We start from the raw sequence: 72,089 nt of genomic DNA on the forward strand, positions 1-72,089 counted from the left end.
GAGGTGGATAAAATACATATTTTTTCACCTATTTTGCAAATTTTCGCCGGCGAAATTTTTGTCTATTGTCACCAATTCTGCAAATTTCCTGGCCAAGGAGGCGCATCTTTCATTCATTCACCATCGAGAGCGTCACAATTTTTTTGTCACATATTCTGAAAAGCATCAAGAAGAGTTTACAATTTGTATCTAACTATGCAAAGAACTAATCCCAGCGAAAAGGCAGAATAAATGGGGTTGGTAAGTAATACTACTCCTAGACCCTCTAGTAGAAGAACAAATCCTCCAAATAACATAAGAATCTCATGTATTGGTCCAGGTAAATCCATTATGGATAAAAAGAAATTAATAGTATAAAAAATTTCATGAACTGACTAAAACTAAAGGATTCAACGAACTAAAACTAAAGGATTCAACGAAAAAAAAAAGGATTAGGGTATTTTTTAGGTTGGCTGGAGATCACTTTCTCTTTTCGTCCAGAGAAATTTGTAACTAGCTATATGTATGTGATGTACAGATGCGGAGTTTAGAACTTTTTTTTTTGAAACGGAGGCAAAAAATTTGCATCATCGATTAATTAAGAAGAAGAGAATTGCCCCGTTAATTTTCGAAAAACTGGGCAAAAACCGATACAAACAACCCAAAGTCGCACTACTCAACAGGAAACACCGTGACCGCATATGTGGCCCTCCCAATGCACCACAACCGAAACCCTCGACACTTGTACAACACAACGGAGCTTCACACAAGAACACCGACCATGATAAAAACGGAGCACCCTCCATCATGAAATCGCGGTCATCTTCCGGGATGACACCACCCTTCTTGCTTTTGTTTCTCTTTGCTTTCTCCCTATTGGGTTTCTTCTTGAGGAGGCAACCACTTGTGTTGCCGGGTCCAGGCTGATCAGCCATCCATTTGTCAAGAAAGTCATAGAACTCATTGTACTTCTTGATGCAGAGTTTAGAATTTACCTTGATGATGAATACGAGTTGCAGTACACAAGGCCCGACTGGCTTCTATATATTGCTGCTACCCAAAATCTCAAATGTTCGGAACATGGATAGGAGTGGCCAGCTTGATGTGAAAGGAAATAACCCTGCCTTTGTTGCCAAGTCACCTTTATAAAAGGCAATGATGAGCCGTGAAGTTCAATGTTGATGTCTGTTTTCATAGTTTAGACATGCTCACAAACCCATGGGTGGAAGGATCATGGCATGGATGAGCTCCGGTTACCATTGGTCGCATGCTAATTTGTCCAGCACCTGGGGGAGCTCATATGCGACCCTTGCCTCTATAGCAACCTTTTTTAGAACGCCGCCCGTGTAGCACTTCCTTTGAGTGGTGCCTCTATAGCACCTGAAGGCGCCTGTATGGCTGTATGGGCCAGCCCATCCAGCACTAGCGCTAGTACTATGCTTGCATGTTTATTTGGTTGACAGGTTTAACCAGTTGACCCGCAACCAGTTGAAAGTCGACCGCCTGTCAGTTGGCTTTTGAACCAAAGGAATCTGGAAAAATTGTAAGTGTTTTAAAAATGAAATGTTTAAAAAAGTTCATAAATTTGTAAATAAAAAAGTTCGTGAATTTTGAAAAAAAAATTGTGAATTGTAAAAAGACTTCATTAAAGTTTTGACAAGGCTTGCGAAATTTGAAAACAAATTCACATGTTTGAAAATGTTCCTAGATTTTAAAATTATCCATGAATTTGAAAAACAATAAAAAATTGACCAAAAAAGAGTTCACAACTTTGAACCAAAAAATAAAAAAATAATGGAAATGAAAAATAAAAAATCTTTGAACTTTTTTTCAAATCTGTGGACTTTCTTAAAATATATGAACCTTTTCAAATCCACGAACTTTTTGAAATTCTTGAACTCTTTTTCTATACTGGTGATTTTTTGCAAATCTGTGGTTTTTTTCAAAATCTATGAACTTTTCAAATGCATGATCTATTTTCAAAATATTTAAAACAATTCATATTCATGAACTTTTTTGCAAATCCATTAACTTTTTGGAGATCCATGATATTTTTCAAGTTTGAGAACTTTTTCAAAACAAAATTCAAATCCATTATTTTTTAAACCTATTTCTGATTCAAACGGGATATAAATATTCTATTACATTAGCTTGTGATTTACCTGCCCATATTAATGTGATTTGCGTAAATAAATGTTTATCAGATCTTGTCCGATACCATTTATTTTTTATGGAAAGTTTGGTATGTAAATGGAAGTGAAACTGGTTAAGAAGATATTTGATTATCATACAGGAAAGATTGGACAAATGGATGGTGGGAAGAGAAGTAAACATGAAACCTTACATTATTTTCAAGTAAAGAGATATAGTTTTTGAAGTAGTAGAGATAGAGATTCTTTTTTGCCAAAAGTCAACCTGTCAATACGTCGACCTATCACCCAAGCGAACGATGGGCTGGGAGCAACGAGTGAGCGAACTGCTCGCGCAGTTGGGCTGGGCCACACGCGAGGCGCGCGTGAGTGCTGGTTCGGCCCTTCGAAGCACTGAACAGAGCACTCACCGAAATCACTATATAAAGAGTACTCTTTGCAAAGGTCACTTCCACCTTCCGAGGTTGTGGCAGTATGTGCGTCACCTTTCACAATCCAGGAGTTTTTTCTTTTTTTCATAGATTCGTTTTTTCAAAATATTTTATCTCTTAAACCGTGTGTCCAAGTATCGAAACGTTTTCACCACTGGATTCCTCGCGTCGAGATCTTCAAAATTAGATCCCATGTTGATAGGTTTCAACAAAAAAAACATGAAAAAACAGGACGAAAAAACCTGAACCGAGAACACGTTTATTCCCTTTTAGAAGACGCACAATTGTGCCTCTCGCAGAAGCAAATTTGTGGCTCCATGAGAAAAATATCGGTGCCTCTTACAAAAGAAAAAATGCGTTTGTTTCTCTTTTTTGAGAGGCACAACTATGCCTATCGCGAAAGCAAATCCGTGTCTCCACAAGTAAATATGTGCATCTCATGGAAGAAAAAAACATATTTTTTCTTTTTAGAGAGGCACACGCAAGCAAATTCGTGCCTCCATGAGAAATAAATATGTGCCTCTCGTGGAAGAAAAGAAACTTGTATTTTTTCTTTTTCGAGAAGTACGACTGTGCCTCTCGCAGAAGCAAATCTGTATCTCAATGAGAAGTAAATGTGTGCCTCTCAAGTAAGAAAAAAACACATTTTTTTAAAGGCACAATTGTGCCTCTCGTGAAAGCAAATTCGTGCCTGTACGAGAAGTAAATCTATGCCTCCTGTAGAAGAAAAATAAAACAAAGGTGTTTTTTCACACAAAAAATGTTTTTAATTTTTTCGAAACCTAAGAAAAACGAGGGAAAACCGGAAAGCTGAAACCACGTAAAAAGATAAAAATTAAAATTCAGGGGGAATGCCAAAAATGCAGCACGTGACGACAGCTGAGAGCGTGCCAAGTGACGCGCTGCTAACCCACAAAAAATGATCCTTCCGGGGCTCCTAAAAAGTACTCGCTGATTAGTTGCTCTAGGCCACGAACTCAAGCGCTGAATACGAAAATCTATGGCGAGGAAGTGAGAAAGAATTGGCGGTACAGGTCCAAGTTGGATCTGTGGTGTATCGGGCCTCCGCAGACTTCCAATTAAAACCCAGTGGATCCTCTCGCAACTCTCTCGATCGGGACCCCTCCTCCTCCTCACTTTGCCCTTTCCCCTTGGTCGCGGTGACCTGCTGCCAGTGCCACGAACCGTAGATCGATCATGCCGGAGATCCAATCGATCCCGCCACTGACCATCCCTAGCTGGGTGATGATGGACCAGCGCTTCCGCTTCAAGGACCCGGGTTCCTTCCGCGCCGACGGCGAGACCTCCGCCGAGACAATGGACGGCAACGGCAGGCCCGTCCGAGTCTCCTTCGACCTCCAGGCGCCGCCGGGGTCGTCCCGCCTGTGCCTTCACTGCCCGGTGGAGCGAGAGCCCTCCTGGTGGGACATCGTCGTGGCATCCCATGGCGACGCCGTCCTCTTCCGCATCGAGGTCGAATTTGACGGGAACCCGTTCGTCCGGGAACACACCCTCGACTACTTCATCTACAGGGCCTCCTCCTCCGCCCGCAGCAAGCTCACTCTGCTCCCGCGCTCCTATTTCACCGAGGCTGAGATCATGGAGCCCGTTGCAGAGGATGTTGATTTCTGGAGGAGAAACTGGCGCATGGTGAACAGTAGCTACATCGGCCTCCTCACTGATGAACAAGAGTTCGTGGTGGCGGAGCTCTACATCAGCGGCGCCGCTGACGAAGCCGCACCACTAGAAGCCCCGCTGTTTAGGCTGCACTCCTCGCCGGGGGCCATGAATGGTGGTGGTGGCCAGTGGGAGCTGACGATCGCCAAGAACCGTGACGGCAAGGTCAGGTTCAAGGACGTTCTTGGCTGGCAAACCCATAAAGTTGTCCCTTTCACTAGCTACTCCTACCTGTGCTGGGTTGATTACAACCGAGGTGTTTTGTTCTGCGATGTCTTCAACAACACTCCTCAGCTCCAGTACCTTCAGTTACCCATTGACGACGACGGGCCTCACATGGACTATCCAACAGAGGCCAAACCATCAAGTTTGTCAGAGTTGACTACAGCAAAAGGCCCTCATGCCCTAACTGCAACCACGGCTCTACTTTCACCATCGGCGTGTGGACGTTGAGGGTGGAAAACTACGATGATATGGAGTGGGTGCCTTGTGTCCAGATCACAGCTGATGAGCTCTGGGCTATGGAAGGTTATGACCATGATCATCTACCCCGCATCGTGCCGCGATTCCCTCTTGTGAGCATGGACCAACCCAGCATCCTCTACTTTGTGCTCTGTGATGAGGAGAAAACGTGGATGGTCACTCTTGACATGGAGAAGAACAAGAAAATCCTGCACTATGATGAAAGCCTTCCCATCTGACAACGTCTTCCGCGGCTTTGGCTTTTTTCCTAGCAACTTCTCTAACTACCTGCCCAAGCACTCGAGGTAATATATGTAGATTCATTTTAAACGTCTAGACATTCATATAAACTTATTGTGTTGCTGTATATGCCATTCACTCTATTTAATTATCTGGCTAGTGGTACTTTCATCTACTCTCTTTGTTCTTGATGCAAGGGAATACGATGAAACTAAACAGGATCGTGTTTTCGGTACTACTAATACAATTGAAACTGATATGTCTTATAATATAACTACAAATCTATTTCATCCAAACGCGGGATTATATGAGTTGATGGGTAACCGAAGGTACTTTCATCTAGGCGAGGATGCTTGTCTCACGTGCTGCACTCCGGCGCCGCCGGTCTGGATCACGAGATAGACGGACAGAGAGATGGGATTAGGATTGGGGTGAGATTTGAGTGCAGCTCATCATGCAATATGTTGGGTTCAGGAGGATTGTCATGCAAAATGTTCAGCGAATCTCCACCTGCTCAATCTGTATCGTGGAATCTTCATCCAGTGGCCCAGAAACCTGATCGCTTGATCACACCTGAAGATCCGATCGCATACTAGTCTCCCCCGCTGAGGTTGCGTGTCTTTGAGCCCCGCCTGCGCGTCTTCAGTGCGAGACAGACAGACAGGTCAGGTCTGACGGTGGACTGATTTGATTCGATCTGAATTTGACTGCAAGATGTGAACCCAGGAGGCTGGTTTTGAATTTACATTTGAATTGGGCCGTTCGGGTTGAAAGGAAATCGATTGCTTGGAGAAAATTTGAATCATTCTTTTCTCGGCATGACGCAACTTGAGTTTTGTTAGTAGAAAACACGTACGACCTTGACTAGTTGAGCCTGGATGGCTGCTCTGCCAACCTTTGTAACTTGATGTGTTTATCTGTAGTATTAATAACTAATAAGTGAACATTGAGAGTTGCTTCCTCTCATCTTATCTTAGGAAAATTATTTTTAAAATTTACAGTGAACTCTCTTGATTTCTCCCATTTATATACTGAAGTTTTTTCAATCTTTTCTTATTACAAGATGTCGAGAAGAATTCCATATTGGCTTACATGCGCTTGAGTAATTTAGGAAGCCTCAAATAGAAGGGGTTGATCTTCCAACCTACTGCAATCTGCACCTATTACAACCTCTCAAAGGTTTAATGTCCTGGCCTTTTAAAGTGGTAAAATGTCCTGGCCCTTTTAAGTGATGACATAATGCACTGAACAATTTGTGATTGTTGAGTTTACAGCAGCAATTACTCGTCCACGATTTGCTCACTCAAAATTCTGGCTTTTGTAGGGTTACTGTCTCGGAGCAAGAAGAAAAGAAACGAAAACAGGAAAAAGAAGAAGAACACTGAAAATGTTTCCTGATCTAGTGGGTCGCAACAATTTAGCTGTATGTTACTATTCTTCAAGTGAATTGCAGCGAGGCTTTGAACAAATATTTAGATTCATGCTAAACACTCTGGTTTTTATTGCACCAACTCGACTACTATGAACTACTATAGCTTATTTTCCAGATTTAAGAGTTGTAGGTAGTATCTTCTGTGTGGAATCTTCTTTCTTCTTTCCCTTTTGGAGCAATATGTTTTGTAAATAACCTAGATCAGCTCACCAATCTGTGTCTTGCATTGGCTGCTGCGCTTACTAGCCATTTTGCATGTCGTGTTGTCTTATCCACTTCTCCCCGACGCCTTCTAGAGATCCCCATGACTTCATGCAGGGGAGTACAGTCCAAGGGTTGCGGAGTAAGAGCGTCATAGGCGTAGTCGATCAAATGCTGGTATAAAAAGTAAAATTGACAGAGAGAAGTAGGGGGGTAGAGTTCTGTTTATTATTCATTGGTCAATTTTCTGTACAAGGGTGCTCTCCTCTATATATATAACTACTCCCTCCGTTTCAAAATAGATGACTCAACTTTGTACTAACTTTAAGTTAGTACAAAGTTGAGTCATCTAGTTTGAAACGAAGGGAGTAGCAGGCAAAGGCATGGCGAGGAAGCCCGTTTGAGCGCTTGGTTTAAAAAATGGAACAAAGAATGGGAGGAAGAAATTGGTGGAGCTGTAACTTTTGTATATCGAGCGGTTTCACGTAAGTCTTTGTGTATATTTTCCAGTCGGCAAAGATGCGTGTATCAGACATGGGTGGCATATGCGTATCATAGGAGAAATGGTCGCTCATGTCAGTATGTCACGATAGTGCACGGCCCAAGCTCATAGTACAGATAAGTTGAATACTTTTTTTAGGGAAGCCATCATGGCAGTTTATAGGCAGCCAAGTACTAGTTCAATTACTAGTACTTTTTTTCTTTTTGCAGCGATCCATGTACTAGCTATCAGTCTACACTCTGCACTCATTCCTCCACAAAATCCCAACAAAAACAGTTGAGATTGTGGACAGACAGTAAACTTGGTGCTCTTCATTTATTTATTTCCTTTACGAAATTTTCAGCAAAATAAAAAAGGCAACAGACGAGAGAGGCTTGCAGTCAAGCTGCACGATTACTATACATCGAATCAAATTTGTCAGGATGGTTTTAACACTGCCATGCCATTGGGTTGTGTAATTAACATTCAGTAGGCGTCATCCTGCACCTCTTGCTCCTGCTCAGTCAGAGAAAGCAGACGAAGAAGAGAAGAGACAAGGGGAGGAGAGATTCTTCATACCCTAGCAGCGGTTGAGTTGGAGTTGGAGTTGGAGAGGAGCTGCTGCTTGTCCATGGAGCAGCCGAAAACCCTAGCTAGCACGGCCAGGGGAGAGAGGCAGAACATACGGGACAGTCTCAACATACTATGTCGCCGTTTGAAACAGAGGAAACGAGGACGGGGCTGTAGCCTAATGGCTGGGATCACAACGGTGCTCGTGCACCCGGCAACCAGCGTTCGGCTCCTGCGTGGAGCCAACATCTGGGATCCTCACTAAGGAGGCCCTGTGGATAAAGGCAGCTATCCCATTTAATTAATTGTGGCGAGACAAAACATTTTTTCCACATATTCTGCAAATTTCGTGGCTAAGGAGGCGCATCTGTCATCCATTCACCATCGAGAGGGCCACAAAATTTTTTTTGACGCATATTTAAAAGGCATCAAGAAGAAAAACAAATTGGCACCTAATCATCGTTGCGGGTTAAAAAGAAAAATTGTCACCTACTCTTCAAATGTTTGGGCTAAGGCTCCGCAAAAAAAATTGTCTGGGCTAAGGAGGCTCATTTGTTATCCGTTCACCATCATTGCGGGGCAAAAGAAAATTGTCACCTATTTCGAAAGGCACAAAGAAGAAAAACAAATTGTCATGTATTCTAAAAGGCAGTTATCCTGTTTAAATGAATCGAAGCAAAAAATTCCCCCAAAGAGATTTTTATATATTAGCCTAAAGAGATTTATATATATATTAGCCTAAAGCGAGGTCACCCAAACAACATCCCATCATAAAAAATAGAGCTCAAAGAATGGATTTTGGTGCTGTTTTCTTTGATTTACCGAAAAAGGCTTTCACCCCGCTTTATATATAAAGCATAGACCAACAGTGCCCAGTACAACTGCACGCACCCATCACAAACGCGCACACACACCCAAGGCAGGATACATAGGCGCTGAGCGCAGCAACACACTCCCTAGCACTACACGAGCCGCCGGGAGCTTCATCCATGGACACCACGAAGAAGTGAAGCCGCATATGACGAACCGTGGGCTCCAAGGCGGCGCTTTCAGGCACCACCCGATCCGATGATCAGAGTTTACCCTGGAGCAACACGATGGGCAATGATAGCCGCGACGACGCCTTCAAGAAGGGAGCGATCTTCGCCGTCGCCAGTCCGTCCGAAGATAGAGTAGGCTTTCACCCCGGCCAACACACACCGCCACCGAACGCCACACCTCGGCTACCACGCCACCCACACAGCCGTGGCAGCCGGGCAGCACCGAGGCACGAGCTCTGCCCATGAGCACCGCGCCACCACCACCAGGGCCGCCGCCCCGGAATCCAAGACCTTGACACCAAGTCCTCCGAGCCCCATCGATACCCCATCGCACCCCTGGCCGGTCCCAGCGCCGAGACCCAATAGGCCGGCGACAAGCCTCCATCGAGCCGTCCTACGACACCGGGCGCGAGACGAGCGCAGTCTTGCCGCCGGGCGCGAGACGGGCCGGTCCTGTTGCCGGGCGAGAGACGAGCGCAGTCCTGCTGCCGGGCGCGAGACCGGCCGGTCCTGCTGCCGGGCGCGAGACCAGCTCGGTCCTACGGCACCGGGTGCGAGACGGTCGATGGACAGCAGCCGGGAGAAGGCCAGCCCACCGGCGAGAGAAGCGAACGGACGCCGAGGAGAGGAGTCGAAGGCCGATACAGGCAGCCTACAGACGAGCCGACGCCAGAACAATCTGGCCGCCGCCGCAATCAACCTGCCACCACCACGGCAGCCGCCAGGCACGCACCCGCGCAGCCACCGCCACTGCGCCGCCACCCCGACCAGCCGAGGGGGCCTCGGTCAAGGCCGCCGCCCGCAGCCCTAGCCGTCGCGGCCCACGCCGCCGAGAGGCCAGATCCGGAAGAGCCGCCGCGGCCGCCGTCTCCAACCTCCGGCCCGCACCACCACCACCAACTGCCGCGGTGCCACCACCACCTGCCGCGGCCACGGCAGAGGTGGCCACCGGCAGCCCGCGCCGCCCGCAGCGCGCGCCGCCATGGGCCAGATCTGGCCGCGCTAGAGTCGCCGCCGTCTCGGGCACACGCGCGCCACCCGCCTAGCCGCCCGCCACGGGGGGAGGCAGGGACGGCAGGGCGCCGCCCCAGCCCGCCGCGCCGCCATGGAGCCCGGCTACAGCTCCACGACCCGGCCCGGGACGCCGGCCCGCGCCAGCACCGCCCGAGCGGGGAGACAAAGGGGCCCCGCCGCCGGCGGCAACAGCAGGGCTTCGCCCGGCCGCGCCCCTGGGCGACGGCGAGGGAGGAGGGAGCGGCGGCGAGGGTTGGGGTTGGCCTCCAGGCCGCCTCGCGGGAGACGACGTGGAGGGAGTCTGACTCGTCCCAGGACGCCCTGTTCGATAGTCCAATTGCTTGATTGACCGCTCGTTTTCTTTGATTTCCCCAAACATTCTTGCTCGATCACAAAACATAGAGCTTAACTAGTTTGAACTTCTTTGCATCCAGAGGAGAAATTTGTAACTACATTATGTGATGCGTCAGGTGCATAGTTTGGAATTTGCCATAATGAATACGAGCTTATTACCGAAAAAATTGCACTGCAAAGATATATAACAAGGGATGCCACTGAACTGTTGGGGGAACTGAAAGGTAGACTGCACTCACGGTTTCCGCTGAACAGGCGTGACTCACTGGAGAAGGTTTATTCAATCCACTCAGCTGTATCAAGGACACCGGAGAGCGTTCATTCCTGCGAGGTAAAAGGGCAATCTGCAAACTCACTCCATGCGCCTTTGTTCGAGCTCTCATGTGGTGTCCTTTGGAGTATGTCTCTTTCTCTTTGTTAGTGGTGCCTTGTATTTGGCTTCGCATAATCTAAGCCGCTTCATTCAGTCGGTTAATTGTTTAGGGGGGAGTTAACTGCGTTGTGTTGTAATTTTGTACTTCGCTCTTTGTGATTTTGGTGTACTTCCTCCGGCAAGATGTATTCAGGTGAATTCGACACTGGATGAGCTACACGCGTTGTACCTTAGCGTTGCATAAAAGAAACCCCATACTTATAAGAAGAGTACATTATTATTATTAAAAATTGCTAAGTATATTTATGACTTAAAAACCATAATAATTCAAGCATGCATTAAAAATCTGCTAGATTTCAGGAAAAACATTTCCAAACATGGCCTAAAAACCAAATGTGCTGATATAAAATAGCCATGGCCAATGGACACAACTCCAGGGAAGCGAGAGTAGACCAATGAATTTCGTGCACTATTTACATTTCTATCTTGTGGAACAAGCAGGTGAAGTTGGTTATTTACAGCCGGAATCCGAAGCGGAGGAAGAAGAAGCAGAGCCTGGAGAGGACGACGAGGGACTCGAGCACCCACAGCAGCCGGAACACGACGCTCTCGTACAAGAGCCGGAGGAGGTCGACGCGCGGCAGCCGGCCCCTCCGCTGCCGCAGCGCCGTGGACAGCGCGCGCACGCGCAGCAGCGACCCGCTCCCGGCCGCCGCCGTCATCTTCTTCCGTATCCACTCCCGCTTCCTCCCGCCGGCCATCGGTGGCGATCGATCGATCTTCAGGTCGCCGGTGGGATCCGAGGTTTCAGCTCCTCTTCTGCTTCGTCTGTTTGGATGGTAACGCCACTACGCATGGAGTCCTTTATGCTCGAGCGCCACGCGGTTTTGCGCATTTTTTAGTGTTTGGATACCTGACTGGATGTGAAAACTGAGATGGTCAAGAGCTTAAAAGTCACGGGGCAGGCAACTTCGTGGGAGGATCGTGTGGAGCGATGATCCCGCGTGGACGAGTTAGCTGCGGACGCGGTGGACCGGAGCGGAGGCAAATGTTTCCTTTTCACTCCACACGGGATTGTGTAATTGCTGGTGTGGTTGGTGGCTGCTGGGTGCTTGCCGTGTGGCTTACACTAATAATATACACATATCCCTAGACTATATTACTACATTCATAGTGGGTAGTAACATAAGTGTGGTAATATGCAGATCTTCATTTATTAAGTTACAGACTCATATTGCATTGGGACATGTGATGTTACAGTAACTAGCTAAGTTACTACAACTACCTCTCTCCTCATTAACTCATTGCCACATAAGCAAATTTGCTGAGTTGGACTCAATGTTACTGCTGAAGTTACTCCCACGGTGGCTAGTCTAAAATGATGCCGGTGATGTTTCGGTCGTTGACGTGTATTTTACTTTCCGCAATCGCTATTCGGTTGCCCGAAAACCATCCTTTTATCCGATTCTTCTTTTTATTTCCTGAGAATTTATCTTATTTGTTCTGTTTATCTGATTTCTTCTCTTTATTTCCTGAGAATTTATCTTATTTGTTCTGTTTATCCGATTTCTTCTCTTTATTTCCTGGGAATTTATCTTATTTGTTCTGTTTATCCGATTTCTTCAACTAGGCGTGGGGACGCCGGCGAGGCCGAGCCAGGAGCGACCCGAAGCCGACACGGCAGCGGCGCCACTAGTGGAGGGTAATTGAAGATTGATGAGTTCGGGTGTGAGGGGTTGCGGCCATGGAATCTTGGTAGGGTTTAGAGGGAGGCTGGGGGGGTGGTGACAAACATGGCGAATGTAGCAACTCGGACAAAACAGGGTGGCAGGTGACAGCGTCCACCGATAGCGAGGCCTGGGAGCAAGCAGATGGGCTAGCGGCGGATAGGGTATAGCGAGGAGGAAAGGCCGGAGGTGGAAGGCCCATGCCAGCGATTGGAAAAAAACAGGCAAGTAATGCATAGAAGAAAACGCAACCGCCTCAGCTAAAAAAACTTAGGGTTCCTCTACCTCCCGCCACCGTCGCCTCCGGTGGCCTTAGGGCCATGGACGCACTGTGGATCTCAGCCCTTTCCGGCGGGAGGGCTCCGCTTTTAGATCTGTCTTCGAATTAACCTTCTGAACATATACACCAAAATAGACCTCCCATTCTCTAACTTCCTTACTTTTGTTGATACGTGTAGGCATGGTCCTAGGTTCATGTACGATGCCCCCCTCCCCCCCCCCCTCCCCACACACATACACAACCCAATTCACTCTGCTTCTGCCTCAAAGAATCACTCACTTTGCATTGGCTTTCCTCCCCAAAAGGACACCAATCGCCCAACCTAGTCGCCTTCCAACCTTGAGGTTTGATATAGTGACAAAAGGCCTAACTACAAACGCTCTCCGACAGATACTCCTCTTGGCTTGGATCTCCATCGTCTCATTTTTCGTTCTAGCTCTCCCCCAACAGTTTTGGTTTTCCACCGTGAATCCACTGCTCGAGGAGCCCGACAGGGAAGACGAAGAAAGTGGTGACCAAACTGATCGGCCCAGAACCAGCAAGTTGGTGCTACCCCTCACAAACGCACGAAGCAGAAAACCAGCTCGCCCTCCTCAGGCAACAAAATAACCCACTATGTGGGTCCTATTCAGCGTACAACGCGTTGAAGGACAACCCAACATGCGCGCCCCAGTACACTCATTTCGGTTGGCTGGCCAGTCGCACTATTGGCCCTCGACCCATTCGTGAAGTGAAGGAAAAAAAAAGATAAAGGAAAGGTGAAAAAAGTAGAGAGAATATATAAAATATTTCAATAAAAAAATGTTTGCAATTTTTCAAAAAAATGTACAAAGTAAAAAAATGTGCATAAATTTATAAATATTTACAGATTTAAAAATTATTGGGAAATTAAGTATTGTTTGTGAATTTTAAAAACATTCTTAAATTTGGAAAATGTTTGGAGTTAGAAAATATTCCCAAACTTAGAAAATATCCGTGAAATCCAAAAAAAAATCTCATTTAGAAAATGATTTCAAAAGAAGTTCCCTGATTTTCAGAATTGCTCACAAAGTTTAAAAGTACTCACAAATTAAATAAATGTTCACGAATTTAAATATGTTTTTTTAGACAAAATAAAACTATCAATCAGTGTAGGATAGCCACATTCAGGTGCGAATAGGCCCAACTACAGCCCACCATCGATCCACTCCTTGACATATTGGGCCACGAATGCAAAAACTACCTAGATGCACCTATATGCAAAAACTATAATTTTTGTATACATGTATACCAAAATGAATAATGTCTATGAAAAAATAGATGTCAAAATATATATTTGAAAAAATGTTAAACGTGTATAAAAAGTATTTTATATGTATACAAAAATGCACATTAAAAAATAGTCATCAAAACATATATTTGGAAATTTTTAAACATGTATTTTAAAAATATATTTCTGGTGTATACAAAAATGCGTAATGTATACGAAAATTGTAGACATGTGTTGAACAATACCTAAAGAAAACATGTGAAAACCGAGAAACAAACGAAAAACCAACAGAAAATTGAAAAAAAAAAAGGAAAAACCCCAAAGAAATAAAAAACAAATAAGAAAACCATAGAAAAAAATCTTGTGATGCAGCTACAGTGATGGACCGGCCTAGTGGCGCTCTCGCCAGAGGAAAGACGGAGCTCTGCCTCGCAACGAGCGAGACATAGCTCCCCGCTCTTGCGGCATTAGACTGACAGCAAGGAACCATAACATCGGTTCTTAAAGACGTCCGACCCATAGATAGAAGCCCACCCGTGTAAGGAAGAAAACATTACTTCAATCGTCGTTCGCCATTTGCTCACGCTTGACGTCGGCTGTGAAACCGAGCTCCGCCGAAGGAGGGAGGCTGGGCTGCCATGCATGTACCTTTGCAGGAGGGAGATTGCCTATGCCACACCTGCACCATCACGACATGGAAGGCGGCGACCACTTCCATGGTTGCAACCACGTCGTTGATCGCGTCGATCGAGTGCAACTTCACTGACACTGCACCACGAAAGATGTATCAGTTCTCTTTTCTTCTTATGTCACGGAGTAAAGTTTTTTCAAAACTACATAGACAAGTGGATTTGTTGTTTGGAAACAAGACAACTCAATACTACCCTTTCTGGGTTTATTAGTCCCCAAATCGTATTGAGAAACAGTAAAACTAAGCCTAGCAGCTAGGGCCTTCCACAGCGATTTGGCACACAGAACCGTCTGATTCGTTGACTCAAGGCTCCAGATGTGCTGGCTAAATGTTCGCAATCGATTGCTTATCCTTCACGCACCTTGGCCCATTCCGCGCCAATCTGCTCGCTGTGGCCCAGCTAACGTCTCTTGGGCCGCTGCTCCGATGACCGACCTGGACGCTCTGTAGTTGTGTGTGCCCTATTTGCGTCAAACTGGTTCCTCAAAAAAAATGCGTCAAACTAACCCAGATCGTCTTTCTCCTCCCTACCGTTGACTCCGTCTGCCTTAGCTCGATCAGAGGTGGCGACGGGTCCAGAAGGACAAGATGGATGGATCGGTGCGGTGCCTCCCCTAGCTCTAAACCTGTCCATTGATCCCCGCCTACAAATCCTCCATCACACGCTCTTCGCAACCTGGCACACCACCGGCGATCGCGACAAATCAGTGGCATGCTGTAGTTGGGACATTCGGATCGACAACTGGATATAGAATACAACGACAATGGTACAATCGACTAGGTAAACTCTAACCCAAGGTGAAGGACGCCCGTCAAATTGGCCAATGGCGCTGGTCAAGCAGTTCTTCAGCTTTCTATTTCCGTGCGACTGTCTTGAACTCTTGATGTACAACGATTTCCTCACTTACTTTCTGTACCGCTGCTATGTAATATTTCGGATCCACTGTCCTTTTTATTTAATATACACAACATGTGATTGTGTCAATGCCTGAGGAGCGGCCATACGAAATTTCTAGCATTAAAGACACTTATTAGATGACTAATTATGGGCTATGTTGCAGGATCCTTCTAAGCAAGTTGACACTAAATAACTTCATGTTCCAACTGCTATATGGAACCACCAACGACTGGGACTGCTCCAAATAAAAGGTATTCCCATGGACTGATGAACCTTATTATGTGTCTAGCATTGGGCATTGCATAAATCTTTCTAGATGTCTATTGTTAACATCGTTTCCCTTGATGTGGTGTTACGATGTGACATGAGATTTGCAAAACTGGAGCTAACATGTTGTCTTTATATAAGACCCAAAATATATTTAGAATTGGTTATAGGGCTTACCACAATGTGCACATATAGTGAGCATACACATTTTTACAAAATAATTGCAAAACATTTCATCACATACACGCATGATATATTCAGACAAATAAAAGGAACATTACCACTAACCATTTACGTGATTGTATTTCCATTTTATTTTTATCAATAATATATTGACATCTTCCTCTCCATTGTTAGAGGGGACGATATTTGATGCCACTAGATGTGCTAAAGCTTTGGACTCTTCATTGTACTGAGACTCCAGAGATACTAAACCTTTAGATTCTTGAATGCCTGGCCATACATTGCTTCTTTGCACTTGGTAAGTGTGTTCGCCCATTTATACTTGGGCCATTTGCATTTCTGTCCCTAACTCAAATCACCTAATCAGATATACCCCTAATTCGAAAGCCTGCTCAAATTTGCCCCTCCGCCGTTAGGTGCCCTTGCAGAAATGCCTTTCTGCGCAGTTACCATTCGGTCAAACAGCTTTGACCATCATGAAAAAAATAGCAAAAAAATCTAAAATTTTGTGAGATAGAAGATACTCATGTGTGCAGGGTGTGTGCAAATTTTCGTGCTATTTGGACATTCCAGGAGCTCGTGGCGAGGAAAAACAGTTAATCTGCACGCTTGTGAATAGTAAATTTGAAATAAAATAGCAAGAAAATTCAAAAAAATATGAAATTTTTTGGCATCAAAGAGGCTTGGGTGCACAAGGTGCATGCAATTTTTTGTGATCAAATGACATGCGAGGAGCTCTAGCAAGAAAAAACAAAATAGTCATTTTTTCCCAAGCCAATTTTTTTTTTCTCCACAAGCTTCTCCAATGTCCAAACACAAAAAAAATTTGCACGCAGCTTGCAGACCCGAGCCTCTTTGATGCCGAAAAATTTCATATTTTTTTGATTTTTCTTGCTAATTTTTTGAATTTACTGTTCACAGGCTTATATATTTATTGTTTTTCTTTGACACAAGCTCCTGGAATGTCCAAACAGCACGAAAATTTACTCGCACCTTGCGAACCTGAGTATCTTTGATCGCACAAAATTTTAGATTTTTTAGATTTTTTTTGCTATTTTTTTCAGGACGGTCAAAGCCCTTTGACCGGCTTTGACCAGCTTTGACCGGACGGTAACGACACAGAAGGGCATTTCTATAAATGGACATAATGGCAGAGGGGCAAATTTGAGCAGGCTTTGAAATTAGGGGTAAATCTGAGAGTGGGCGCAAATTAGGGGCATAAATGTAAATGTCCCTTTATACTTTCATATCTAGCCATACTATGCAACCCTACCGGAGCATTGAAATTTTACAATGTATGTATGAATGTATTCACTTTAAATTTTAATCCATTTGAGCAGTAAATTATCTAAGATATTTATACCACCTGAATATGCACATATATTTATATCTTTCTTTGTTAAAATGGACGGACGTGGCAACGCACGCTTTTATGATCTAGTTTTTTTCTTATGTCACAGAGTACTAGGTTACTACCTCCGTCTGGGTTTATTAGTCCCCATCGTATTTTTTTATCAAAACTTGACCACATTTAACTAATAATATGTTACTGCATCTCACCTAGAATTATATTACTGGATTTGTATTTGAATGTAGTTTCGAATGACATTATTTTTGTTATGTACAACATTTATTTTATTAGTTAAATCATAGCCAAAATATGACCCAAAATACGAGAGGGACTAGTAAACATGACGGAGATAGTTAGCAAGTAGGCCTTCAATAATTTTGGGATTTAAATTGCTAGGAAACAAGACATCTACGAAAACCATCGTTTACATCGGTACTCTATAGATTATTAAATTAATAAACATACAAAAAAAAGCTCACAAAAATAGCATACCAACATAAAAATATCCCAAGTGGCTCAGCTAAACCCGAGGGTGTTGCATATTAAAGTGCTTAACAATATCTATTAAGGACCAGTTAATCATAACATTTAGTGACAACGACAAATCTGTTTTACCCAACTCTTTTTTAATCGAATTTAGTAAATCAGTATATCCACTCTCAATACATGAGTTTAGTTCATCTGTACTTCTTCAGGCTTCAACCTCAACCATTCAACCTGCCCGGTGTGAGTACCTAGGTGCAGCCATGGCAACGGCTGATCGTTCTCTTGCTGTGGTGCAGGCTCAGCAAAGTTGCGCTCGATTGACGCTTGCCGTGGCAACACGACCTCAATGATATGGTGCATCTATGACATCAACAACTGCCATCCCTATTATGGTGTTGCGGACATAGCAGGGTAGCCACGCCCCATCCCTCGGCGGAGCTCGGTTTCACGGTCGGCGTCGAGCGTGAGTAAATGGAGACAACGAGCGAACGACGATTGAAATTCCTTTTTTCTTCTTTGGGCAGTTGGGCTTCTGTCTATGTGCCACATGACTTTAAGCATGGCTGCTCTGTTTTCCTCGTTTTTCAGCTCCAAGCCCTCAGGTACGGCATGGGCGTACACTATGCCTCGACGTCCCTCCGATGTAGTAGCTGCTACATTAGAGGATCTCAACCTGGCTTTTGACATCAGGTGGCAGTTTGTTAGGTTGATTTTGGGAAGTTGATTATTAGTCCTAACCCGAGGTTTGATTTGTGGTGGTAATTATGAATTTGGGAGAGAATTCCACCCCGCGTGCATTAACAAGGGGAACCAGAAAAGAGACACGTGGGAATGGACTCTTGCCTCCTCAGGTCCTTCAATAAACATACAAAAAAAGCTCACAAAAATAGCATACCAACATAAAAATATCCAAGTGGCTCAGCCAAACCAGAGGGTGTTGCATATTAAAATGCTTAACAATATCTATTAAGGACCAATTAATCATAACATTTAGTGACAACGGCAAATCTATTTTACCCAACTCTTTTTTAATCGAATTTAGTAAATCAGTTAATCCACTCTCAATACATTAGTTTAGTTCATCTGTACTTCTTCGGGCTTCAACCTACCTGCCAGGTGTGAGTAGCTAGGTGCAGCCATGGCAACGGCTGATCGTTCTCTTGCTGTGGTGCAGGCTCAGCGAAGTTGCGCTCGATTGACGCTTGCCGAGGCGACACGACCTCAACGACATGGTGCATCTATGACATCAACAACTGCCATCCCTATTATGGTGGTGCGTACATAGCAGGGTAGCCACGCCCCATCCCTCGCGGAGCTCGGTTTCACGGTCGGCGTCGAGCGTGAGAAAATGGAGACAACGAGCGAACAATGATTGAAGTTCCTTTTTTCTTCTTTGGGCAGTTGGGCTTCTGTCTATGTGCCACATGACCTTAAGCACGACTGCTCTGTTTTCCTCGTTTTCCGCTCCAAGCCCTCAGATACAGCATGGGCGTACACTATGCCTCGACGTCCCTCCGATGTAGTAGCTGCTGCATTAGAGGATCTCAACCTGGCTTTTGACATCAAGTGGCAGTTTGTTAGGTTGATTTTGGGAAGTTGATTATTAGTCCTAACCCGAGGTTTGATTTGTGGTGGGAATTATGAATTTGGAAGAGAATTCCACCCCGCGTGCATTAGCAATGGGAACCAGAAAAGAGACACGTGGGAATGGACTCTTGCCAAATCTCGACCGTGTTCTTAAAGAAATATTACCCATATCTACAATACCAAATATATACCATATGAAAATATTTTTACGATGAATCTAATGATATTTATTTGGTATTCTAGATGGCGACAAAATACTATATACCTAATTAAGAGAGTCACCCACAGTAACTTATTTATCTCAACATGCAAGCATGCCACATCTGTTGGGGAACGTAATAATTTTAAAATTTTCCCTACGCACACACAGGATCATGGTGATGCATAGCAACGAGAGGGGAGAGTGTTGTCCACGTACCCTCGTAGACCGAAAGCGGAAGCGTTAGCACAACGCGGTTGATGTAGTCGTACGTCTTCACGATCCGACCGATCCAAGTACCGAATGTACGGCACCTCCGAGTTCAGCACACGTTCAGCTCGATGACGTCCCATGAACTCTGATCCAGCAGAGCTTCACGGGAGAGTTCCGTCAGCACGACGGCGTGATGACGGATGATGACGTTGCCACCGATGCAGGGCTTCGCCTAAGCACCGCTACGATATGACTGAGGTGGAATATGGTGAAGGGGGGCACCGCACACGGTTGAAATAGATCAACAGATCAACTTGTTGTGTCTATGGGGTGCCCCCTGGCCACGTATATAAAGGAGTGGAGGAGGGGGAGAGGGCCGGCCCCTATGGCGCGCCCTGGAGGAGTCCTTCCCCTTCCAAGTAGTAGGAGTAGGGGACAAGGAAGGGGAAGAGGGAAGAGAAGGAAGGAGGGGCGCCGCCCCTCCCCCTAGTCCAATTCGGACTAGTCATTGGGGGGGCGCGGCCTGCCTCTCTCTCTCCCCTAAAGCCCAATAAGGCCCATATACTTCTTCCCCCGTATTCCCGTAACTCCCTGGTACTCCGAAAAATACCCGAACCACTCGGAACCTTTCCGATGTCCGAATATAGTCATCCAATATATCGATCTTTACGTCTCGACCATTTCAAGACTCCTCGTCATGTCCCCGATCTCATCCGGGACTCCGAACTACCTTCGGTACATCAAATCACATAAACTCATAATACAACTCGTCACCGAACATTAAGTGTGCGGACCCTACGGGTTCGAGAACTATGTAGACATGACCGAGACACGTCTCCGGTCAATAACCAATAGCGGGACCTGGATGCTCATATTGGCTCCCACATATTCTACGAAGATCTTTATCGGTCAAACCGCATAACAACATACGTTATTCCCTTTGTCATTGGTATGTTACTTGCCCGAGATTTGATCGTCGGTATCTCAATACCTAGTTCAATCTCGTTACCGGCAAGTCTCTTTACTCGTTCCGTAATGCATCATCCCGCAACTAACTCATTAGTCACATTGCTTGCAAGGCTCATAGTGATGTGCATTACCGAGAGGGCGCAGAGATACCTCTCCGACAATCGGAGTGACAAATCCTAATCTCGAAATACGCCAACTCAACAAGTACCTTCGGAGACACCTGTAGAGCACCTTTATAATCACCTAGTTACGTTGTGACGTTTGGTAGCACACAAAGTGTTCCTAAGGTAACGGGAGTTGCATAATCTCATAGTCATAGGAACATGTATAAGCCATGAAGAAAGCAATAGCAGAATACTAAACGATCGAGTGCTAAGCTAACGGAATGGGTCAAGTCAATCACATCATTCTCCTAATGATGTGATCCCGTTAATCAAATGACAACTCATGTCAATGGCTAGGAAACATAACCATCTTTTGATCAACGAGCTAGTCAAGTAGAGGCATACTAGTGACACTCTGTTTGTCTATGTATTCACACAAGTATTATGTTTCCGGTTAATACAATTCTAGCATGAATAATAAACATTTATCATGATATAAGGAAATAAATAATAACTTTATTATTGCCTCTAGGGCATATTTCCTTCAGTCTCCCACTTGCACTAGAGTCAATAATCTAGTTCACATCGTCATGTGATTTAACATCAATAGTTCACATCTTTATGTGGTTATCACCCATAGTTCACATCGATATGTGACCAACATCCAAAGGGTTTACTAGAGTCAGTAATCTAGTTCACATCGCTATGTGATTAACACCCAAAGAGTACTAAGGTGTGATCATGTTTTGCTTGTGAGATAATTTTAGTCAACGGGTCTGTCACATTCAGATTCGTAAGTATTTTGCAAATTTCTATGTCTACAATGCTCTGCACGGAGCTACTCTAGCTAATAGCTCCCACTTTCAATATGTATCCAGATTGAGACTTAGAGTCATCTGGATCAGTGTCAAAACTTGCGTCGAGGTAACCCTTTACGACGAACCTTTTGTCACTTCCATAATCGAGAAACATATCCTTATTCCACTAAGGATAATTTTGACCGCTGTCCAGTGATCTACTCCTAGATCACTATTGTACTCCCTTGCCAAACTCAGTGGTAGGGTATACAAGAGATCTGGTACACAGCATGGCATACTTTATAGAACCTATGGCTGAGGCATAGGGAATGACTTTCATTTTCTTTCTATCTTCTGCCGTGGTCGGGCTATGAGTCTTACTCAATTTCACACATTGTAACACAGGCAAGAACTCTTTCTTTGACTGTTCCATTTTGAACTATTTCAAAATTTTGTCAAGGTATGTACTCATTGAAAAAACTTATCAAGCGTCTTGATCTATCTCTATAGATCTTGATGCTCAATATGTAAGCAGCTTCACCGAGGTCTTTCTTTGAAAAACTCCTTTCAAATACTCCTTTATGCTTTCCAGAAAATTATATATTATTTCCGATCAACAATATGTCATTCACATATATTTATCAGAAATGCTATAGTGTTCCCACTCACTTTCTTGTAAATACAGGCTTCACCGCAAGTCTGTATAAAACTATATGCTTTAATCAACTCATCAAAGCGTATATTCCAACTCCGAGATGCTTGCACCAGTCCACAGATGGATCGCTGGAGCTTGCACATTTTGTTAACACCTTTAGGATTGACAAAACCTTCTGGTTGCATCATATACAACTCTTCTTTAATAAATCCATTCAGGAATGCAGTCTTTACATCCATTCGCCAAATTTGATAATCATAAAATGCGGCAATTGCTAACATGATTTGGACGGACTTAAGCATCGCTACGGTGAGAAAGTCTCATCGTAGTCAACTCCTTGAACTTTGTCAAAAAAAAAAACCTTTTTCGACAAGTCTAGCTTTGTAGATAGTAACACTACTATCAGCGTCCATCTTCCTCGTGAAGATCCATTTATTTTCTATGGCTTGCCGATCATCGGGCAAGTCAACCAAAGTCCACACTTTGTTCTCATACATGGATCCCATCTCAGATTTCATGGCCTCAAGCCATTTCGCGGAATCTGGGCTCATCATCGCTTCCTCATAGTTCGTAGGTTCGTCATGGTCAATTAACATGACCTCCAGAACAGGATTACCGTACCACTCTGGTGCGGATCTCACTCTGGTTGACCTACGAGGTTCGGTAGTAACTTGGTCTGAAGTTACATGATCATCATTATTAGCTTCCTCTCTAATTGGTGTAGTAGTCACAGGAACAGATTTCTGTGATGAACTACTTTCCAATAAGGTAGCAGGTACAGTTACCTCATCAAGTTCTAATTTCCTCCCACTCACTTATTTTGAGAGAAACTCCTTCTCTAGAAAGGATCCATTCTTAGTAACGAATATATTGCCTTCAGATCTGTGATAGAAGGTGTACCCAACTGTCTCCTTTGGGTATCCTATGAAGACACATTTCTTCGATTTGGGTTTGAGCTTATCAGGATGAAACTTTTTCTTATAAGCATCACAACCCCAAACTTTAAGAAACGACAACTTTGGTTTCTTGCCAAACCACAGTTCATACGGTGTCGTCTCAACGGATTTAGATGGTGCCCTTTTTAACGTGAATGCAGCTGTCTCTAGTGCATAACCCCAAAACTATAGTGGTAAATCGGTAAGAAACATCATAGATTGCACTATATCCAATAAAGTTCGGTTATGACGTTCGGACACACCATTATGCTGTGGTGTTCCAGGTGGCACGAATTTGTGAAACTATTCCACATTGTTTTAATTGAAGACCAAACTTGTAACTCAAATATTTGTCTCCGCGATCAGATCGTAGAAACTTTATTTTCTTGTCACGATGATTTTCCACTTCACTCTAAAATTCTTTGAACTTTTCAAATGTTTCAGACTTATGTTTCATCAAGTAGATATACCCATATCTGCTCAAATCATCTCTGAAGGTCAGAAAAAATAACGATACCCGCCGCGAGCCTCAACACTCATCGGACCGCATACATCAGTATGTATTATTTCCAATAAGTCAGTTGATCGCTCCATTGTTCCGGAGAACGGAGTCTTAGTCATCTTGCCCATGAGGCATGGTTCGCAAGCATCAAGTGATTCCAAAAACCCATCAGCATGGAGTTTCTTCATGCGCTTTACACCAATATGACCTAAACGGCAGTGCCACAAATAAGTTGCACTATCATTATTAACTTTGCATCTTTTAGCTTTAATATTATGAATATGTGTATCAGTACAATCGAGATCCAACAAACTATTTTCGTTGGTGTGTATGACCATAGAAGGTTTTATTCACGTAAACAGAACAGCAATTGTTCTCTAACTTAAATGAATAACCGTATTGTAATAAACATGATCAAATCATATTCATGCTCAACGTAAACACCAAATAACACTTATTTAGGTTCAACACTAATCCCGAAAATATAGGGAGTGTGCGATGATGATCATATCAATCTTGGAACTACTTCCAACACACATCGTCACTTCACCCTTAACTAGTCTCTTTTCATTCTGCAACTCTCGTTTCGTGTTACTAATCTTAGCAACTGAACTAGTATCAAATACTAAGGGGTTGCTATAAACACTTGTAAAGTACACATCAATAACATGTATATCAAATATACCTTTGTTCACTATGCCATCCTTCTTGTCCGTCAAGTATCTAGGTCAGTTCCACTTCTAGTGACCAGTCCCTTTGCAGTAGAAGCACTTAGTCTCAGGCTTAGGTCCAGACTTGGGCTTCTTCGCTTGAACAGCAACTCGCTTGCCGTTCTTCTTGAAGTTCCCCTTCTTCCGTTTGCCCTTTTCTTGAAACTAGTGGTCTTGTCAACCATCAACACTTGATGCTCTTTCTTGATTTCTACCTTCATCGATTTCATCATCATGAAAAGCTCGGGAATCGTTTTCGTCATCCCTTGCATACTATAGTTCATCACGAAGTTCTACTAACTTGGTGATGGTGACTAGAGAATTCTGTCAATCACTATTTTATCTGGAAGATTAACTCCCACTTGATTCAAGTGATTGTAGTACCCAGACAATCTGAGCACATGCTCACTGCTTGAGCTATTCTCCTCCATCTTTTAGCTATAGAACTTATTGGAGACTTCATATCTCTCAACTCGGGTATTTGCTTGAAATATTAACTTCAACTCCTGGAACATCTCATATGGTCCATGACGTTCAAAACGTCTTTGAAGTCCCGATTCTAAGCCGTTAAGCATGGTGCACTAAACTATCAAGTAGTCTTCATATTGAGCTAGCCAAACGTTCATAACATCTGCATCTGCTCCTGCAATAGGTCTGTCACCTAGCGGTGCATCAAGAACATAATTCTTCTGTGTAGCAATGAGGATAAACCTCAGATCACGGACCCAGTCCGCATCATTGCTACTATCATCTTTCAACTTAGTTTTCTCTAGGAACATATCAGAAATAAAACAGGGGAGCTAAACGCGAGCTATTGATCTATAACATAGACATGCTAATACTACTAGGACTAAGTTCATGATAAATTAAAGTTCAATTAATCATATTACTTAAGAACTCCCACTTAGATAGACATCCCTCTAATCCTCTAAGTGTCATGTGATCCAAATCAACTAAACCATGTCCGATCATCACGTGAGATGGAGTAGTTTCAATGGTGAAAATCACTATGTTGATCATATCTACTATATGATTCACGCTCGAGCTTTCGGTCTCAGTGTTCCGAGGCCATATCTACATATGCTAGGCTCGTCAAGTTTAACCTGAGTATTCCGCGTGTGCAACTGTTTTGCACCCGTTGTATTTGAACGTAGATCCTATCACACCCGATCATCACGTGGTGTCTCAGCACGAAGAACTTTCGCAACGGTGCATACTCAGGGAGAACACTTATACCTTGAAATTTAGTGAGAGATCATCTTATAATGCTACCGTCGATCTAAGCAAAATAAGATGCATAAAAGATAAACATCACATGCAATCAATATAAGTGATATGATATGGCCATCATCATCTTGTGCTTGTGATCTTCATCTCCGAAGCACCGTCATGATCACCATCATCACCGGCGCGACACCTTGATCTCCATCGTAGCATCGTTGTCGTCTCGCCAACTTATGCTTCTACGACTATCGCTACCGCTTAGTGATAAAGTAAAGCATCACAGGGCGTTTGCATTGCATACAATAAAGCGACAACCATATGGCTCTTGCCAGTTGCCGATAACTCGGTTACAAAACATGATCATCTCATACAATAAAATATAGCATCATGCCCTGACCATATCACATCACAACATGCCCTGCAAAAACAAGTTAGACGTCTTCTACTTTGTTGTTGCAAATTTTACGTGGCTGCTACGGGCTGAGCAAGAACCGTTCTTACCTACGCATCAAAACCACAACGATAGTTTGTCAAGTTAGTGATGTTTTAACCTTCTCAAGGACCGGGCGTAGCCACACTCGGTTCAACTAAAGTTGGAGAAACTGACACCCGCCAGCCACCTGTATGCAAAGCACATCGGTAGAACCAGTCTCGCGTAAGCGTACGCGTAATGTCGGTCTGGGCCGCTTCATCCAACAATACCGCCGAACCAAAGTATGACATGCTGGTAAGCAGTATGACTTATATCGCCCACAACTCACTTGTGTTCTACTCGTGCATATAACATCTACGCATAAAACCAGGCTCTGATACCACTGTTGGGGAACGTAGTAATTTCAAAAATTTCCCTACACACACAGGATCATGGTGATGCATAGCAACGAGAGGGGAGAGTGTTGTCCATGTACCCTCGTAGACCGAAAGCGGAAGCGTTAGCACAACACGGTTGATGTAGTCGTACATCTTCACGATCCGACCGATCCAAGTACCGAATGTACGACACCTCCGAGTTCAGCACACGTTCAGCTCGATGACGTCCCGCGAACTCCGATCTAGCAGAGCTTCACGGGAGAGTTCCGTCAGCACGACGGCGTGATGATGGTGATGATGTTGCCACCGATGCAGGGCTTCACCTAAGCACCGCTACGATATGACCGAGGTGGAATATGGTGGAGGGGGGCACCGCACATGACTGGAATAGATCAACAGATCAACTTATTGTGTCTATGGGGTGCCCTCTGGCCACGTATATAAAGGAGTGGAGGAGGGGGAGAGGGCCGGCCCCTATGGCGCGCCTTGGAGGAGTCCTACTCCCACCGGGAGTAGGATTCCTCCCCTTCCAAATAGTAGGAGTAGGGGACAAGGAAGGGGAAGAGGGAAGAGAAGGAAGGAGGGGGCGCCGCCCCTCCCCCTAGTCCAATTTGGACTAGTCATTGGGGGGGCGCGCGGCCTGCCTCTCTCTCTCTCTCCCCTAAAGCCCAATAAGGGCCATATACTTCTTCCCCCGTATTCCCGTAACTCCCCGGTACTCCGAAAAATACCCGAACCACTCAGAACCTTTCCGATGTCCGAATATAGTCGTCCAATATGTCGATCTTTACGTCTCGACCATTTCGAGACTCCTCGTCATGTCCCCGATCTCATCCGGGACTCCGAACTACTTTCGGTACATCAAATCACATAAACTCATAATACAATTCGTCACCGAACGTTAAGCGTGCGGACCCTACGGGTTCGAGAACTATGTAGACATGACCGAGACACGTCTCTGGTCAATAACCAATAGCGGGACCTAGATGCTCATATTGGCTCCCACATATTCTACGAAGATCTTTATCGGTCAAACCGCATAACAACATACGTTGTTCCCTTTGTCATCGGTATGTTACTTGCCCGAGATTTGATCGTCGGTATCTCAATACCTAGTTCAATCTCGTTACCAGCAAGTCTCTTTACTCGTTCCGTAATGCATCATCCCGCAACTAACTCATTAGTCACATTGCTTGCAAGGCTTATAGTGATGTGCATTACCGAGAGGGCCCAGAGATACCTCTCCGACAATCGGAGTGACAAATCCTAATCTTGAAATACGCCAACTCAACAAGTACCTTCGGAGACACCTGTAGAGCACCTTTATAATCATCTAGTTACGTTGTGACGTTTGGTAGCACACAAAGTGTTCCTCCGGTAAACGGGAGTTGCATAATCTCATAGTCATAGGAACATGTATAAGTCATGAAGAAAGCAATAGCAGAATACTAAACGATCGAGTGCTAAGCTAACGGAATGAGTCAAGTCAATCACATCATTCTCCTAATGATGTGATCCCGTTAATTAAATGACAACTCATGTCAATGGCTAGGAAACATAACCATCTTTTGATCAACGAGCTAGTCAAGTAGAGGCATAATAGTGACACTCTGTTTGTCTATGTATTCACACAAGTATTATGTTTCCGGTTAATACAATTCTAGCATGAATAATAAACATTTATCATGATATAAGGAAATAAATAATAACTTTATTATTGCCTTTAGGGCATATTTCCTTCAACATCATCATACAATTATGTATGGGATAAGGTCCACCTCAAAATGCAACCATGCATGGAAAAAGACCCATCACCACATACAACCATGCATGGGATTTTTTTTTTCATTATACTATTCTACTTCTATTTTAATAAATATTTTATAACTATACATACTTAGATATAATAAGTTGTATGTATTTTAAATTTTGGTCCACATGTTAATAATCTAAAAATTTATACTCCGCACAATCATATCTCATCAAAAAATATTGCAAATGATTCCTGTAGCAACGCGCAGGGTATTATCTAGTTTACTATAAACTTGGTCAAAGTTTACAAATTTTGGCTTATAAAAAGATATAATACTATATTTCGTGACAGGGGGAGTAATAAATTACTAGTGTAAAGCCCTCACTTTGCTGTGAATATTATTGGATGTTTTTAGTGAGTGTACTTTGACATATTTTTATCTAGAGTTTGTATTTTTTTAAGCATAGAGTTGCCAAGTTCAAATGTTGTTGAAGTGCAGAAACAAATTAAAATGTTAAAGTTTGGCACGTCAGCCTGGCACAATTAAAGCAATCTGAATGATTGCAACTTTTGGGAAGTTACAAACCGAATCTTTGAGCATGTTAATCCAAAAATCACCGTGCTTTTTTCCATTTTGTTCTAATACACGTTTCCATGAAGACACATCATTTTACCAAGAAGCGTTTCTTTCCATGAAGAGACATCTTATTACCAAAGAACGTGTCTTCCACACATAGACATTGTTTCACCAAGTGACGTGTCTTGTAACCAAACGACATGACTTTTTGTGGGCCTAGCAATCAAGATCCACAAGACTTGATTTAATCTTGATAAAATCAAATGATCACTCCTTTTAGGATCATGCGGCTTCACGCAGATGCCGCATTAGGTCGACATAATCAAACAATTGTTCTTTTGGTGTGATGGACGATGTGGCATAACGTAAATGGTACATGAGGAGTCGATCTTAGAAGAAGGAGGGGTATGCCTTGTACACATTAAATTATCATTCCTACCATTAACACGAAGGAAGAATACAATCAGTATGGTTTATGATGTAATTTTCTTTACATGTCAATTTTGTGTCTTTGCTGTTCTTCGATTGCACTGATTGTTGTTTTCTTCGATAAACCAGATATGAGATGTTTCCTGGGTGTCTTTTCTTCAAAATATATAAACAATTCAACTCACCAGACACGCTATAAGGAAACCTATTGGTAGTGAGATGGACATAGAAATCAGGTTCTTCTTTAGGCAAAAAATAGTTTTTTTAGGTAAATAGAAATTAGGTTTTTCTTGAGTCTAAATTTTTTTGAGACAAAAAAAAAACATCAGGTTGCCTATACCAAGTAGGAATTGACCTTGCAAGGCCCAGCGGAGCCCAGTCGTCCTGGAGGCCCAGGCAACGAAGTCCCCAAGACCCACGGTTTGGCCCCGTGCGGCTCGGTCGATAGCGTGGGGGCGCCGCCACCAGAAGAAAGAGAGGAGAGACGGACGCGGGACGCGAACCCTATTACCCCACCCCACCCAGCTCTACTAAATCTCTCCTCCTCCCCGCCGCCGCCGCCGCGCCCTACCTTACCGCCATCCAGCCCCCTGCTCCTCCCCCAAACGCACGCGCGGCGCGGCCGTCGTCTCCGTCCCCCCTCTCCTCGTCGCGGCGAATCGATCGTGCTCCTCCCGTCCCCGCCCCGTCCGCCGTCTCGGGTTTTTGAGGTATGAGCTTGTTCCCGTCTGTCCAGTGATTGTTTGCTCGAGCCTCCGGGGTTTCTCGGCGCGCTCGGACTAGATCCGCTCCCGGCCGAGGGAGATACGCTCGATTGCTTTAGAGTTCGCTACTACTTTCCTAGTTGTCTCAGCTGGGTGGTGTTACTCCATTGATGCTGTCCGCGTCTCCTCTAGTAGTTGTCTAATCTGCGTGTTACTCCCTTGATTGATGATGCTCGCCTGCCGTCGATCCGTGCTTATATGGATTAGTAAGTATTTAGCTCGGTTGTCCTAGAATTTCTCTGTGGCATATGCCAAGATGGGACAAGGAAAACCCCAATAGTGCAGGAGGGCGTCTTGCTCTTTGGCAGCAAGTTTGCCAAACGCATATTCTTGGCCATATCTGCTGCTGCCTAACAAAGCACTAGCTTTGCCACCACCGACAGCAAGTTTCCGGTGAAGCCACAGCTGAAAAATCACTTTTTTTTCATCTTGTATAGGGCACGTGGTAGATGTCCAATTAATTCTCGGAGCCGCACGCGCTGCCCTTCCCGCTGTTTCTTGCGCCGCGTCGCTTGGGAAGGGCGGCGCTATGAGTGTTCTGCGTGCCAGCCGTTGCCGATGGAGGAAATAAAGCGCGCCGGAGGCCTTCCAGATACGACCACGCATTCAGATCTCCCAGCTGTTGCAGCGATGACGTGGGAGTGGTTGAGTTTCTCATTTGCGGGGGTAGTTTCCTTTGAGTTGCCAACGTGTGGCATTGCATTAAATGAGCAGTTCTCGAGGAATTTGGGAGCATACGCTAGAGAATTAAGGCCTTCCAGTTGGGAGAATCAAGAAGGGGAGGTGGAACTAGCACGTGCGTTGGCCAGTTTTTATCCTTTTTTTTTGTTTCCTGTTTCCTTGGTTAAATTATTTTTAGAGATGTGAGTAATTAATAAACCAAAAGATCGGGAGTAGCAAATACTGCTGCTGCTGCTGCTGTATATGTGTTGGTTGTCAACTATTCACTGTCTCCCTATTAGTATGAAAGTGCTGTTTAATTATCTAATACAAATACTTGATTTCTGCAGGAGTGCGGGTTGTATAATACTGAGGCTCAGTTGTTTGCATCTGGATTGAGGAGTTTCTGTTTGTAACCTGACTACACTGTTCAATGGGTTCTAAGAGGACTTGTCTTCTGATCACTTACTCTCCTGAGATAGTAGATGGCGTGCCTTTGTATGTGTCATCAAATTGCCTGCCTGTAAAAGCTTCCAAGTATGAACCTGCTGGTCATTCTTTCCATGCGGTCGCACTGAAGCTCCGTGGTCTTGATGAGAAAGAAGACACTGAAACTGATGATCGTAGTGTGTCATCAGATGACAAGAGCCAAGATTTTTCTGCTGGTTCAGATAACTTCAGCAGCAAAGGAAAGAAGAAGTCTGGTTCTGGAAGTCAACAACAAGATCACTATGCATTGCTTGGATTGGGCAACTTGCGGTTCTTGGCCACCGAAGATCAGATTCGGAAGAGTTACCGTGACATGGCTCTTAAACATCATCCAGACAAGCAGGCTGCTCTTCTTCTCCATGAGACAACAGAGGCAGCAAAGCAAGCAAAGAAGGATGAGATAGAGAGCCATTTCAAGGCCATACAGGAAGCTTACGAGGTCCTCATGGATCCTACCAAGAGAAGGATTTTTGACTCAACTGATGAGTTTGATGATGATATCCCAACTGACTGTGCACCGCAAGACTTCTTTAAGGTCTTCGGACCAGCCTTCATGAGGAATGGCCGATGGTCTGTTACCCAGCCAATTCCTTCTTTGGGAGATGATGCTACTCCTGTAGTGGATGTTGACCAGTTCTACAATTTCTGGTATAACTTCAAGAGTTGGAGGGAATTTCCACATGAAGATGAGTATGACTTGGAGCAAGCTGAGTCTCGTGAACACAAGAGATGGATGGAGAGGCAGAATGCGAAGATACAAGAGAAGGCCAAAAAGGTAGAGTATACGCGAGTACGTAATCTTGTTGACAATGCGTACAGGAAAGACCCAAGGATCCAGAGGAGAAAGGAGCAGGAGAAGGCTGAGAAACAGAGGAGAAAGGAGGCAAAATACATGGCCAAGAAACTGCAGGAGGAGGAAGCTGCAAGGGCTGCAGAAGAGGAAAGGAAGAGGAAAGAAGAGGAGGCGAAGATAGCCGCAGCAGCTGCTGACATTCGAAAGAAGTTGAAGGAAAAGGAGAAGAAGTTGCTACGCAAAGAGAAAAATCGCCTGCGCACACTTGTGGGCCAGGTAGTTGGCGAGTCCCACTTCAGTCTGTCAAAGGAGGATGTTGAAACAGTATGCACATCACATGATTTTGAACAGTTGAAGAAACTCTGTGATATTATGGAGGACAAGGATACAGCTGAAAAGGCCAGGTTGCTGAGAGGTGCACTGAGCAAAGAAGAAAACTCCTCGAATACCTCAAAAGAAGAGAAAATTCATGCCAATGGTGTGGCAGATTCTACTCCAAAATCCACTGTCCCACAAGGCACTCCAAAATCCACAGCCCCACAAGTCATTACACTAGGCAACAATGAGAAAAAAGAGAAAGAGTGGGGAAAGGAAGAGGTTGAATTGCTTAGGAAAGCTACACAGAAGTATCCGAAGGGAACTAACAAGAGGTGGGAGGTTATTGCAGAGTTTATTGGTACTGGTAGATCTGTTGACGAGATTTTGAAGGCCACGAAAACCGTTCTTCTGCAGAAGCCAGACTCTTCTAAAGCTTTTAACTCGTTCCTTGAGAAACGCAAAGCAGCTCCATCTATTGTATCGCCTCTTTCCACAAGAGATGAGACGGCTGGTGGCTCAACTGTGGGAGCTGGCACCGAACCATCCAAGGCCGCTGAACAACCTGCTGCCAGCAGCAGTCAGACTGCTAATGAGAAAACTGGTGCTGATCCTGTCCCTGAAGAAGCACCTTCTGCAACAGATCCAGATGCTTGGTCAGAGGCCCAGGTGCTGGCCCTTGTTCAAGCTTTGAAGGCATTTCCAAAGGATGCAAACCAAAGATGGGAGCGAGTAGCTGCTGCTGTCCCTGGTAAAACAGTGGTGCAGTGCAAGAAAAAGGTTGCGTCAATGAGGTCGAACTTCCGGACCAAGAAAGCGGAGTAGAAACAGATCACCACTGAGGTACTTTTGCGATTAGTAGCTGAGAGAAGCTAGTCTTCGAACAGCATTATTCTATTTATTCTATACTAGATACGTTCATTTGACCTTTGATGCCATTTACATTTCTCCCATGTCGTCCTATATCTGATACTGATCAGAGTGTTATCTTTTACATTCCTGTAGATGTTTTGTTATTCAATGTTGATCATGAACATTATGCTTGACTCCATGTCCATGGTGTGCTGTAGTTATTTGTACCATAAGATCCTGTTGGATTATATATTTGTTGTAGAATCTGTGGCATGCGCTTAGACTGTCTTGTATATGATGTTATTTATGTCCTTCAGTATTTAGAGTAGATGCTGTCAATTTTTCAGGTGATGCATGCCATGTTTAAATTGCTACCATGCTTGCGGTTTTCTTGATCAGGACGGTCTTTGTGCTGCAGCTGGCTTGTCTTTGTTTCTCTCTCTATATATATAGTAGGTCTGGTTCTGGTAAAATAATAATTCGCCCATGATATGTTTATATGAAATTAGAAAGCTGCAAAAACCAGTATAATGTTGTTTACCAGCACATGCTATAAATTAAACTAACTAGTCATGATCTTAATTGGCATCCTAGCATGAGTTGGAGTATTATTATCACACAGGTCTGGTGGATTGCTGTTGGATACCCTTTACCCAGTTATATATCTTGCTAACCATATTGTCTCTTGTGTTGTTTACAGGCCACACAAGAAGATTGGTCGATTGCCTTTTGAAGACCCTGGGTTTCGCTTGCTGCTGACTTTCTGGATGGTGGAGACGAGGCTTCGTCGTCAAGACCCAGCTGGTTTGTTACCAGGAGCGAGTCCCTGAAGTCGCTGATGATCGAGGCAGCTATTGAGAGAGAGGGAGAGAAAGATAGAAGCTTAGATCAAAATTTTGAGTTATGGAAAATTACCTACCTACCTTATGATTTATCGCGATGATGTTCTCCTGCATACAGTATACTTCTAGCTGATGCCTGCTATATTGGTTATGAATTTATGCTGACGTTATTCTTGTTACGCTAGTCGTCGTTAAGATATCTGGTGATATACAGATTGTGGAAGTTGAGTATCGGTTTCGCTATGTTGTTTCTCTTGATGTCTTGCTGCTTTAGCTCATCATCTTAGTCTTGTCTGCTACCTGCCCTAGACAGATGGCGACAGTAATTTTTTGTTTGTTGCAAAAAAGCACAGGCAAAGGGCTGACTGTCATATTTTGTGCTCAGCAGACATTTAGGCCAACTTCAAACGGCCGGCCGTTTTGTCCGGATTCAGTCGGCCGTCCGTTTTGTCCGGATTTTGTCTGTTCGGCAACACAGCCGGCCTCCAGAATGAATGTTTTTCTTGCCGGCACACTGCCAGCGGCCCAGCGGGCAGGCGCGAACCAGGCCCTCGTCTTCTCGCTCATCTTCGACAAGTCCACGCTCATGATCACAAGGGCCACCTCCTTCGCTTTGGTGGCGGCATTGGTGGCCTCGATGTCGAGCTGCCTCTGCCTGGCCTTGACGTTGTCGGCCTCGATGTCGACCTGCCTTTGCCGGGCCGCCTCCTCCATGTCGAGCTGCCTTTGCCGGGCGGCCTCCTCCATGTCGATCTTCCTCCTCTTGACCGCCTCCTCCATGATATGGGCACGACAACTTCTATTATTGATACTATTCAAGCTAAGCAAGTTAAAGAATCAAGCCAAGAAAATAGAAAAGTTGTAGAAAATAATATTATACATGCAACCATATTTCATCAAGGAAATGATGGTTGTGTGCGTTAGTTGTGTGGACCAAGAATTAGTTCTTTAATTAGCACCCCAAGGATCAATTGTGTGACGCATGCATTAGAATCAAGGAATGTGATTGGCACATTGGTGGATGGTCCTGTACGCATGAAATCTAGAATTATACGACCAAGAGAAACAGAAAACTGGGAAGGATCAGCGTGGCGCAAGGCAAGGAATCAGGCATGTTTTGATTATAAACATCAGTTAAAATCGTACCAGCTAAGAGATGTGCATCAGGGAGGGAAACAAGAGATAAAAAAAGATCATATACGTGACAAGGTGCTACCAAATTTTAGGTCACCTCCTAGATATGTCATGTTGGAAACCGTTCCTTCCAAGTAGTTTTTTATTCCTTTCATTTGTTTCCACTAGTTTGTTACGTAGGTGAGTTTGGCTTCTGTTAGGATTTAGTCATTAATTAGTTTAACCTTTTTAGGAGTCCAGATATTTTCTTAGCTTTAGACGTACGTGAGTTAAGCCATATAAAAGGCTGGCTTCGGCCGATGTAAGGGGAGATCAGTTTTGAGTTTATTTGAGAGACATGAACAACACAGTAAATCGTCCAGGTTTCGGGCGGCCATATCTTGTGTATCATCTGTGATTTTTCCATCGTGGAAATTTCCTAGCGACGGAGGGTTGATCATCAATACCGACGCCTACGTGCTGATCCGAGGGGATCATTATTTTTGTTCGTGTATTTTTGTACACGGGTGGAAATTATTCTTGAAGGTTGCGAGGAGGGACATGCGGACGAACTGTTGATCAAGCATCGCCGTGAAAGATCGGGCCGACTATACGCATGAATTAGCATCTCGCTAGTCCGTGCTTCATCACTCCATCTCAAGCTTCTTTCTTTGAAGGTCTACTAGGTATTGCTTCATTTGCTCGTCCTTGCTTGCCGCTTCTTCTCGTCTCTCACATCCTTTTGAGACATCATGCCATGCAAAGTGTCATGCAATGCCATGGATGAGGCATCACGTATATCGTCAACCTTGGAGTTGTTCTTGCCCCTCGGCCTCTATAACGCCTCGCCATCTCCACCTCCGGCGAACTTGGCCGTCTTCAGTCCACTCTTTCTTTGCAGTTCACGGTATTTGTTTTTGAACTTAGGGCAATTGTTGATGATCGTCCAACAATGCGTAAGAGTGAATGGCTTGTCATTGTGCCGGGCCTTGAATGCCTCCAAAGATTGAAATGCCTACACGACATGATCAACAACAAGTGAACATGCAAACATATACACGGCCGAAGCCTCATGGCCGTAGCAAGGAAAGGTCTAGGAAGAGGAGAGCATACCATGTCCCCAACGCCGAGACCACCCACGGGCCGTGCTTCAACGCTCTCAAATGCGGCGCAATACTTGTTGCACTCTTGTTGGATGAACAACCACCTCTTTTGAATCGAGCCGATGCCACGGTTGCTTGTAATTTGGTAGGGCTCAAACATCTTCCTTTCATGGAATGTTTTGTGGACTCTCGTCCAAAAAACAATGCCCTTTTGTTGCGCGCCGGTCCTCGGATCTTGGCTAATCTCCATCCAAGCTTGGCAAATCAACTTGTCCTCATCTTGTGTATATGAACCCGTGCGAATGCTCTTCCTCTTCTTTTGTGCTTCCGCTCTTTGGGTGAGCTCGTCGATGAACAATGGCTCGCCACTAATATCAATGTCATTACCTTCTTCTTCATCACCATCACCTTCGACATAGATGTCATCGTCTTCATGCCACGAGTCACCATGGTCGTAGTCAGCACGGTCGTCGGCCTCTTCATTGGGGACGTACTGGGCGCGGCCATCCTGACTTTGGGTCTCGTCGGGGTCGTAGGCACGGCCATGCCCACCCTCGAAGATCACGTCCTCCATGTACTGGTTGTAGAAGGGGTCGTCGACCATTGGCGTTGGGGTCGGCATTCCGTCAAACAAGACGCGGGGGGCCGGCATGGTGCCCGTGAACGGTGCCCGTGCTTGCTTTCTTTGCATCTCGACGGACGGCCGGCCGCCGCTGCTGGACCCAGGCGTGACGTTGAGGTCGATTACGGCCGGGGGCGCGGTGTGGACGGCGCGAACAAGCCCACGTCCGGCGACCCCGAGAAACGGGTCTGGCCGTCGTGCCTCGGCGGAGGAAAGCCGGGCGACATGGGCGCGGTCCGCGACGTCGGCGACTGGCAGTGCGGAGGCCGGGCGACCGACGAGCCTGTGCTCGCCGGGCCGACGGCCGCTGCAGGGAACCCGGCCGGACGGCCCATGCCAAGCATGAGGAGGGCGTGCGCTTTGTTGACGAGGTCCTCCTTCTCGTCGACCGCGGCCTTGCGCCGCGCGGCCTCCATCGCATCGCACTGGGCGGCGAACTTGGCCGCGGCGGTATTGACCTTGACGACCGCTCTCCGTTCCCTCCTCTTCGCCGATTCCGCGTCTAACTTGGCGATCTCCTCCGGCGTGCACTCCGACCGCGGCTTCCTTGGCGCCTTCTTCTTCACCTTTGTGGGCGGGTCGACGGCCAGGCCGCCGGAACTCGGCGGGGCGTCGGCCATGGACGGGGGAGAGAGGGGGCGGCGGGAGGGACGTGGGAGGGTTTGGGGAAATGGCGCCAAATGGGCGTGGGGGGGGGGGGTGGTGGTGTTTGGTTTCTCCCACCGACAGGCGGGCCAGGGGAGGACAAGCGTGCGCTGTCCGTTGCACCCCAAAACCGGCGCAAACTTGGGCCGGGGATGGGTCGAAAGCAGACACAAAGCGGACAAAAGTCTGTTTGCGCCCGCGCGCTGGGCCGTCTCGTTTGTCTCTTTTACTCCAAACGGACGGGGGCGAACAGGATAGGGTCGCGCGGTGGAGTTGGCCTTACACTGCTTTAGCAGAAGGCTCGTGGTGGGTTTTCTCCAGCTTTGGCTTGTTGCCAACAATTAAATATATTCAAGAGAAATGCATCTTCCGCCGCTGAGCTTGTACGTACGAATGACTGTATTGGGAGAGAATTTACAGAGGAAGGAGACAAGATGGGCAGGAGCAGAGTCTGAATGTTTAGCTCTTGTCTGGTGCACCGTGCGTGCAGTCAAGTTTCAGGTTCAGTTGAGTTGAGCTCAGGAGCCAACCAAGCCTCCGTCTCCTTCCTTAATCCCATGTACCACTGTATTTCTCTAGCTATGATGTGCAGTAATAATCACTAGCTATCCTATGTGGCGTTGCTCTTCCTGGAACTGCGGCCCGTCGCAGGCAGGGGATCCTGAGGACGAGTGAGTTTGGAAAGGGGTTCGGTTCAGATAGGAAACGTAGGCTATGTGACAAGGTCAGATGAGTAACGTAGGGTATGCCATAAGGCGTGGTGATTCTGATTGCGTGCGTGAACGACGGGCTCTGATGTCCCAACATTTTGGTATTAGTCAATACGCCCACAAATGGTCGGTATCAAGAAAAACAGAGGCAGCGGGGAGACTAATATAGGATTTCACATTAGGTGAGATCAATTAGATTAACCACACAAAAAAAAAATTATATTTAGACATTCCGAAAAAGACAACATACCTCTACAACTCTGAAAAAATTCAGCTCAAAACTCGCTGTACATTTAGAGATTCATAAAAGACAAATTCGAATGTGAATAGTGGCAGCTTTGGGTGAATAGTATTTTGACATTACCCACATCCAATTTTGTCTTTTTTGTTTCTATTAGTGTAGGTCGAATTAGGAGCTGAAATCCTTTGAGGTTGTACATCAAACATTGATTTGTGTCTATATTTTTTTTGAGAATTTTTGAACATGTTTTGTATTTTTAAAAAATAAAAAAATTGATCTCACATAATGTGAGATTCTATAATAGTCTCCCGGGGTTAATTTGCGGGGTCTGTACGGTTTTGTACCACACTAACGGCTAACGTGCGCCTTGTCGCGCCGTTTTTCACATATGAGTTTTTTCTCGCTTGTATAATGAATTTTCGTTTACCTGGGCTTATTAGGCTCTGTGTGCTCAGGATGTAATTGACCTTATGATTCGGTAGGGATTACATATACAATTTTTATATATCACCTGTAGCAAGTGATACGGGCCAACCGCCCATAGATACTGCCATCCCGGTTTTTATGCAGAGGGAATTTTCCAGCCAAGTTTTTTTACAGAAACCCGGGTTCTTTCTTTCCCTTCCTTTCAGCCTTTTACCCTGTCATTATCTATCTATCTATATATATATATATATATATATATATATATATATATATATGTATATGTATATGTATATGTATATATATATAATTCTATACAAGAACATTTTTTAAATACACATTGAACTTTTTTCAAATACACATTGATTTTTTTAACATATGTTGAAAAAATTCAAATACATGCTGAACATTTTTCCTTACTCTTCTAATTTTCAAAAATTTGTTCACATTTTTCAATCCATAAATATTTGCGCATATTGTCTGCTGTGCTGTTTGCAGGCCACACAAGAAGAAGATTGGTCGATTGCCTTTTGAAGACCCCGGGGCTTGCTTGCTGCTGACTTTCTGGATGTTGGAGACGAGGCTTCGTCGTCAAGACCCAGCTGGTTTGTTACCAGGAGCGAGTCCCTGAAGTCGCTGATGATCGAGGCAGCTATTGAGAGAGGGAGAGAGAAAGATAGAAGCTTAGATCAACATTTTGAGTTATGGAAAATTACCTACCTACCTACCTTATGATTTATCGGGATGATGTTCCCCTGCATACAGTATACTTCTAGCTGATGCCTGCTATATGTCGTTGCCGTATCGATGGAGAGGAGAAAACGAGCGAGAGAGAGATGAACCAACGAGAGGAAGAAGACACTGGTATGTTTTGTGCTGTCGAACTCGACAGTGTTTTTCTGTTATTCCTCTCTCTGAAAGTATGGCTATTACAGAGGCTAACAACTGGGCTAACTAACTCCCGATCATCTGCCCACGATTCACTTGTGCCGCGCCATCCCACGGCTGCGTTTCGTGCGCCTAACTGATCGGTAGAAAAGATCAAAGCAAAACAAAAACGGTGAGTCTGTGCATGCAGCACAACTCTGAACCTGACTACGTGCAACACCTGACAGACCAGGCATGCATCTGTTATTGTAACAGCAAGCAAACTAACTGACGGTTAGCTTAGCTAGAGCCTACATTTCACCCCCTTAAGCTCAACGTCCTGAATCAATCTTGATCATCCCAAGCTTCTGCCGCATCTCAACGAAATTGTTGCGTCCCAGTGCCTTCGTCAGTGCATCTGCAATCTGCTTCCTGGTAGGAATGTGATCCACTTTCACCTGACCCTTCTCCACACAATCACGTATGTAATGATACTTGATGTCAATATGCTTGCTCCGGTCATGATGGACTGGATTCTTGCTGAGAGCAATGGCAGCTTGATTGTCCACGAACAGCTTGAACTTGGCCTGCGGGAAAGGGGCTCGATGCTGTTTCCCTAGTGCACAGCCATCGCAATACTGCTCGATGCGAGCTATCTCAGGCATACCTCGGACCATCCCTTTTGCAGACATGGCATGCAGCGCTCGGAAATGCAAATGCCCCATTCTAGCATGCCACTTCCAAGTCTCATCATCCACTTTCATCATCAGACACACCGGCGTGTCAATGGTCAGCATGCCGGTGTACAAACGAGTGCTTGATCGCCGGACACGAGCTAGTATGCGTTGAGCTGGATCATGTACTGTCATCAAACCATTTTGAATCCCAATCTGACACCCACCTTCGTCCAACTGACCAACAGAGATTATGTTGCTTCGCAGGCTCGGTATGTAGTATACCTCTGTCAAGGCACGCTGCTCGCCGCTCTGGCACTTGAAAACAATGGATCCCCTGGCACGGATTGCTACATGTGACCCATCTCCAAATTTGACCGTGCCATGCACGCCCTCATCAAGCTTAGCAAACATGCTCTTCTCTCCTGTCATGTGACTTGTGGCACCCGTGTCAAAATACCATAGACCGTCAGGGGATGGCACGGGGATTACCTTTTCTTCATTGAGAAAAACTGCCTGTGGTGCCACTGGTCCAGCCGCTGTGCCGGGGGTGACCATGGCCATGAACAGGCCTTGCTCATGCTCGTCGCCTCCTTCGCGCACCAGATTGGCTTGTTCCTTCTTCCCTTGCTGACCTTGTTTTTCCAGATACGACCAACAGTCTTTCTTCCAGTGGCCAAGTTTCCCACAGAAATGACATTTCCCTTTCTTCTTTCCGCCTGATCCACCGGATCCACCAGCGCCGCCGTTGCCGGCCGCAGGTTTGCCTCCGCCGGGAGACTTGTTCTTGGCCGGCTGCTTGTTCTTGCCGGCGCCGCCGCCACCGGACGATGAGCCGCCGCCGCCGCCGAGCTTCTCACGGGCCAGCCACTCCTCATGAGTGAGCAGAAGGCGCCCGGTGGGTTGCGCGCCGTCGTCGAGGTCGTAGTGGTCCTCACATGCAGAGAAACTCCCAACGAGCTCTTCAATGGACATGGTTTTCAGATCGATCAAGGACTCAATCGCCATGGCCATCGGGCGGTACCTCCGCGGCACCACTCGGAGGAACTTCTGGACGGCCTTGTGCTCGGTGACGGGGTCGCCGTACAACTCCATATCGGCAACGAGGCTAGAAAGCCGCAGCCCAAAATCCTCGACGGACTCGCCGTCTCTGAAACGGAGATCCTCGAACTCCCGCCGGCGCACATGCGCCTTGGCTTCACGGGCGCGCTCGCTGCCCATCCGCATCATCTTGATGGTCTCCCACGCCATCTTCGCCGTGTCCTTCGCGGCCAGCACACGCAGCATCTCCGGGGGAACACCGGTGAGGATGATCTGTAGTGCGCGCTGGCCGTCGCACTCGTCGGCGGCGTCCTCGGTCAGCGCGGACCACACACGGGCGACTTGCAGCTTCACCTGCATCACGAGTGCCCATTCCATGTAGTTGGTTCTCGTCAGCATCATGGACGCCGACGAGGCCTCCGTGTCCCTCACGATCCGCTCGATGACGCGGAGCTCTCCGCTGCCGCCGGCGGTGAGGCGCGCGACGGGCGCTCCGGACGATGGTGACTGCCCCGCCGCCGCCTTCGCCACCGCCTTCTTCTTCTTCTCGTCGTCCGACATAGCCGCAGCGGATCAGACACCGCTCGACCACCAAGGCGCAGGATCGAACACCCGAAGCTCTGGTACCAAATGTCGCCTTCCTTCTTGTTACGCTATTGGTTATGAATTTATGCTGACGTTATTCTTGTTACGCTAGTCGTCGTCGTTATATGCAGATTGTGGAAGTTGAGTATCGGTTTCGCTATGTTGTTTCTCTTATGCCTTTGCTGCTTCAGCTCATGATCTTAGTCTTGTGTGCCCCCTACCCTAGACAGATAGTTTGTACGTACGAATGGCTGTATTGGCAAGAGAATTTACGAGAGAAGCAGAGGAAGGAGAGGAGATGCGCACCACCACCCTCTCTAAGCCGTCCTCCCCATCCTGAGCACGTATGCTTCCACCGTCGCCTTCCTTCCTTCCTTCTCCAGGCGGCCATTGCTGTTATTCCTTTGTCTTGTGTGGCTTGCACGACAAGCTTGTGGTTTGTGATGTCCTGATGATCGTCATATATGCTTTTATAGCGTGACAGAGGAAAATCATCCAAAATGACAAGACGAGTGAGTTCGGAAAGGGGTTCAGTTCAGAGAAACAGAGTCAGCTTTGGGTGAATAGTATAGGATCTCACAATAGGTGAGATCAACCACAAAAATTCATATTAAGACATTCCAAAAAATTCTGAAATTATTTGAGAACATACCTCTACAACTTAGAAACAATTCAGCTCAAAACTAGATGTACATTTAGAGATTCGAAAAAGAAAAATTCAAATGTGAATAATGGCAACTTTGGGTGAGTAGTATTTTGACATTATTCATATGCAATTTTGTCATTTTTTTTGTTTCTATTAGTGTAGGTCAAATTAGGAGCTGAAGCTTGTAGATCAAACATTGATTTGTGTCTACAATTTTTTTTTGAGAATGTTTGAACATGTTTTGTATTTTCAAAAAATAAAATAAATTGATCTCACCTAATGTGAGATTCTATAATAGTCTCCCCGGGTTAATTTGTGGGGTCCGTACGGTTTTGTACCACACTAGCGGGTAATGGGCGCCTTGCGGGCCGGTTTTCACATATGAGTTTTTTTCTCGCTTGTATATTGAATTTTCGTTTCCCTGGGCCTATTAGGCTCTGTGTGCTCGGGATGCAATTGACCTTTTGATTCGGTAGGAATTACATATACAATTGTTACATATCGCCTGCAGTGAGCGATACGGGCCAATCGCCCATAGATACTTCGGCGTATATATGTGTTTCTTTACTGCTATCCCGGTTTTTATGCGGACAGAACTTTCCAGCCAAGTTTTTTGTGGTTTCTTCAGGAACCCGGGTTCTTTCTTTCCTTTCCTTTCAGCCTTTTACATTATCATTTTATAAATTAATTTTATACAATAATATTTTTTAATATATGATGTACATTTTTTAAATACGCATTGAACTTTTTTCAAATACACGTTGAATTTTTTAACATATGTTGAAAAACAATTCAAATACATGTTAAACATTTTTTTCTTACTCGTCTAATTTTCAAAAATTTGTTAACATTTTTCAGTCCATAAATATTTTTAAGTTTCACAATTTTTAAAAGTTCATGAATTTTTTAACATATGTTGAAAAGAAATTAATACACGTTGAACATTTTTTCTAAAAATCCGTGAACATTTGTAAATCCATAAACATTTTAAGTTTCATAATTAAAAAAATTTCATGAACTTTTTCTAAAATTGTAATCATTCTGTAGAAGTCATGAACATCTTTTGGAATTCATCTTTTCGACTTTGTGTTTTTTTTGAAGATTAACAAAAGTTACAAACATGGATTCATGGTGTAAGCGACAAGTGACAATCTGAAAGAATGGCGGCCGTGCACAAGTCTTGACGTTTAAAGCGTGCAACATGTAGACTCTCCAAAGTGAGTTTCTGTTGAGTCATTATATACACGGCTTAAAGTACTACTGCACAATGTCATATATTTGGTGTCCTGTCTATAATGTTTTGAGGACAACTATGCTCCCTATGTCGTATATTTGTTTCTTCATGTAACGCTGTTTGTTATCAATAAAATGTGTGATTACTCTAGTACTTCCAAGTGCGCATAAACATAACAAAAGTCATACAACATGTGTGTGATTGTTTTGAAGCTTGATCAGGTACACATTTGAATCACACAAAATAAATATTGTTGACATCTCATACATTCTACAATCTCCACTGAGTTGCACCTAACATTGAAAATACTATATCAACAAGGGCACACATTAATACACCATACTGCATTAAGAAACATAAATCAGATACATTACATACACATGCTTAGTTTGCTATTGTTGAATTGTGTTATCTTGTGCATATTTTATAATCTTCTACAGAAAGTTAGCAACAAAAAGGTCAAAAAGTAGACAAAATATAATTATCTAATTAGGATTACCGTAGTCTAGCATAATGGCAAACTCACACTAAGAATTTAAAACTATTTTAGAAAATAATGTAATATTTTTGCTTGCTTAGATTTTGGTGAAATCCACTATACAATAATAATTATAAGCACACAATTTAATAAAAATATGACAAAATATAGTGAAATGTAGCACACCAAATAGTATTTGTAGTAATAAATATTTAAATTAAATTAAATTATATGACATAAATGACCTTATATACATACATTAGTTAAAATTGTTAATTTTGTTAGATATACTTGATAAACAAAATTTAAAATGATACATGGAAGAGTGTATCAGTAAGAATGACACACACACAATGATGAGATGAGTTATGATTAAGTAAAAGAGTTCAGTATAAATAAGTTAAACATTGAAAAAAAGTGTAAACACCCTCTGAACTATCACATTTGGAGCACATCATCCCTAAAATACAAACCGGGATCTCAATCCGCTGAACTAACCAAAACCGAACAGATCACCCCCTGAGTGTGGTTTTAGCGGTTTGGAACACTGGTTTTGTCTACGTGGCAGGGGTAATTAATCAACTACCCCGCATATGGGCTGAGGTTGGTGTCTGATTCCGAATTTCGTATGCAGATCCGTGTCAATTTCACTATACATCATTTAAAATTATCATAATATTTCTACATGAAACTCGTGTAATAGGTGATGCAGTTCCTGACCAATCCTCGCAAGCCAATGATCCTAGCATTGTCAAGGCATGGTTCGAAGAAGAACATCACTACTCTTGTCAAAACATTTGGAGAATGTCGCCCGGTGAGATAACTTGCAAACTTAGTAAACAATATCTTGCCTTCTTATACACATCTTACTTGAGTAAGTACAAGCCAATTATACAAATTTAGTAACCATTTTTTATTTTCAGTTATAGACATTTAGTAATTAAATTTTTCATGTCTAGTCAAAAGATAAAAAAACTATATGCAGGAGTGTTGCGTGTATTTCATTAGACAGAAAGAAAAGTACAACACCAAAGAAAGGCATCATACAATGACCCAACAAGACAAAAGCAGAATGTCAAAAGATCATCCACATATCATTGTTACCTTGATGAAAGGAGTAACCAGAAAACATGTTTTAGAATATCTTGTGGTAGGTAACCAAATTTACATAATCTATTTTCAGGTTCTGACCATGGGGACAGAGATGACAACGCTGAGATGCCTCGTGGCAATGCGAACGTCCTCACCACAATCCTAAAGCTGGTCGACGAGTATGATCTGTACGGAAGTGTGGCCTTCACCAAACATCACAACCAGGCCGATGTCCCGAAGATTTATCGCCTCACCGCGAAGACGAAGGACTGCAGAATGTCATATCAACCATGTTTTAGCTTTAGCATCTTATTTTGAGTTCCTGACGGGAAACACTGGCTATCTCTTGTCGGGTGTCTTCACCAATCCTGCTCTTGTGGAGTCTTTCAGCCTTACACCGACTGAGGTCAACTTAAGCTTCAGTTCTCTGATAATGACAATCACTTGATGCTTTCGTGTTGCCATAGAAAATAAAAGGTAAACATAACTTAATATTGGCAATCTTATGGCCTTTAGGCTGCGGCGCACATGCTCCCGATCATCGCCACCAAGAACGGCAGTCCGGTCGACATTACGAATTTAAGCATTCATCCTGTGTTTCCACATCCCATGTTGCAAATTTGCAATGCACTAGTTGTGTCTGAAAGTCCATGTAACTGCTGAAACTACGGTTCAGTTGAGTTTAGCCCAGGAGCCAACCAAGACTCCGTCTCCTTACTTCTTCCCATTGGTTAGCTATTCTATGTGGCATTGCTCTTGATGCACATGGCGATGACCATACGCCGGAGCTGTGGCCCGTCGCAGGCAGGGGAGCCTGATGACGTACGCATGACTGGCCATACCCGAACTGCTGCGCGACCATCTCCATCACCCTCTCCTCTCCATCCTCGCCCACCAGCGCCAGCGGGAGGTACCTTTCCTTTATCTCAGGTTATGCTGAATACGAGCCTGAGAATCATCGCCAACCAAGATGAGACGCTGCACATATACTGATATATAGGTCTCGCATCACGGACTTGGAGGTGACCAACAAGCTTCTCATCGACATGCTCACCAGCGTCGCCTGAAGAGAACACCTTTACCAATAAAGAGGAGACTAAATGGATCCAATCGGCTTAACATGTTAAGCTTGGAAGGATTTTGAAGCCCTGTGTATCCCTTATCATTTTTCTAGTTAATTTCCAGTTAAAAGTTTTTAGTTCGGTTGAATAAAAGTGGACAATCATGCTTCTTTCGATTGAGGAAAGATTCTTATATCCGCTAAGTCATAGATGTTTTGATGGATGCTCTATTATTATATTGTTGAAATTATCTTAGATATGTAATTCAATTGTGTGCTATTGTACTCCCACTTGAGAGAGATGAGTATAAGTCATCCACATCTTTAGTATTGATCGGATAGAGAAGGTTAACAAGTAGATGAGATAAATCACCTATATTTCAGTTTTCCTAATGGAATACTTGCTGAAGACAATTGTCTAGTGACCCAAGCAAAATAAAAACAAGAAACAACAAGTTGCTTTTTCAATAAGAAATTTTCTGAAATATATCCAATGCTTGTAAAATCCCATTATTGATGCAAGGAACCATGTCTATCTTTTCATGTCACACCTAAAAATTAAATTCGAGGTGACATGGGTACAGTCTTGGATCTTTAATGAGAAGCGGAATAAGAAAATTAGAAGGCCAGTGTAACTTGTTCGTTTGAAAGACAGGTGAATTATTGCATAGAGGTGTCGAAGCCTTCATGAGCATCTAATTAAGATGGAGAAATGATAGTGCACAATATGATTGTTTATCCGACATGAATTCTTGAATCATTTAATGGACTCATTCATTTTTGTTATCCACATCTGATAATCAAGATGACTTCTTTCTTACAAGCGGCGGTATTTGCTCGGGGACGAATAAACCTCTAAGCTTGGGGGAGTTGATGAGTCAAAAATGTATGATAATTTTGATAGTATTTTTTGCCTACATGGTAGGCTTTGTGGATTTTTGCGTTCGCACATTGCTTTTGTTGTCGTTTTTCCAGGAAAGGTATTTTGGAATAAATAAAGCTCTTTGGACGGAATCCTAGGAAATTATGATGGAATAGCGTCATTCAATGTGATAATTGACTACCATAAATAATGAAGCAAAGGGAGAAGAAAAGAGTCCATCACTACAAAAAATACACTTCCGTGATGATACGTGTTTGTCACAGTAGGTCGCGTTTTTTGTCATGCATGTACATCCATGACGATTTTATGACAGAATCAAGATAGTCATACCTGTGCTGTCGTAGAAGTGTTCCATGACATTACCAAAATTATCATCACGGAAGTGTCCACTTCCATGACAATAAATCGCGCGTCACAGAAGTGCTTTCGTCAAGGGTGACCGACACGTGGCATCCACCGTAACGGAACACCGTTAAGCTATCGGGTCCGGTTTTGGATCCGATAACCCGTTAACAGCCCGGACCAATGGGGATTTTCCACATGTAAAATCATCATTGGCTGGAGGAAACACATGTCGGCTCACCGTTGGGACAGGTGTCACTCATCCAATGGGCGAGATGCGCCTATGATATGTTGACACGTGGACCGGCCCAAAAGTGGCCCATAAAGTTTAAATGGGCCGGCCCAACTAAAGGCCCACAAGATTTTGCGGACCATAATGGGTCGGCCCAGCTAAAGGCCCATGAGATTTGCGGACCATAATGGGCTGGCCTAGCTAAAGGCCCACAAGATTTTGCGGGCCATAATGGGCCGGCCCAGGTAAAGGCCCACAAGATTTTTGTGGGCCATAATGGGCCGGCCCAGGTAAAGGCCCACAAGATTTTTGCGGATCATAATGGGCCGGCCCAGCTAAAGGCCCATGAGATTTAGCCGACATTAATGGGCCGGCCCAACTGTAGGCCGACAAGATTTTGAGGACCCTAGTAGGCCGACCCATTAACTGGCTGCCATGTTTTGGGCCAAATGCCGGCCCATATTTGATCCGGTCCATTAATGCCCTGCCACGTTCCGGGCCTAATAATGGCCCATATGAGATCCGACCTGTTAAAAGCCTACCTCGTTCTGGGCCAAATTACGGCCCAGATCAGGTCCGTCCCTTTAAGAGGCTTTGGGCTAAATTATGGCCCATATCAGATTCGGCCCGTCAACTGGACGCTATACTTTTGGGCCCACTTGCTAAAGGCACATTTAGTAATTCGGCCTGATATTAGTTTCGGCCTGTTAAGGGCCCGTTTAACATTTCAGCCCTATATTAATTTTGGCCTGTTAAAAGCCCGTCGTATAGTTGGGCCTAACTACGGCCCGGTTTGCATCCGGCCTGCTCGCAGCCGATAATCTGATCGGGCCAAACAAGGTCCGAGACAATTTTGGCCTGTTAAAAGCCTGTGATTTGATTCGCACAATCATGGGCCGGGGTCCATTTCGGGCTGCTGCCGGCCCGTGAGCTGTTCGGCACGTTTCATGCCCAACCTACTTCTCAGCCTCCTAAAAGCCCATTGAGTTTTCTTGCGAAAAGAGGGCCGGCCGTTTACTCGGCCTATTAAAGGCCCGAATCTACTAGTGGGCCAGTTTACATTTAGGCCTTTTAACGGACCAAGATGACGGGCCCATGATGCAAATCATACATCGTGATTGCATGACGGCCCGATTATGTACCGTAATTTTACGGTTTGGCCGGTTTACTGCGAAGACATGATATATATACAGTAAAATAACTGCAGCATCGTGAATAAGAAAAAACCTAAACTATACAATAAACAAATTACGGCATATTACATCCGCTGGGCATCAAAGTTCGCCACTATGATAATAAAGCACAAGCAGACAGCAGATTACATACACTGGGTATCAAAGATCGCCACCAGTGCAAATAAACACGCCGACAAAATAATATACAAAACCAACATCACTTCAATAGAGTTCAAGAAAGGTTAGCCCTGCTGGGGAGCTGCAGCGCAAGCAGCTGAGCAAGCTAATGAGACTGCGCTTGTTTAACACTTATATCCTCCTCACTCTGAAAGATAAACAAGCAGACAGATGACAAGTTTTGCACATAAAAGTATCAGTGCTAATAATTCATCACATTTCTTACTGATGAATAAAGTGGCACAATTTAAAATTGCATTAACACAATATGGTATTGTTCAGGTCAAGACATGGCAGGAAATGACATTGTGAAGGAGTTGGCAGCTTCACGACACCACTGGATTACTGATCAAGAACTCATAAGTATCAATGGTTAGTGTGCTGTCAATTTATCCCATTTCAGATTGGCAAATAAAGAGACGGTTTAAATAATAGTAGAATGATATGACATTGTTCATAGTTAAGACATTGCAGAATATGACATTGTGCTGTAGTGGGTAGGTTCACCACACCACTGGATTACGGATCAAGAACAGAGGCATACATGCAGTGCAAAAGAAGATCACTTGCTCTGTATAGTTTAATTTACATGGTATGAAGAAGGAACTTGGTTGTATAACTGAAAACTTAAATTGAGAAGGACAAACTTTTGTTTATGAACTACATAATAAACTTTAAACATGCAATTTGATGCAAACACAAAAAATAAATAGCTGTTGCAGTCATGCCTAACCAAATATACACAACAAAGTTTGAAGGCTTGAGAAGGACAAACTTACATTATTGGTGAAGACATGCTCTATAAAGCCCTTGTCCATGCTGATGGGGGGGGGGGGGGAATTCAAGAAGTTTACCATAGAATCTTCTTCATAAGCATTGCCTTTATTCTACATTTTGTTAAGAGTAAATATAGATGTGATAATATAAGAAAAAATGGAGAATATTTAAGATAAGATGAAGAGTGATGCTACATAACCAAGTAGCTATAAATGTAAGTGCAGCGATACAAGCAAAAGGTACAGGCAAGAGCAATGCACAGTTAAACTTCTTCAGTACCATCGGTGTTATCCAACCTTATGGTAAGAGTAAATATAGATATGATGTGTAGAAAATGGAGGGCAAAGGAAAATAAGCTGCAGAGTGATGGTACATGAACAACTACCTGTCAATATAAGTACACTGATAAAGGACAACATGTACTTACAAGAACAATGCAGAGCTAAAAAATTTCATTGACATTGGATATATTCTACACTAATGTAACCATTCATACAGATCAGATAATTTGGAGCGAACAATTGATAAGCAAGCTATCATGCATACTGCTGTCACATAATGAACCAGGTATGTATGCAAGTACAGTGATACAGGACAACATGTACTAACAAGAGCAAAGCAGCGGGCAGCATATTTGCGATATCCTGCCATTCTTTTCAAACCGGAATTCTTCTTCGAGCAGATTTCCTGCAAAAAAGATCCGTAAGGCACATGCGGAAAAGTAGAAGTTCAAATTGTCATGTGATTTCTTAGACAGTACCTCATCCTGAGAACGAGACCAGTGCATAACAAGGTTTTTCCATTCAATGTCTTCTAAATTTAGCACAGGAGACTTCACTGGAAATTCGTTTATAGACTTGCCATCAAAGTGTGATTTCCTCAGCTAACACCGATACTGCTGCAATGCTTCCTTGAAAAGCACAAGCAAGCTTTGCTCGTCATGACTATCCAGATTGACCCTCGCCTACTTACAACAATGTAATGTAAATCATTGATGTGTTCAATCAGCAGAAAACAGGAAAATAATAACCATGAATAATAGCACTTACACGTAAGTTGGACAGGAAGATGTGAAAATGGTGTTTGTCTTCACTATAATCTTCCCATGATGGGAATATATGCACGTAGTCCCTAAAAACATTGAAAGCATTGTCTTTTAAACTGGGAATAACTGGAATGGGGTTCCAATCTGCAGGAATTGGCCATCTCTGCAGTTGGGATAGGTCTTTGGTCGGTGGACTTGCTGTACTTTTTGCTGGAGTGGGATTTTTCTATGGTACGGCTGGTGCTATGGCAACTGAAATCGGTATACCTTTTGCTGGAGTGCAGGTCCTATGTGGTGGGGCTAGTGGTGTGTCCAGTGAAGTATGGGTACAGTCTGCTGGAGTCGGTCCTATGTTTTGTGTCACTGGTTGTACAGCCAATATAAGTGGGGTGCTGTCTGATTTCTCCGGCACCACCATGTTTTTCAAGGACTTTGCTGGTGCTCCTTCAGGTTCGGCAATCACCCTCTTCCTTTTTGATGTCTGATGCACAAGAACAACATTTGAGTGAAAAAACATGGTATGATGACAGATGGAATATGTATTGATAATGGATGGGCATGGCATCTTGACATATATGATGAGTAAACTAAGTAGATGGCGGTGCAACAAAATAGAAGAAATGCAAGACAACATATGCAAGAGACGCGCAATCAATAAAACCTTGCCAAATTAGAACAGGCACCTTGATGGGTGAACAGGACAGGCCATCTGCCTTTGACTCCTCGAGGTTAGAATAGTCATTAGGATCATATTCTGAACAAGAATCAACAGGTGGGGAGCGTATGAGTTTCATTGCATCCAGAATGGCACTCAATGCCTTGGTGCCAATTTTGTAAGTCATTGCAGTGTTTAGCTTCAAGAGTGGACTGCTGCTAGTGTGACACAAAGCAGCTACATAGATCATAGTGTAGATATAACGGGAAAACTGTAAGCATCAGAGTAAAATCAGCAAAGTGGAACTTGCTGGAATATATGTGCTAGTATTGCCGGTACGGCTAGAAAGGCTTCGGATACCAGTTCTCTTCAACTGAAGGTGCGGTACTGTTAATATTAGTGTAACTCTCAAAGGCGACACAGCTCCCCGCATTTCCTTGCTATTCTTATAGGATTCAAGTGGGCAGGCCACTACAAAACCTATTCCTACGTTTACAAAATCCTACGAATCAAAGAGGCTCAAAGTGTCCATTACAACCGACCGTATAGACCTCTACACTGCAAATGTCCCTGCTCATCTTCACTACAAGGAACATACTGTACTACTATCATACTCCCTCCGTTCCAAAATATAAGTCTTGGTAGAGATTTCCACTATGGATCACATACAGATGTATCCAGATACATTTTAGAGTGTAGATTCACTCATTTTGCTCCATATGTAGTCCATGGTGGAATCTACACAAAGACTTGTATTTAGGAACGGAGAGAGTACTTATTAAAGAAGAACGGAAGAGGAACATGGTAAAGAAGAGCAAGCAGATTTTGGATAATAAAATGTCCAGTGCCCACACATGATGAACCAGAGCGCATTAAGAATGCAACTCCCTGCTGTCTCTCGACCATTTCAGGCGGTTGGATGAAGATCCTACGTCTCCTAACCCTTCTTCTTCCCCGCCTCTGATTCTTCCCATACAGAACACCGCACGGGCCGCCGGCCGGACCACCGGCCCCCACCGCCAGGGTTCCTCCGCCACCCCCACCCCCGCCCCACCCGCGTTGAGTTTTCTTCGTTCGGCGAGGCCCCACCACCGCCCCCACAACCACCGTCCCCATTCGAGCCCCTTTGTTCGCACCGGCGAACTCCGGCGAGCTCTGAAAAATCGACTGACCCAATTTTGAAATTTAGTCTACTGTGATTTAACTAGTGTGGAATATAAAAGGGGAAAACCATAAGCATTGGGAGTATAGTGTTGAGCGTGCTATGTCGGATCTGAAGGTGCAAACCGTACAAAGGCAACTTCGCAACCAATGTTTGCTTTCAACTAGCAAGTAAGTGATGGACAAGAAATCAGAGTAAACCAGTGGCTATCTATTTTCTTGTTGTGATAAATAAGTTGAGCAGATACGAAAGAGTACCGCCTCTGGTGCGGCGCCGTGTATGCATCTGCTGAGAATTTGACAGTGCTGCGGTAGCGATGGCTGTCGGCGGCGTGGAAGCAGATCTAGGAGGGTAGACGGTGGCGGCGGGGCGCGGTGGACGAGACGGTCGTAGGAGCGGCACCGGCAAGGTGGACGACGGCGGGGATGAAGCGAGAGGACGGGATGCAAGGATCCCGGTCCGAAGCCGTGGATGAGAGAGGTCGATCTCTTGTAATGGACGGCGGCGTCGGGGTATCAGCTCCGGCATGGTGGAGGAGGACGGCGGTGGATGGGGTGGCAGGTGGAGGAGGCTGGGGTGGAGAGGGTGTTTTGGCGCTCACGGAGTACGAATGGGGAAGGGGAGGTAGAGAGGAAGGGGGGAACCATGTCTTCAGGGCGCGCTTGTCTCAAATGCGAGGAAATTTACAAACTTAGCCCCCATTTCAAATTTCCTACATCACAGCAATATTAGTCGGTTGGGGATAGGACGGTAACCTCGCATACACCGAATATTTGCCGACGAGAGTTTGTTTTTGGCACCCACCGTGTATGAATCGGGGAGGGAGTCGATTTCGGCCGAGGACACACTATGTTTTGGCGCCCACCATGTATGAATCCGGGTGAGAGGCAGTTATGTCATGTTTGAGTGAAATTACAAACCTACCCCTATCAAAACCTATAGAAATCGAGCAGATAGGCTTTGCGTGGCAGGGATAGGCAGTAGTAATTTCCATTTCGCAGATTTTGGTTTCGGGCAGTTACTGCGACTTTCCCCGCTTTGTTCAAATTTTGCAGAGTGCACGTTTACCGTGCCAACTCAATTCAAATCCCGTTTGTATTCTATTTTTTCCGGGCGGGATCCATTTTCGATTGGAATAAAATTCTATATACATCATTTTTTATATATACTTTCAAAAGCACAACAAAGAATTATGCTCCTTTATATGTATAATATGATTTAAAATACAATGATCTCAAAATCATAAGGTTGAATTCAAAAAATTTAAACCAAATTATGTTCTACTAAAATGTATGGATCAGTAATATCTACATATTAAATAACATAGATGCGCGTGAATTCATATGAGTATGCATGTTTGATAGATCAATTTTGGTTCGAGTATGGATTACATGTATCATCATCTCGAATTCAAATATTTGAATCCCTTTTATGTTCACTCCTTTCACGGCCATCTCTCTCGCATGCATGCTCCTTCATGTAGCTATCACTCTCTTTTCTCCAGCTCACCCGCACGCTCACTTCATGTTTCTCCTATCCTCGCAAACATGGTCTCTCGACGTCTCCCTTGAAAAGTGTCACACTCTCCCTATCATTATACATTACACGGTTTTCATTATCTCTCACGTCTCTACTGTTCTCTGGTATCACTAGGTACCTAAGCTTTCTTTTTCACCGCCACACACACAATCTCCACTCGTCTTTCACTTTGTCTTTCTCTCTATGGGATTCTCTCACACACCCTATATGTCTCTAGATATGACTCATACCACTAAAATTACTCTTTCTCTCTCTCTCTCTCTCTCTCTCTCTTGTAGACACAACATTTGTTGCGGTCTCCTTTTCTTCTCCATCCCAGACTGACATTATTCATTTGTTTACCGATCAGACAACCCCCCCTCTCTCTCTCACACACACACACAACTCCTGCTTCCACTCCCCTTCCCGACTACCGTCTCTCTCTCTCACACACAAAACTCTCGCTTTCGCACCCCCGACTCGTATTTCTCTCACAAACATTTATCGACTAGCCTCTAGATAGGTTTATACACCCGCACACTCGTGCTTCCACTATCGCATACATGTCTCTCTCCCGCTCCTTGTATCTATGTAGATTTTTCTTCCCTTCTTGAGACACGCCCTCTCGATCGTGCACACACACTATTGCCTCATTTTAAGCTGATACCTCTCACACACACACTCTTTGTGTCTTTGTCACACATGCACTCCGTCCTCCTCCTCTCTCCTTCTCTCTCTCACACACATGGGCTTTTTCAACAACTAGCAAGATGCCCATGCGTTGCACGGAACATCAAGATGCATTTGTATGAGTAGTTTATCTTGTGGGAGAAAAGGATGAACGAGGGAAGGCCTTATTTGCAAATGTGGAGGGGGTGTGGGTATCTTTTTGCAAAATTTCCATAGTTTCCTTCCTATCCGTCAGATATAGATCGGACGGCCTATATTGCAGGATGGCAGGCACACGATCATCACCGACTATGCTTTTTATAAGAGTAGGGATAAAAAACAGAGTTGGTGATGATGGTGGGTCTGCCATCCTGCAATATAGGTCGTCTGATTTATATCTGACGGATAGGAAGGAAACTATGGCAATTTACCCGCACTCCTCTCCACATTTGCAGATAAGGCCTTCCCTTGTTCATCCTTTTCTCCCACAAGATCTTGATGTTCCGTGCAACGCACGGGCATCTTGCTAGTAAGAGTAGAAATTAGACATATACCACTTCTCGAATCTTGAAACCAACAACATTCCTCCCTTATCTCATCAAAACCGCCAAAGGAATATATTTTGAGTGAGACATAACATATTTTTAGTGATATACGTATTTCAAAACTAGACTTTTTTTCTATCAAATCGGTGAATATGTATTAATCTACTTTGATCGTGTGGCAACGCATTGGCACATTGCTAGTAGTTATTATAATTTTTTGGACACCAGGCAAACGGTGGAGTACATATATGAAGAGAAGAGGCGCACGCACGCAGTCGGTCTCTCGCTGTCTCGCACACATGAGTGTTACGTAAAGGCAACGTTAACAAATAAACCCTAAAACCCTAGGTGCACGATTGCTGCATTTGCGGATACCTTTGTAGGAATAGTCCGCTCGCGTGATAATTTGATCCATAGGAGTTGATGGTCGGGACCACAGGTGAACGACTTGGAGGCGGTGGCTCGCCAGTTGCCACAGATCGAGTAGGCACGTTTAAAATATCATTTTTTAGCGGGGTTAAGAGTTCCGGTTTTCAATGGCGCGTTATAAGTACTAAGTAGTTTTTAGAACGATTGGTATGGAGCGAAAATGGAATTCATAGTACTACGTACCTCCTTGGCGTATGGTTGTATGGGTTTATGTTGCGAGATGTTGAACCTGGTAGTTCTAGGGCAAATACTATGGTTTAGATTTAGATGCTGGTTTTTAGTAATGAAAATCGGAAAGGGGAAACCCTTCTTTGATTAAAAAAAAACTACTACCTCCGTTCTGGTTTACTAGTCCCCGTCCTATTTTGGGTCAAAGTTTGTCCATGAATTTTACTTGTAAAATGTGAATGGAAAAGGAGATTTTGTTATACCCAAACAAAATAGGACTGGAGGGAGTGATTGCTCTGACACAGACGCGACCTCTCATAGCGCAGGCATTGAACCGGTGCGCCGACCAAGAGGGCCCCACTCGCCGCAGGCCCGGCTGAACACGCCTCCTCGCCGCATGCAACCGGCTTCAGACTGCCCCGCCTGCCTTCATTGAATCCGTGCGTGTGCCGGCAACACGTCCTTCCACGAGCCGGCTGGCATTTTAGAACACAAAAAATGACCAAAATATAATTAATTACGCATGTTCTTGACTTGTTGTGCTCGCACTGGTAGCAGGAACTAGAGGTTTTTCTTTATTTATAACTCTCCTCACATTTTTTGTGGCTTTGAGTGAACCATGGTTGTGGACATTATGTATGAATGTGCAGATATCTGTGAACATGAGTTTGATGTGGAAGTTGAACTTGGAATGTCGGGCTTGCGCGTGAACTATACCATGTCCAATGCTTCGTCTGTTATTGTTTGGAAAGTAATTGGTGTTATTAGATGACCCGAAAAAAAATATTTTGTGCCACATCAGTAGATGCACGGACATCACAACAGGCATGCTGACTGGATAAACATTTGAATCTAGCTATTATGAAGGAAATTTTGTTTTGACAATAGTTTTAGATAGCAGGAGACGCCTAGCCTGCTCTGCCTCTGCTAGCTTATTTCTGGCTTCTTCCATCTCTTCTTTGGCTTGGGTGAAGAGAGCATCTGATTGCTCTTTTCGCTTCTTCAGGAACTCAGCTACATTCTCAAGGGTTGTTGCACGCTTTCTTTCAGCCTTTACTAGAGCCACGAGGACACGAATAGCTGACGCCTCCACCTGGCTTGTGTGTAATCCAACATCATCTGGGAATTTGCACCTTGTGTCTAATCCAGCATCATTAGGGAACTGGCACCTTGTGTGTAATCCAGCCTCATTTTGGAAACATGATCTCGAGGTTAACCATACTTCCCTCGCAGGAACTGCATCCTGACATGAAGTTACTTCTTTTTTAGATCAATACTCAGAGCAACGCAGATCCATTTAGTAGAAGCCAGATAAACAGAACTCGGAGAACTGAATTCAAAAGGAAAAAATTATAAAAACAGACTACAAGGTAAGAACACCCACTTCCTACATCAAGCTAAAAACGAAAGCATTAGGACGATTAAGACTCTTCTTATTACACATCGAAGAACACGAGGCTTAAGAGAAACAGAAACTACAACATATACACATCGAAGAACACGAGGCTAAACGAAAGTAATTGAAAGGGTGTTACTTACCAAAGCTCGTTTTACAGGTTCGGTGCAACTCCTCTTTAACTTGCCACACTCCTTGAAGATGTCCCCAATAGCCCGTGTTTGGTCTTCATTGCTCCTCTGCATGTTCGCACTCATGGTTTTAAAATCTCAGCATGGCAAGAAAAATATACTACTAGTAATACTCGCGCATCTTGTGGGCAACATTAAAGCACTCGTCTGCCATGTTAGAGCATCTCCAACAGAATCGCAACGCGCGGCGCTTTAAAAAAGCGTTTACAGTGCTGGGATCGAGAAGTAGAGAGACTAGAGAGTAGTGGATAGTTCTCAGCATAGATAGATAAAAAATAGATAATTCAACTACTCCTCGTCGTCCGAATCCTCCTCGGTGATGTCCTCCTCCGACGTCTGACTGTAGGCGTGAAGATACTGATTGTCGTCGGATTCCCAAGGCGACGCTGCTCCTAGCGTCATGTTGAATTGAGCGTCCGCTTTTCGCCTACGCTTGTCCTCGCGATAGGCGGCTCGCTCCGCCCTCCTCTTATCCCTCTCCGCCCTCCTTTGCGCGTAGAACTCGCGCTCATTGATGATGTCCTGCAGGAAGCGTTGGCGCCATAGCGCCATGGATTCCTCGTCCATCTCGGCGATGCCGAGACGGTGCTCCCGCCTCCGGTTGTCGCGATGATCCTTGTCGGTGATAAGCCACGGCAGAGGCGCGAGCTCCTGCGCCCGCTCCCGCGTCGGCATGTTGGGGAAGTCCAATGTTCTATGAGACCACCAGAGGTGCCATGCCGCCGCGTCGTACATGCGGGCGGCCTCGTTGGCGGTGTCGAAATTGCTGAGGCCGAGGCGCATCCCGCGGAACCGGATCTCGGCGGAGAAGCCGCCGGAGGAGCGCGCGCGGACGCCGTGGTATCCCCAAGTTCCCGGTGACGCGACGGCATGGTGGCGCGGCGGCGGCGAGGCGAGAAAGAGCAGGGAGAGAGCGGTGGCGAGGCACAGAGCGGGGAGAGAGCGGTGGCAAGAAACAGAGCGGTGGGAGGGCGTTGGATTTTATAAAGCGCACCGGACGCCGCGCGCCAAAACTAGCGCACGCCCGGCCGCTTTTTCCCGCGCGCGCGATCCTTTCCTGACATCCCTGCTATCTCTACTCTCTTCTCTACTGTTATATTTATTTTATATTTAATATTTATCTCTACTTCTCTACTGTCTACTTTTTTTTTCTCTATACTTCTTATAAAAAACAGAGTTGGTGATGATGGTGTGCCTGCCATCCTGCAATATAGGCCGTCCGATTTATATCTGACAGATAGGAAGGAAACAATGGGAATTTTGCAAAAAGATACCCACACCCCTCTCCAGATTTGCAAATAAGGCCTTCCCTCGTTCATCCTTTTCTCCCACAAGATAAACTACTCATACAACTACATCTTGATGCGTGCAATGCATGGGCATCTTGCTAGTTCTAAAAAACTTTCCATCATTTGCCACACTACTTGTTGCAGATGAAAAACCTACCCAAGCACAACGCGATACAGGAGCGACAAACAATTACAAGCTGATATTTTGTTGGACAATGGAGGTTATAACCAATTACTTTTACGGGAACAATAGCACCCAGGAAATTTGAAGGGTAGGTATGAACAAAATTGGAACTGCACATGTACTGCTAAGTGATTCAATACACACATTACCAATCGAGGAGGAGAACGATGGTCGCGGCGGCCTCTGTGAGTCATGGTCAGCAACGGGAGTCAGTTCATTGTCCACGATGGTGGTGCTTCTGCGCTTGGCGTCGGCTTCCGGGAAGCAGATCCAAGACTGTGGAAGACGGTGCCGGGAAAGAGGCTCCGTGTACGACGACGACGGTGGACCGGCTCCAGTGCGGCATACGAGGTCGTCGATGAGGCAGATGCGCAGCGGTGGACGAGTGCGCCGATGTAGAAGAGGAGGAGCACGAAGGTTGCGGTGCCGTGGAGAAGTCTATTTTGCGGTGGGGATAGAAAATGGGGAGTATTCAGGTGTACTACTCTAGGTGCCGGGGTGGGGTTGGCTGGGTTGTGTGAACCTGAAGTTACGAAAACAGCCCCCTACTAAGCATCATCCGTAGGCCTATTCCGAAGGCTATGATGGTAACTTCCCACTACTCGAATCAGGGTCGCGGGAGATTTTCCCGCCGACCTCAAAATTTTGTGACACTGAACTCCCCGTGTGGCGTGTTGGGTGATTCGGCTAAGCAACTAGCGAGTAGTACTAGTAAACTCTGCATATTAGGTTTGACCGAAGTCAAACTTCCTAAAGTTGTACCAAGTTTATAGAAAAATATAAATATTTACCATAACAAATATGTATGATGTGAAAGTACATTCAATAATGAATCTAATGGTATTTATTTGTTATTTTATATGTTAATATTTCTTGTTATAAACTTTCTGAGAGTTTACAAAACTTGACTTTGACCAATGCTAATATGCGGACTTAAATAAAAACGGAGGGAGTACACATTTGTTTTATTAGTTTGTAGTGAACTAATCATTTGTTCAAATTGTGAAATAAATATATTAGGCTATTGACTTCGAATGTAATGGTCTATACAATTCAATAGTTATAATCATTGTCGAATTCCAAGATGTATATGAGGTCTATAGTACTTCACAACATGCTCAAACTCATATAATCCTAGTCAAATGAGAATCTAAATGCATTTCATAGTTATTACTTTGTAGGATGCAACAAAACCAACCATAAATCTACATCAGCCATTATAAAAAGCAACATTTTGAACATATCCCAATGTGTGAATGAAACGTGCAGAGAGAGCTTGCGAAGATGGAGCAGATAGGGCGGGAAAGATTGTATGTATGTGGACGAGAGAGTAGGAGACAAACCTAACGAGACAGAGAGAGAGATAGAGAGAGAAAGAGAGAGGAAGAAGTTAGGTCTGTGAGAAAGATGGAGACATATAATATACGTGAGATGCGTGTGCATCCGGATTCTGTACACGTGGAAGGAGAAGAGACAACAGGTTTGATGAGAGAGCTGGAAAAACATGGACGAGAGGGGAAGGATCTCGTGGGTTGAGGGATTGATAATTTTGTGCGGGGGAGAGAGGGATTGGTAATTTTGTGCGAGAGAGAGAGGGTGGGGGGAGGAGTCAGTCAGCCGTCGTCACATCATCCTGCTTCCAAATGGCCCCGCATTCTCTAGCGCAGTGTGGTCGCCGTCTTCGATCTCCTCGATGCCCTCTTTGAAGATTGAGGTGTTGTGCATGCTGGGGTGCAGAGAAGCACAAGCGAGAGTGGTCGCCATATAACCTTGGATGGGGATGAATTGTGTGCTCGGGGGAGGGGGTGTGTGTGTGTTGTGCTGTGTGTGTGTGTGTGTCAGATATTGAGAGAAAACAAACCTAAGGAGAGAAATGTGTGTGTATGTGACGGAAAGCTACATGCTAAACAGGGTATTCACGAAGAGATTGTGCGGGCCTTGAGGTGGGCAGGGGCCGAGTGAGGGTGTCAAAATGTGCGCGTTGATGCATGTGTTACATGCGATCGTGCGAGGGACGAACGAATCGAGAGAGATGGTTGTTGTGTTACGGATGCTCCTCTCTCTCTCTCTCTCACACACACACACACACACACAAGTAAAATAGAAGACCGTTCTCTCATGTATACACAACGTATCGGCATCTGTCTATGTCTCACTCATGCATGATCATTTGCACATTCACACCTCTCTATGTCTCTATCACACGCACACCGTCTCCACATTGCCCTTCCGCCACAACACACATATGGACACATACGCACGTTCTCTCTCAGTCACACACACAAAATCAGTATTAAAAAAAGTTAGGGCGCACCTAAAATGTCCAAATCCAAATAAACACGAACTGGAGCTAAATTCAAATATATGGAAATATTGTAGCGTCAAGAACTTTTTCAGGAAAAAAAGAGTTGAGTAATATTCGGGGATTGTTTTCACATACACAAAAAGGTTCGGTGGATGTCCTTCGAGCGCGACACGGCGATGCACCGTTCGATCGACCGCGCGGCCGCGGTTCACGCGCTTGCACATGATTCCGTATCGTGGCTGTGGTAACTAATAAAAGCGCTGCCTAAGTCTAATGTTTACGTGTACTAGTACGGTTTTCTTTTAAGTTTGACCAACCCTATATAAAACTAAAGTAAGCTCCCATACGCGCACTCATCAATATGCCACCGCCGCCATTGCGCATGCTGGCGCCCGCCTTCTCCGGCCAACAATTTCTCGCCCATCACCACCGTGTCGCCGCCATCCCTGTGCCATGAAGTCGAAGGCTCGCCCGTTCATGTCGTCTGCAGTCCCTCCTCGCGATGCTGCCGCGCTGCCAAGCACGCGAGCAGTTGGTGGAGCCGCGTCTATGCACGCAGCGTACGAAGAGGAGGATGAGCGCGTGCTCCAGCACGCCGGCGAGGAGGAACTAGCGTGTCATTATCGTGGATCCTGCAATCTGAAGGAGCAATTTGGGTCAGTCGACTCTTGTGAGCCGTTTGATGCAACATGGATGGCTAGAAGGGCTTCTTCAACCTCCGAAATTGATGCACGGTTCATCTTCTCAGCCCGCCACACGCCTAACCGCCTGCCGCCGCCGTCCCGCCCTCCCCTGAACCGCCTGCCACCGCAATGCTCCCCCACCCCCGCCATTCGTTTAACCCCGGGCACGATCCATTTTTTTCGGCGAACTGCATTCCACACCCAACACTCATAAGATAGATCATGGGCACCCTGCCACCCTAATATAGATACTGGGGTAGCTTCTCTGCCATCTTCTTCCTTCGCTCCGTCGAACTTCTTTCACAAATCGACTGACCCAAATTATACTACTAGTACAAACGTATTAAGTATAGTAGGAACACGAAGATACGAGCAGTAGTACCAAGTGCAAGAAGAACAGTAGTAAGACATAGTACTAGTACTACTGTACGTACTAAAGAGTTCAAATAATGAGAAAGAACATAAACATAGTTCTGCTGGGGCCTCAACACAACACACCCTTGAAAATAAACTAAGCAACTAATCCGCTTGACACTCCAGTAGAACCAGTATGAGCGACCTGCCACCTACTCGGAGTCCGAGCCCACGTCCTTGACTTCGTCCTCGTCCCTCTTCCTCTTCCTCTTCGCCGACGCTTCTTTGCTTGAACCGGACACTGCGCTCTGCTTCTTCATCCAACCCTTGTAGATATTTAAACAAAGGTAGGCATCCATTCCTGCATACAGGATGTGATCTTCATCTAATGTCTTCGACTCCCATGCATGATGAAACTCGTGATGAGGTTTCTTCAGTTTAGCGTACGAAGGATCAATCATGGCTACTGCCAGGGTCAGCATTGAAGGCTGAGAGGAGGACACCAGGCTTGCCTTCTGGAGATCGAAGGCCTGGCCTACAACGAGGCCTATCCGACGCAGGACATCCCTGTCGTTCCTAAAGTCTACAGTAATGAATTTCACTCTTTCGTCCTTGAGGAAGTTCTTAAAATCCTGGCACTCAACGTCGGCATGGCATATGTGGTAGACCAAGCACACGTTATGTACGCAAACCTGGATCACGGCGGGCTTCTTCCTCTCTGCCTCCTTTAGAATCTTCTCTCTTTCCAGGACTGTGGTGTACTCAACATCTAGCCCAGCGACCCACTCATCCATTGAACTGTTGAACATGCGTCGAGCAAGGCATGCTTCCACCGTCGTGGATCCACGTGTGTAGATGACGATGAACTCATCACCGGTGATGGCTCTAACCTGGTACTCAGCAGCGACCATGGAGATTTGGGAGGCCATGGATTTTGGAGGAGGGTTAGGAGAAGTTGAACTGGTGTACCCCGCAAAAAAAAGTTGAACTGGTGTAATGTGAAAGGACGGGACGACTGGGAGCGAACTGTTGTAAGGTAGAAGACGGGGACGAGTAGGGCGTGCGAACGGCATGGGGTTGCTGGCTTGCCCGGTGGATAAACGACTGCAAGTCCCCAAAGAGTTCTCGAGAACTATGCGGGACCCACTAGATGTCATGTCTACTAGACCCATATCGTAGGCCCGACGGTATAGCTTCTGCCTGTTTGCACGCCATGCCGGCGCGTGGATGTAACTTCACTTAATTCTGTCAACTATCGCGCCTCCCACGACCTTCGCCTCCCTTGCGCGGTCGCGCCCTTTGAGACTTCGACCGGCTATAAATGAGCAAATTGTTTTGCCTACTCCGCATGCATGATACTCCCTCTGGTCCTTTTTACTTCCATCAACCGTTTCCAAAGTGTTTGACCAAATTTATACTAAAAATATCAATATCTACAACACTGATTATAATGAGTATAAGAACTACGTTTTATAATGAGTATAAAAATATTGATTTGACATTGTGAATGTTGATACATTTTTCTATAAGTTTGGTTAAAGTAGAGGTACATTGACTTCAGACAAAACTTAAATGCACAATGCAGATTAGTTCCTCCGTCCAGGTGCGTGCCATGTCCTATCTTGTCATCACAACAAGGTTAGCTATTAGAGTACTACTACCTCCCTTCTAGTTTAAAGGGCTCGATTCAAAAATTTCACCTACTCTTAGCAAGATAGAGGCGGTGGAATAGTTTTTGTAGTCTGCAAAAGTACTCAACTAATGCTGTCGTTCTTCACAAAAAATGTGTTTACCAATGCATGCATGAACACTACTTACTCTAGCCCCCCTCTCTTCTTTAATTCTTTGCCACATCAGCATGTTTGCTATTCCCGTGTGCATGATACCAGCTAAGATACCACCATTATGGCCAGCCTTAATCAACGCATGCAACAATTTAGTGCGCCTTGAAATATGAACATGTGTGGGGCGTGTATGTTTTTAATGACTTGAGACTATACCTAGCGCGACATGCAAGATGACTTATTATGCACCGTTCCCCATACTTGCAGGAAGCCCGTTCGTCTCCAAATGTAACAATATGCCTGCCAGACTCTCCTTCTCCCTCCGGCGGTCCCACCACTCCACCCCGTGTGGAGAAAATCTGCATGCATGACTCTCCTCCCCCCATGCTCGTCCAATCCGTTGTGACCAGCAATATTTCCACCCCTTCCCTCCCCCGTAATTTACTCCAACAAATATGCCCACGTAGCTGTTACGTTAATCACGCAACATATCTTCCAGGACGCTGCTTCAGTTACTTAACTGGAGGTGCATTGGGTCACTGACCTGTGAGCCCAACAGGGGTCTGGCCCACATGTCAGTGACGCAACTGGACCTGCAGTTAAGTCAGTGCAGCTCAGTCCATATCTTACGTAGGTGTGCCATTGCTCGCTATAAATACTGCACCTCCCACGGCATTTGGAAGAACGCTCACGTTCATCGCTATCTCCTCCCCCTCCCTCTCACGTCGACCACCATGGCATCGCCCCTCCCAAGCCCTAGGCGCCCCTCGCTGCACCGCCCGGACGGTCACGCGTCACCGTTCCGTTCCTCGCCGCCACTAGTCGAGGAGGACGCGTCGGCGTTCCACTCCTCGCCGCGACGCGTCGAGGTGGACGCGTCGGCGTTCCCAATCTCGCCAGCACGCGCGTCGGAGGACGCGTCGGCTCCCCGCCACGAGGAGAATGCCGCGCCGCCCGCCGAGCCCCCAGCCTTGAGGAGCTTTGGAAAGAAATGGATGCCGCCATGTGGGAGGCTTTGCCGCCGGCAGAGCACGCCAAAATAGAGGCGGAGAAGAAGGCCGAGGAAGAGAAGCGCGCCGCGGGGCAAGCTGCCTGGCAGGTCTATGTCGCGTCCGAGAGAGTCAGGCAATTGGCTCTTTGGCAGAAGGCTCGTGTAAGGGCCGTGAGAGGGTGGCCGAGGACGCCCATGCCAAAGCCCTGAGTGCAGTCGGGCCCAAGCGCCTCATCTACGCTTGGCGGTACGTGGATCGGGTGCATGCTTCCAGCGAGGAGGAGTACCTGCTGGCGCCGGATCACCGCACCGGTGAGATCGTGCTCGCCCGCCGGTAAGCCGCCAATCAGCACCTCACGAGTTGCGAGGCTGAGGAAGAGGCATTGTGTCGGCGCGCTGGGAAACGGCTGCGCACCAGGGCACTCGTGGCCCGCCGCAAGCGCTCCTGCGAGCGCCGTGGCTTTTAGTAGGAGTATAATTTAGTTTCGTAAGGTGATCTCATTAGTTTTGGGACGCAAATGATAAATCCCGAACGTTCGGGAATTATTAGCGTCCTTAATTAAGTATGTAAGAGGGAAAGTTTGGAAACCTTGTGTATCCGTACGCATTTTGTAAGTAGGTGCATATAGCACAAACTTTACTACTATATACTATCGCACTACACGTCTCTCTCTATATATGCTTGCAGACTGTGCTACTCCCTCCGTCCAGGTGAATAAGTCATCTTTGGTTGTGCACCGTGACCAAGAAGGAGGGAAGACTTTATACACCTAGACGGAGAGAGTACTACTATTACTTATGTACGTGCAAATGCACGTTTTAACATTACGATGCGGTTTTTGTAAAAGTAGAAAAACAACACTAGTCAAGCTTGTGAAACAATTCAATGCAAAACAAATGCAAAAATGCTCGTTTGATGGTTTACTTTTAGCTTCCTTCTCTGTGGTTATTTCTCTGTCGTACTTTGTACAGAGTATGTCACTGGTCGGAAAGGCATGCAAATTCCCAAACCGCTTCCTACACCCTGTATCGAATTTTTGCCTAACAAGTTGTGTTGTGTAATTGGAATTCCAACTTGAGTAATAGTACTACTAGTAGGAGTACTAGGGGCCAGTTCGTTTAGGCTTCTAGATTAGTAGTAATCCCATTACTACTAGCTCCATCCTGGTTTATTGGTCCCCATTGTAATCTGTGTCAAATTTTGATCATAAATTTAACTAATGAAATGTTTGTGCATGTCACATGCACTAACATTTTATCAGTTAAATCTTTGGTCAAAATTTACCACAAATTACATGGTGACGAATAAACCAGGCCGGAGGTACTAGTAGTAGTTTACAAGCCCAAATAAATGAGTGAGGCGCCTTAATGTTACTCTCCACTGTGACTAGTCTTATGGGAAAAGCTGGGGAAGAGACGACTTATTTTTTAAGCCGCCAAAAGAACTGGCCCTAGGAGTAGTAGCTAGGGATACTAGCTAGGAGCAGTAGCTAGGGATCGAGTGTGCGAGATGAACCGGAGAAAGTAAATGCAGAGAGATGGAATGCAAAAAATACGGAGGGATGTGATGGTTGTTTGTTCGTTTATTTTACCAGGCCACTTATTACTGGTAGTGGTTGGGTTTTGTGATATGACGGCTTTACTGCCGCGGCACGAGCGGGGTGAGACTCCCGTGCAGCGCCGCCCTCTACACTTGTACTGCATCGGTCGTGGTTTATTAGTCCCCCATTGAATTTGACTGAAGATTTAACTGACAAAATGTTAGTGCATGTCAACAAAAACTATATCGTTGGATTCGTATTTGAACATAGTTTCCAATGATATAATTTTAGGTGACATGCATCAGCATTTATCATACTATATATAATGTTAGTTCAATTTTTGGTCGTACTAATCTATAGTAGTAAGGTGCCCGTGCGTTGCACGGAAGAGTGAAATGCATTGATCGGGGAGTTGTTTATTTTGACAAAGGATGTGGGGGTCATCTCATGTGTAACGGGCATCGATAGGTTTCTTCGGATATTATTTCATCTCTAGAGCTCACAAACATCCGGGTGAAATAGATAAAAAGGTATCTTTTGCAAACAAAAGCGTTCAACTGTACAACCTGCATCCAAAACTTGTGAAGAAATAACACTTATTGTGCTTTGCAAGAAATAATCTTTAAGAATTAGTTTTTGAGTATCAATTGTTATACATGTTGGCTACAGATGACATGGCACTTTCTTATAGTCAACAGTTGGCTATACTATTAAGTATTAACCATGCCCTTATACACCTAGACGGAGGGATTAAATCAGGATGACTTGGAAGGGGCAGAGGAGATGTAAGAAATGGTTCATAGTAAGTCTTTCACAAGTACTGTAGTAAAAATTCATACAAGGAAGATTCTAGACTAAACTATAAATGGATACACTTTTATTCATGCGCGATACTCCAATAGAGCAAGATCATGCATGGAAGTCTCCACATGCTTAGATAGCGGATTACACTGAGCGAAGACTAATGATCAACATTTAACTTGATAATGCGTATGTCCAGTTGAACCTCCTTGGAGTCCCCATGCACCGCGTTGGGGGGTAAATCATACCATGCGTCTTCCATGTCCACATCGGCGGGAAGGTCCCAGCTCTGCACAGTCCTAGTAAGCATGATGGAGCCGGTGTCGCCGCCCACGTACCACGGAGGGGTAGTAACAGTGAGCACACACCCGTACATCGGCCTCGTGTCAGTGTCAGCGTCAGCGGCGTCGCCCCTGACGCACACTACAGAGACGGGGCGGCGGCCTGCGCGGGCCTCGCCGGTGCCCACGATTAAGAGGAAGACGCTGCCGTCCTCCTCCGAGACTAGCAGGCGGTGGTGATCCTCCAGCGACTCCGGCATGGTGAACGGGTAGCACGTCTCGTACTTGATGTTCTCCGCCAAGGGCCAGTAGTGACCGCTGCATGGATCCGTGAGGTGGTGCACGATGTCCGCCAGCGAGCCCCAAAACGGCATCGGGCACTCATAGCAGTAGACGAAGGGCTCCTTGGAGGCATCGACCAGGCCGTCCATGAAACGGGAGTGGCTGTAGGGGACGTTGCGCCAGTTGAATATATGAGCAAGTTACTACGAGATTTAATCCGAATAAGCACAAAATAAATCATGACGGCTATAACAGAGATTAAACTAATCATGTGGACTAGCATAGTAGATGAACAGATAGAATCTAGTAGGATACAGAGTAGAAACATGAATTCTACCAAGATTTCGAACAGGAAGGACAGAAACACATACGGTGCAATGGGAGCAGCACCATTGGCGTTGAGGTTGTCCCCCATGTCGTTGAGGAAGAGGTTGCCGAGGTTGGGAAAGAAGTCGTCGTCGGTGAAGTCGTGGCTGCCAACAGTCGCGAGAGTGCGCTCCCCAAATTTCAACAGCGCCCGTCGAATGGAGCGCAGGAGGGAGTGGCTGTAGGGGGCGTTGCGGCCGCCGAATGGAGCGCAGGAGTAGCACACGAAGCAGTAGATGGTGCTCCTCCCTAAGTTTCTATCTCTACTCTTATCTCTATCTCTACTACTCTTCTTTGTTTTTTTATAACAAATCGAATAGTACTGCGCCGTCCGCTACACACCCCGCTGAACACGCCTCCTCGCCTCCATCATCACCAACTGAGTCTTTTATAGGAGTAGGAGTAGAGAAAAAACCGAGTTGGTGATGATGGTGTGCCGTGCAATGCACGGGCATCTTGCTATTTTTTTTGCATATAATTCCAAACACCACGTAGACACGGTCTTTGACCATTTTACAACTATGTTAGTATCATTGTTAGTGGTCAGTCGGTGCAAGTTATAGCCCCGGGTGTTTTAACCTTTTTTTAGTAATGATATCTGGCGATTGTTCGGCACGAGCTCAATCCTGGCGAATCCCACGTAACCGTCAGATTTCCATCCGACGGTGGCCTGTTTTTAAGCCATAGTATTTTACAAAACCGCCACCTTACACAAGTACTGTAACTGCGTCGCGGGCGTTTGCAACTGCCATGTCTCCCAGTGAATGTTTGCTGGGGATTGGAGTTAGCACCGATGGCGGTTCGTAGTCGTTCCACGCTCGGGCATTGAAGTTTGTAACTGTTTTAGATTAGAATATACTACTCCTCCGGTGCTAGTAGTAGAGCAGAGTCCTACTCCACTACTACTCTACTCAAGCAAGTTAGGGCATAGTAGTAGGTACTGTAGGGAGTACCAGTACTGTGATCACTCAAGCAAGTTGTCTGGCATCGATATGACCCTACGCTGCTGGTATGTGTCTCGTAAGTCAAGCGGCGTGCTGTAGTCATCATCACCTGTCCACTTCCCGTAGCACATATTCGCTTCTCCATCTTTGTCCGCACATAATCTCGTCCAATCTTCCATTCGCTAAGGCGCCTCCCCCTCCTCCGAAACCCAAGCACTAACAATGGCAGAACCGAGCAGCGTCCGCCGAAAGAGTGGCTGGAATTCGCTCCCCACAGAGGTAATCAAGCTCATTGTTTTGCGTGTGGACAATCTCAGTACCATGCCGCTCGCCGCGTGCTCATCGGGGTTGCACCGTTTACTCAAAGCCCTCAGCCCGGAGCTTTTTAAGCCAGCTCCTTGCTTGCTGATGCCGCCTGATCTTCAGAAACGGCGTGTCACGCAGCATAACGATCGTAGGGTGGCGAGCATCAACCCCCTTGACTGCGATCTGATCCCCGTCACCCTCAACTACATTAACGGCATGTACTGGGTCGGCATGAACACGTCTTGGATGGTGCTCGTCGACGGTTGCGGCAGCTGGATGCTCGTGGAGGTCTACACCCGGCGATTGATCCCCCTTCCTTCGATTAACACTGCACTGCTTTGGCACCGCGGCCCAGAATACTCGGAATCTTACAGTAGCCAACATGATACCAAGTTTGATTTGCTCAAGGTTGTAATCTGCCAAGTGCCCACAAGATCTGTGAATTATAAAGACTTCAGGCTAATTGCGTTCTTCAACCGTGGTCTCGCCTATCTGACAGGTCACTGCGGTAAGTGGATAAATCTGCACGTCCATCGCAGGATCATACATCCTCCATGGTTCTCTGATGCCATTGAACACAAGGGCTTCATTTACGCTGTCGACTCCTTCTATGGCTGGACGTATTGCTGGCCTACTCAAGTCATCGCTACAAACGGCTGTTACAGCAGTATGTTACTTTCCTATGATATCATGATGGCTTGCTTATATTACTGTCAACATTTACTGAAAAAATATTCATGCTCATAACATGCTGTTCTTAAGATTGACTACATCAAGAGCCCTTTTTTATTTGACTCCAACTTGATATGATGTTGTAGGCCGCCTGGTGTCCCTACCCTTCCTAATCCCAGAACATTTCAAAGAAAAGCGGCATGGCAGTTGCCGGTGGTTCCTGGCTCGATCAGATGACGGCGAACGATTGATGATCGTTCGCACGTACCGGACGTGTTGTTTCGTGGAATACAATCACAGTCACTGCAAGGTCTTTAAGCAGGATCCCAGCTTCTCTGGGCCTTCAGGAATTTTTGACTGGAGGCTAGTAAGTAGCCTTGGTACACGCTCTTTGTTTGTCGGACTGAATTATCCGATTAACCAGGAGATAACCGACGGCAAGGATCATGATGGCAGCGCGGTTTCGTTCATCAGGCAAAACTGTGTGTACACAGCGTACCATGCGTCTCTGCATGCACCATACCCTGATATGTGCCGCCACGCTCTGCAGCCCAAAGTAGGAGAGAGGGTCGCAAGTATCAGACTTCGACCTACTGGCAGGAGTTTCCCCTGTCAGGCACCCATCTGGTTCAAGCCGTCAGCCAATCTCCACAGCTTAATAAATAGTAACGTCTAACTGAGCCAGTTAGTTAGATGCATACACTTGGTGTAGTAGGATCTTTATTTAGTTTGATGCATACACTTGTTCTTTTTTGGTAGCCCTTTTGTAATAATGGCTGATGTTTGGTTTGGAAGAGAGAGCTGTGTCTTCACTCTTCTGGCCTGCTTACTGCTTCTGTTGCACCCCCAGCCCTGGTTGCTGCTGCTGTTTTCAATGTACAATCAGTAGTATATTTCGTATTTTGGTTGAATAAATGTGTTGTTAGAACGACAAACACAATGTTTGGAAGTCGTTGCACGGTTCGATCCTTAGTGCCCCGTACCGTACGTAGCGCATACTATTTTTTGTACGAAATACATTTTCCACTTGTTGATAACATGCAGCCCACTGATGAAGCCCCAATAGAGGAGCCCATAATTAACTGGAAGGGAGGCTCTCACATGAATCCGGCCCAGGTACATGCTCATGGTCCCCTAAACATAAATAAGTAAATAAATAAATAAAGCTAAATGCTCATGCACCAGTTCTTTAAATTCATGATTTAACAGGAGGATATTATTTCCTATGATAGTGTCTTTACATTCAGTCGATATTATTCTTAGGCAAAGATAGCGACCGGTCTTCTCTCTCCCAGCATTTTCTTCCTGCAACCAGCGGACCCATGCAAATCGTAGTCAACGTCGTAAATAGTTTCGGTCTATTTTCATTTTCTAATAAGAATTTCCAACCCAGCCCAGCACATTGGCGACAACACTTTATCCTCCGCCTTGGTGCGCTCGCCGCGGCGCCGCCGTCCGGCCCTGTCAACATAGTTTTTTTCGAAATGGTCCCTGTCAACATAGTGAATCGGGAGAGAACTATAGTTGTGAGTATGACAGTACGGACCCACCAGGTCCACTCCCGAACACAAGCAAGCGCCTCTTTTACTACTCAGATGCACCCCTCGTTTTTTACTCTAATCCACCCTGCTGATATCTGGGACCCACATCATTTCAACGTATAGTCAATTAACGACAGAATTGCACAACTCAG

The 72,089-nt window shown here is 45.2% G+C and overlaps 2 protein-coding genes across 3 annotated transcripts; one reads left to right on the top strand and one right to left on the bottom strand.

Moving 5' to 3' along the window:
- Window positions 1–29,439: 29,439 nt before the first annotated feature.
- LOC109764233 (uncharacterized) lies at window positions 29,440–39,359 on the top strand. 2 transcript variants are annotated; one of them, XM_020323078.4, is made up of 3 exons: window positions 29,440–29,710; window positions 30,775–32,864; window positions 39,071–39,359. In XM_020323078.4, exon 2 carries the CDS (start codon window positions 30,858–30,860, stop codon window positions 32,844–32,846), a length of 1,989 nt encoding a protein of 662 aa, XP_020178667.1. In that variant the 5' UTR covers window positions 29,440–29,710; window positions 30,775–30,857; the 3' UTR covers window positions 32,847–32,864; window positions 39,071–39,359. The 2 variants fall into 2 exon arrangements, with proteins under 2 accessions (XP_020178667.1, XP_020178668.1); XM_020323079.4 differs by lacking the exon at window positions 39,071–39,359 and adding an exon at window positions 33,574–33,946.
- Window positions 39,360–39,771: 412 nt separating this feature from the next.
- On the bottom strand, window positions 39,772–41,715 carry LOC141039196 (uncharacterized). The gene is made up of 2 exons (XM_073506517.1): window positions 40,974–41,715; window positions 39,772–40,748 (listed from the first exon to the last, which is right to left on the bottom strand). Exons 1-2 carry the CDS (start codon window positions 41,713–41,715, stop codon window positions 39,772–39,774), a joined length of 1,719 nt encoding a protein of 572 aa, XP_073362618.1.
- Between the last annotated feature and the right edge of the window lie 30,374 nt (window positions 41,716–72,089).

The sequence above is a fragment of the Aegilops tauschii genome, chromosome 1 (assembly GCF_002575655.3).
Source record: "Aegilops tauschii subsp. strangulata cultivar AL8/78 chromosome 1, Aet v6.0, whole genome shotgun sequence".
Lineage (NCBI taxonomy): Eukaryota > Viridiplantae > Streptophyta > Magnoliopsida > Poales > Poaceae > Aegilops > Aegilops tauschii.

Excerpts from the sequence above, each read along its gene's own strand:
- LOC109764233 (XM_020323078.4), top strand. The coding sequence starts at position 30,858 with ATGGGTTCTAAGAGGACTTGTCTTCTGATCACTTACTCTCCTGAGATA.
- LOC141039196 (XM_073506517.1), bottom strand. The coding sequence starts at position 41,715 with ATGTCGGACGACGAGAAGAAGAAGAAGGCGGTGGCGAAGGCGGCGGCG. Across the intron at positions 40,749-40,973 it reads TCATGAGGAGTGGCTGGCCC|GTCAGCAAGGGAAGAAGGAA; the intron begins GTGAGAAGCTCG and ends TGGAAAAACAAG.